This window comes from Aethalodelphis obliquidens, unplaced genomic scaffold, assembly GCF_003676395.1.
Source record: "Aethalodelphis obliquidens isolate GAN/ISIS:26980383/991018 unplaced genomic scaffold, ASM367639v1 scaffold100, whole genome shotgun sequence".
Lineage (NCBI taxonomy): Eukaryota > Metazoa > Chordata > Mammalia > Artiodactyla > Delphinidae > Aethalodelphis > Aethalodelphis obliquidens.
In genome coordinates this window covers 2,369,363-2,438,659 of record NW_020838044.1, presented here as the reverse complement: position 1 = coordinate 2,438,659, position 69,297 = coordinate 2,369,363, and the positions used below count along the sequence as shown (strand labels likewise).

The 69,297-nt window shown below is 53.7% G+C and overlaps 2 protein-coding genes across 6 annotated transcripts; one reads left to right on the top strand and one right to left on the bottom strand.

Annotated features, from left to right (window-relative positions):
• Positions 1-36,517: 36,517 nt before the first annotated feature.
• Positions 36,518-47,389, top strand: ALX3 (ALX homeobox 3). Its single transcript, XM_027096288.1, has 4 exons — positions 36,518-36,794; positions 41,946-42,262; positions 45,104-45,232; positions 45,645-47,389. The coding sequence occupies exons 1-4, from the start codon at positions 36,518-36,520 to the stop codon at positions 45,951-45,953; spliced, it is 1,032 nt and encodes a 343-aa protein (XP_026952089.1). The 3' UTR covers positions 45,954-47,389.
• A 3,414-nt stretch (positions 47,390-50,803) lies between these two features.
• STRIP1 (striatin interacting protein 1) lies at positions 50,804-68,974 on the bottom strand. 5 transcript variants are annotated; one of them, XM_027096286.1, is made up of 21 exons: positions 68,770-68,974; positions 66,236-66,305; positions 65,417-65,491; positions 64,851-64,985; positions 64,632-64,752; positions 63,783-63,851; positions 62,678-62,784; positions 62,442-62,569; positions 60,998-61,180; positions 60,391-60,608; positions 59,134-59,199; positions 58,965-59,028; positions 57,803-57,874; positions 57,252-57,326; positions 56,957-57,054; positions 55,529-55,655; positions 55,217-55,317; positions 54,402-54,468; positions 53,766-53,870; positions 52,950-53,154; positions 50,804-51,770 (listed from the first exon to the last, which is right to left on the bottom strand). In XM_027096286.1, exons 1-21 carry the CDS (start codon positions 68,947-68,949, stop codon positions 51,523-51,525), a joined length of 2,514 nt encoding a protein of 837 aa, XP_026952087.1. In that variant the 5' UTR covers positions 68,950-68,974; the 3' UTR covers positions 50,804-51,522. The 5 variants fall into 5 exon arrangements, with proteins under 5 accessions (XP_026952087.1, XP_026952088.1, XP_026952084.1 ...); XM_027096287.1 differs by having other exon boundaries at positions 52,933-53,154; positions 65,417-65,530; positions 66,236-66,308; positions 68,770-68,966; XM_027096283.1 differs by having other exon boundaries at positions 65,417-65,530; positions 66,236-66,308; positions 68,770-68,965.
• Between the last annotated feature and the right edge of the window lie 323 nt (positions 68,975-69,297).

Genomic DNA, 69,297 nt, shown 5'->3' with positions numbered 1-69,297 from the left:
CCGTGGGATGGACAGGATCGGAGGGAGGGGAGCTTCGGTGGGAGACACCCTGAGCACAGCTAACATAGGAAGGCTTCCTGGGGGCCAAGGTTTGAGTCGTCTTCTGCAGGAGATGAAAGGAAGGTGAACTGGGGAGGGGAGTGGCCTGCAATCTCTCTCCCAGGCTATGGGACATCTCAGGAAAGTGACAGGGGCCAGAGTCCTGAGCTTGGAGGAAGATGAGAACCGGCCACCTGCCTCAGCCTGCCCTCCTAGATGCAGCTGCCCGGGACACTGGCAGCCACTGGGGGAAAAATGTTGGGGCCTGGGCCTGTAGAAGCAGGTAAGACTACAGCTCAGGCTCCATCTCCCCAAGGCTAGTGGCCACTTGCAGGCTGGCGCCTCTGCGACAGGGGTTTCAAGGGCCACAGATGCTGGGTCACACTTTCCAAATCAGGCTTCCTGGTCTGGAGAGCCTCAGTGTGTTAGTGGGCCATGAGGACAGAAGCTTTAGAATTAGCAGTGTCCCCGGAAGCTGAGAGATGGTCACCACTGACTTCTGCCTCTGTGTTGGAGCCCCCATTGCCCAAGGGGGACAGTGGAGGCACGTTGCTGGGCCCTCAAATTGTATTTGGAGCTTGGAAATTTCATAACTTTTTCCCATGCAATTGCTTGTCTTCATTATGCAGTTAGCATGAGAAAATGTAGCTGTGTAATCAGAACAGGCAATCAGACAATGATTGCCGTAATTAGGGGGGAAGATTAATGGGAATGAGTGGGTTTTGCGACTTGAGGGAAAGGAACAAACGTGTACAGAGAGAACGTTGGTCAGTGGTGTGTCCCAACCCCTCTCACAAACAACTATAAATGCAATTGTGTCACTGTGAAACCAGCACAAAGTCTGCAAGAGGGGAAGAGTGGGCAGGGGGAGGGTGCTTTGGGACAGGTCTGTGAACCCTTACGTGCCTGGAGCCCTTGGCAGGACTCCTGGACATTGGTATCCAAAGGGCTTGAACTCTGTAGGATAAGAGCCATGGGTCCAGCTGCCAGGCTGGGGCCGCCTTGAGCAGCCTGCTCCTTGCGTCTCATTTGTGTCCCCTGTCTAACGCCTCTCCTCTCTTGTAAAGGTCACAAGAGGCAGGTCATGCCCCCAGGACCTTAGCACAGTGTCTGACCCATAAAGACATTCAGTGTGTATTTATAAAAACTTGGAAATGTGAGCTCTCACCCTCAACTGTCAAGGAAGACCCCGTGGCATGAAGATACATGCCCAAGTGTGATTCCCCACAGGTGGGCTGAGCTCTCCTGCTGGCACAGGTAGGCGGACAGAGCAGCCTCTGCAGACCTAGCAGGCCAAGGGAGGAAGGGGCCGAGAGATGCTGGCTGACAGCTGGTGGCAGGGGTGCCCTGCAAAAGGCTCATGAGAAAGGTATGCTATGCTTCTGCCCACCTCACTCCCTGGGCAAGTTATCAAGTTATTATGACACTTTAATAATGTCAAACTGACCTTCCAGGGGAGGCGGGGGTGGGGGGGCGGAGGAAAGGCTGAGTGGAGGGGGACTAAGAGACACTGAGAAACGGGGATGGAGACAAAGCGAGCAGAAGAAAGACAGATGGAGCCACAGAAACAGCGGAGAGGGGAGAGGGGTGGAGAACAAGAGGTCTGAGCACAGGAGATGCTTAGAAAGGGGAGAAGTCCGGAGGGATTCGAGGAAGGGGGTAGGAGTGAGGGGCAGGGCGGAGGAGCCACACAGAGGCAGCAGGGAGAAGGTACAAAAGGACACTTGTGCCAGAAAAGGAAAGAGGGGGAGCAGAAGAAACAGGAAGGAATTGTTACTGCAAAAAAAGGACAATAAATACCTCTGCAGGCCTCCCTGCTGAGAACAGCATCCTTCTTCCCCTCTCCTTATAGTCTGGAAATGGTTCACGGGAAAACTTTGGCAGAGAAAGTGGAGTCCGGGAGTGGAAAGCCTGAAATCCTGGTTCCGGCACCCCATGCCTCCTTCCCCCGACGGCAGCCCCCCGTCCAGCACTTCCTGAGCACACAGGGCGCGCTCCGCGAGGCCTGCAGGAGAGAGCGCTGAGCGGCAGGCAGGTGGGACACGGGCAAGCCCCCGACACAGCCCTGCTGCAAAGGCCGCCCTCAGGTCCGCCACCGCGCTGCTCAAACCCCATTCAGCCCGTGCCACCGCCTGTAGCTGTGACCAGGGACCCCCTGCCCCTTTGAGTAGGGGTCTCCCAGAGCTGCTCTGTGCAGGCCAGTGAGGGCTGGCCCAGGACAGGGCAGGCAGCTCTTTAGGTGGCCCCTACCCTGAGCGCCCTCCAGGGTAGGCGTTTGGTAGCTAAATGAGGCCCATCGTTCGTCCCTCATCCACTGGCTGGCACTGGTTGTCTCAGCAGCTGTACCAAAGTGGGTCTGTGGCTGCTCCAGTGGGGACCTCAAACCCCGCCCCCGACATGGTCCTAAGGGGCTGAGGCCGAGGCAGATGGGCCGGAGCCTGGGCGGGCAGGGAGAGGGAACTGGAGCAGGAGGGAGGGAGATGGCAGGGGGCCTCGGAGCCCAGCGGACGTGGACTGCAGTCTCTGACTGAGGGTTGCCCAGCCTCTCTCCAGGACTCAGTCCTTGCACCCAACCACCTAGGTCCTGCACTGCCCTGCTGGCCTGCTGGCCCTTGGCTGGGAACCGCTCAGAAGCCCAGCCCAGAGCAGACACGTGCTACTCAGACTCACACCTTCTGGAAAACCTTGTGGGGCTGCAGCCTGCTGTGTGACCACTAGATGTCACTGGTGACCTCCCTGGGCGGCTCCAGCAGCCCCAACGGAGTGGGTCTAGGGCCTCCGCCCCCTTGGGGCCTGGGCACACAGGACTGGGACTGGGCCCAGAGCCTCATCTGGAGATGAGCCCCGTCCTCCCACAGACTGCCCGTCCTCCCTGCTCCCCGACCCTCACGGGTCATGCTCCAGGCAGCCATGCTCTGAGCACAGACGTCAGTGCCCACCCTGAGCTGGGCACTGGGCCAGGTGCTGAGGCAGGAAGAAAGGATAGAAAGACACGTCCCTGTGTGGGGGACACATACACATAAACCTGTCATTTTAGCACCGGGCATTATCTTGACAACGGGGTGGAAGGAACTCCCAGCTCCAAGAGGAGGCGGGGGTCAGGCCAGGAAAGCTTCACCAGGGAGGGACCTGGGTGGGTCTGAAGGAGAAGCAGGAGCTTGCCTCCGTGAAAAAGGCAAGAAGGGCACCCTGGCTGAAGATCCAGCATGCACAAGCCCATGTGTAAGAGTGTGGGACTCAGTGTAGGTGGAGCATGGTGGGCGGGGGTGAGAGATGGGGCAGGATAACCAGGCAGGGGCCAGTCACCTTCATACAAGTGTTCACTGCAGCTAAAACTTCTCTGAATTATCCACATCTCACCCTAAATCCCTGCAGTGCACGTAGGAGCCCCAAAGGAGCAGCCCCCAGCTCACACACACACACACACACACACACACACACACACGCTGCCAACCTAAGCTAGGATCTGCAAAGAGGCTTTCTTTCCCACGCCATCTTTGTGCTCTACCAGGGCTGCAGGAACACCCACCCGGCACTGCTGCCGAGAGGGAGTTCCCTCCTCCCCAGGGCCTTCCCCGGTGGGCCCTGGTGGAGACGCTACCCACGGCGCGGCGCGGCTGGTGGCCTGTCATCTCAGTTGGGGGTGCTTCAACCGTGATCCACACTGGGTGTCCTCTCAGCCCATCTGCACCCCGGGGCTGCGTGATTTCAGATGATAAAAGATAGTCTGCTTCAGCCTGCAGCCACGGTATCTGACGTTCATTTAAACATACTACATGTGCTCTGAACTTTAAAGGGGTGTATTATAAACCCTCAGAAGTCAGCAAGATGACTCCTCGGAGAAGGAACCATCAGTGGGCCCTGGGAGTGAGGGGGGTGCTCCGCTGCCTGAGCCAGGGCTGGTTATTCATGCTGCATCCGCGCCTGCGTTCCACAAACATTCCTCACACACTAAATCCGTGCCAGGCGTTTGCGCTAGACGGTGAGGAGTAATCTCCGCTCTGCAAATCTAGCAGGGGCAAAAGGTGGGGCTCGGGCTGGACTCCGACTTGGCAGGTGGGGCACCAGAGGGGCAGGTGAGAGGGAGAGAAGCAGTTTTCTTCTGTCCTAGAAAAAGGGACAGGCATGAGGCTCTGGGAAGAAAGCTAAGGCAGAACCAGCCATCACCAGCTTCCCAACATCCATCAGGGCAGCATGGGGGGGGCTAACTGTGAAAAGCCTTGTTCCAGGCCAACTTTAATTTAAAGTCCTCCGGGAGGCTGTGAGCAGCAAACGATCAGATAGTGTCAGAGATCTGGGGAGGGATGTGTGCGGCGAAATAGGAAACTGCCTTCCTCACTTGGGGCCGGGGAGTGGGGATAGCTACAGGGTCCTGGCGGCTGAGGGAGGGCCTGATATGCCAGGCCGCGTGGAGCATTATGGGGCAGATTCTGGTTCCATTAGGACTGACGCTCTGCAGCCCATCATGTGTCCTTCAGTTCCTGAGTTCTATTTCCCCCTTCACTTCCTAAAAAAGAAAAAAAATCTATAGTTTTGTCTTGGATGCAGCAATAAGAAAGATTTATTCACATCTAAGCCAGATTAAATGGAGAAGCAAAGGGGCTCCTGGGTCAGGCAGAAGGGTGGTAGCTGGGTCCATAGATCCAACTGAGGGCCAGAGTGGTTCTGGAGGGCCTAGCGTTGGCGGGTACCGCCCTGGGAACAGCTTTGATTAATCCTCCCCTCCCTCCAGGGATGACTGCTCTTTGAAGATCTGTGTCATCAATCAGAGTGGCAGGAACCCTCCACCATGCAGCAAAGATCAAACATGATGCATTAAAACTGAGGACAGAGGAGGTGCCCACAGAGCCCTGCCCTGAACAAACTCCTGCTCTTGCTGGTCTGCGAGTCCACCACTGGGTCTGGATGGAGAAGTCAGTGGCCATCCTATGCTGCCACACTGATTCTGCAGGACCAAAGGGGCCCCTTGCCGCTCCTGGTGAGATGCCAAGGCTGGTCCTCCAACAGGGCAGCTTGTTCCACCATCTCAGTCCGGCTGTTGACCTAAGGATGCTCAGGCCAGCCCTGGGTTGAGACTGTTGCCCACCAGCCCCCTTCCCTGAATTGATTGAAAGGCAGTCTCCTGCCAGGGAAAACGGCATGGAACCAGCCACAAGACGGTTGCCCCAAAGACGCTGGGACCAAAATGGAGGTCCAGAGAGAAAAGAGGAAAGAAAGCTGGGAACAGACCAGGTGAGGCTGGGCTTGGGGGTACTGAATTACCTGGCAGGCAGGCCTCTGTCAGGAGAAGAGGGACCGAATTACAGCTGACAAAGGAGCTAGTGAACTTGGATTTGACTTGGGCTTGGACAACTACAAGGACATCCAGCTGGCAGGTGGGGCACTGGGCTGGGCAGACTGTTGATCCTGTAGTGGTTGACTTCCTGCTCTTCCAGCTGGCAGTACTAACCAAAGACCGTAGCCAAAAGCAAGAGGGAAAACTTCTAATCCAACCAACAGCTGGTTGAATGTTCCAGGCAGCAGCATGGGCCGTATGAACCAATGGAAAATCTCGGGCCCAGTCAGGAGCTGCCTCACCCTTCCTAGGAGATATCAGAATTTCTTCAACTGAGTCAGTCCTGGTATGGAATCCCAAGAGACCAGCAGCCTGAGATCCCAGCTGATGGCCTTCCCAGGGTCACCAACATGGGCTCAAGAGCTTCTCAGCTGTAAGAATATCACCCTGGACATTTTGGACATTAAGTCCATTTCCTAACAAATGCTCCTGGGACTCCTAGACAAGTCAACCCATTATTCTCATTCACAGGGGACTGATTAAGAGTTAAGTGTCGGGGATAGCAGGACTCAGGGTCAGGCAGGGAGCACACAGCAGCAGGACCAGATCCGAGAGTGGCAGGGGCCCTTTGCCTTGGAGAGAAGTAGAGATTGTCCAGGGAGCCACGAGCCAGCTGTCAGCCCTGCCCCTCCCTTGGCCTCTCCAAAATACTGTCCCCCATTGACACCCTTAATATACCTGTGTCTTCCCACCCAGCAGAACTCTGTACCTCAGATTCAGTAACTGATGGCTTGAGGCTGCGTCTGGCATTTTCAGTTGGTTTGGACACAAGGTGCTCAAAAGAGGCCTGGGAGGCAGCGGGCAGGTGGCTGGGTGATGGTAGGGCCAGGCTGAACAGAGGCTGAGAACTGGTCCTGCAGCCCTACCTCTGGACACCAGCTTCCTGGCAGGATGGCAGCTGCCCGTCAGACGCCAGCGTGTGTCAGGAGTGGTGTGTCTGCAGTGACAGCCCTGGGGCCAGGAAGCAGGGTGTGGGAGGCAAGACAAGAAGAGGAAGGCTCCAGACTGGAGAGTTGTGCGGAAATGGAAACAAGGCCCTGGCCTATAGCTTCTGACTAAGCTTAGGTGCTGGGGATCTGGTCTTCAGCCCTGAGGCCCTCTGGCCCACTGGCTGAGGAAAGGCAGAAGCGACCGAGCTGGGTTCTTTGCCAGGCAGGAAAAGAACTGGCCCAAGAACAGGGTCTGGTGGGAATCCCGTGGGTTGGCAGATCGGCTCTCCTCACCCAGCTGCTTGAGCGGGTCACAGAGTGGTCAGTGCAGGAATCACTTGAGCTGTCCAAAACCACAGTGCACCCTCTCCAGCTCATGGCTGGGGAGAAGGGTAAAAGGGGATCTGGGTTCAGAAGGATTTAAGGTAACATTTAGGGAGAAATTTCTGATATGAAACTGGGATGCTGCTTCGTGTAAACTTTTAGCAATAAAGAGAACAAGCCCTGTTTAATCGACCCAGTTAGCCAGAAGCAGGAAGATGGAGACGCAGATGACCTTGACAAGCAGATGCCCTTGACAAGCCTTCATGGTAAACTCAAGCAGGGGTGCCAGGACAGAAAGACCCCTGCACTCGGGTCCACCAGGCCTCAGCCTAATGCAATAGGAAAAGAACAACTGAGATGTAATCCTTGTGTTCTGCTCAGTAGAAGAGGTGATGAGACGGTCCTGCTGTGGCCTAGCCTGGGGACCCCTGGGTGGTAGAATCATAGGTTGCCAGAGAGAAAGGGGAGCTCAAAGAACAAGATCTGCTACCCCTATCAAGAAACTGGGACCAGAGAGGTAACTTGCTATTTTCAGCCCTATTTTGGAGGGGTTTCCATGCCCGTGGACCCCTGGGAGAATGCCTTCCAGGAGAGGAGCTGAAGCCCAGCTCAAGGAAATGAGGGAGGACAGCCACGGGGAGCTGGGTGTGGGGAATGGTCCCCAAGGCCCCAGCCAAGCTTCTGGGCCCCAGATGAAGAGTGAATCGCTGGTTCCCCCTGGAGGGGAGTAGTCAGCCACCCCCTAAAAGTTTATTTTTATACATGTCTGATCTATTTCACATCCTCTCAGATATTTTGACACATATACAGGAAATGTAACTCTCCCCCATATGGCAGTGTTTGGTTGGCCAGACCTGGGGAAACTCAATAGGGTCACAGAGAAGCAGAGGGGAGCTGCAGCGTCAGGGAAGAATGCCAGAGGCCTGAGGCCACAATGGGCACCTGGGGCCAGCAGGCCAGGGACAGGAGTCAGAGCGAAGTCAATGCAGAAATCCCCCTGCCTGGGTACCAGGCTCCAGGGCCCCAAGCCTAGGAGGCTGAATGTGCTCCGGCCGCTGCTCCCAAGGAGGGACGAAGCGAACCAGGAGAGGGCAGCTAGAGCCAGGGAATGGGGCTGTTAGAAAGACAAAAACAAGTCAGGCCTGAGAGCCAAAGGCTGAGACACCTCAGCCATCAGCAGGGCTCTTCTCCCCGCCCCCGCACCCTGGCCTCTGAGCGAGAGACTTACAGCTCAAATGAAACAGAGGTAAGGGGGAAAGAGCTCTGGGATGGGTACTACCCACCTGGACCTTCCCTGCCTCATTGAACTTCTATGGGCCTCAGTTTCCTCACATACACATCAGGTTGATACTATTCAGGTGGGAGGCCGGGAAGATTAAAGCGGAGAATGAATGTACTGTTTCTCAAAAGGGTCTGATAGAGAAGAGCTTTGGCAAATGCTAGTTCTCTGTCCTGAACTATAAAATGCGGAGGATGCTGGCGTCTCCTGCGCAGGGCAGCGGGAGGTAGAAACGGGACGATGTGAGTGAATCACCCGGCACAATGCCTGGCTCCAGGGGTGGCCAGACTCTTTGGTTCTTTCCTTCGGAACACACCGGGTCTCTACATGATGCTGGCATCCGCGTAGGGGTGTGAGCACAGGATGCTGCGGAAGAACAGAGAGGGGCGGCGTGCCCCTCCACACGGGTCAGGGAGGGTCCTTCTCAGCTCTCCCAGAGAGGAAAGTAAACTCCTCATTCCATGACGGACAGTGGCCAGAATAGCACACTCACTTTATGGGGCCTTTTTTCCCTTTTGTATTTTTATTTTTTGAAGTTGAAATTCATGGACGTCGCATTCCTACAGGGTGCCCTGCGGAGACAGGTTGAGGGATGGGCACCCCTAACTCACAGAGATGGGGGCAGATGCCCAGCGCTCTCCCCATGATCCCTTAATGCTGGCATCAGACGCAGGGCATGGCAAGATGGGCCATGGAACAAACTCTCCAAATGGAGCCATTTGGATTGTCCTACTGCTACGTGTTTGAAAACCACACGGATAGCCTGGCCTCTGCCTATGTTTCCAGGGCTTCCTTCCCCCTGGCTGTGGGCATTGCCGGCCTGGAATATGTCCCTGCCTTGGTCACCACTGCCCCAGCGAGCTGGTTCAGGATCTCAAAGAACCGAGGAAGAGCCTCACAGCGCCGGCTTGGTAAATGGAGTGTGACAGCTGAGAAGTCGCTAAGCCCTCCACTTCCTCCCTTCTCCTGTGGGACCCAGAGGGTTGAAGCTCTGAAAAGCCTGGGGAGTGTCAGTCGGTGGAGGCTGTACTTGGCCTCACCTCACCCCATTCCCCCACCCATCTCCCTGTAAATCCTGGCGACACAACAGGAAGGCCCTTTAACTAGCACATAAAAGTGCTTTGGGCTTTCAAAGCCCTGCTCTGCATTTATGGGGAGCCTGAGACTTTTACGGGCCATTTCTAGTCCTCCTCTCCCTGACCTACTGATGCATCGTGGTTTCTAGCTGTGGTGTGGGCAATTGTCACAGCCCAAGGCAAGTGACCATGGGGCAGGGAAGGAGAATGAGACAGCCCTGAACCTGGGAGGCGAGGATGCCTCAGCAAAGCCAAGCTGATCACCCACCCTCAATGCGCCAGCGTGGCCCTCTGATTGGCCCTCTGTCCTTCACATGGGGCTCAAACTAAGGTTGCACAAAGTTGGTATTGATCAACTGACCGACTTGCAGTCACAGTAACTGTGGGTCAGTCTTGGAAGGGGCCCAGCAAACTCCTCTGAAGGACAGGGAGGGCCTTGTCCTAAGAGGTATTCAGCCCATTCTGGAGTTGGCCAGGCAGATGAGCTCTTCACACTAGCATTCAAACAATTGATTTTTAAGATCTTGTCTAGCCCTGAAAGACTGAAGCTATAGACATCTAAGGATTTGGGGGAAAGATGATTAAGCATCTCTCCAACGTCGAGCTAGAGCTTCACCCCAGCAGCCTCACAGAAGAGCCCAGGAGAGTTTTCCCCACCTGGGCCTCTGATCCTACTCGGTGCAGAGATCTCTCTGGCTCAGTGCATAGGCAGTGGGGATGGGGTGGGGCAGCCTGAGAGCTGACAGAAGCCTGGTGGCGAGGAAGAAGCGGCCAGGGTCTCCACCTGCTCCCGGGGTCTCCCTGCTTCTCCTGCCTAGAGACCTCAGCCAAGGAGGAAGCCCAGCCCTCCGGGCTCCCAAGGCAGACCCCGAGACCCCTCACTGAGGCCTGCCTGTGTCCCCTCTCCATCCTGCTCACTGCCCCTCCTTTCTTGACTGTCTTCTCTATCAAGCTCCTTCTCTGCTATTTCTGTGGCGGCTGTTGTTAGTTTTTCCTCTCCCTCCTCATTCTCCCCTTTTCCTTTTCATTAGTCTCACCCCTATGCTCATTCTCTGGACCCTTCCACTTTGTATTTACCTTTTCTTTCTCCTCTTTCCCTTTCTATCTTTTTTATTTGATCTACCCATCTTATTCCCTCCTCTCTTGGACAAGACTGTCCCTTAAGGTCTCATTTAACAACGAAATCACATAATTTTTAAGATTCAATAAACACAGCACTTTCGTGGTTATTATTACGTTTAAACTTCACCATCATTCTCTGAGGTTGAGTCTGTTCCCATTTTACAGGTGCCAAACTGAGGCTCAGAGAACAGGCATGATTTGCTTAGAACCACACAGCTATTAGATGACTGATCTAGGATTACCTCCACCTGCCTTCAATAATAATGATGATCAAGATTTCTTATGGTAGCGGTATATAGTAGAGTGCCAGAATACAGTATAGTACATGCCAAATACAGATGGTATATTTAGTATAGTATACAGTACAGGGCTGAGTGTTTGTGTCTGTGTTCCCAGCTCACACCCCTATGAGGTAGGTACTGCTGTTACTACCCCACTTTACAAATGATGAAACTGAAGTGCAAAGAGATGAAATAACTTGCCTGCGTAACTAGTAAGCAGCAGAGTAAGATTCAAGCCCGGGCACCTGGCCTCCGGACTCTGTACGCACCATCTGCACCATCGCTGGGCCCTCCCTCCTCTCCATGCTCTACAGCAAGTGGTCCCTTCATCAGGAAATTCAGGGTGATGGAGGCATCATCTCTGGCTCAGACAGTAACAGAGTCCTTAGGGGCCTATGGGCCTAGCCTACCAGGGGAAGGTGTCCACAGTGTGTGTCTGGGTCTGTGTGTCCTGAGGAACTCCAAGGCCAAGTGCTAAGCAGGGATGTCACAGGGATCGGCTGAGACAAGAGGATTATGTCTCATTTCCAGACTAGAGAGAATAAAGGCCTCTATTTGGAGCCCCTGCCCCCCAGCTGGCCACTCTGCTCCCAGAAGGGCCTCTCGTTCCCCTTCTGGGAGGGCCTGGAGAACTTGTCCCTCCTCCTGACCTGCCCGGGGAGCAGCAGCTGAATCCTGCTCAGGGAGGGGTCCATCCACTATTGCTGGACAGCACCCCACTTGGACGCATGGCCTCCCCAGCTGCTGGGGACTTCTTGGCGGGTACCTGGTCTGGCTCTCCCCCCCTGGCATGGCGAGGAATGTGCTTTTGTCATCCTATCCTCCCTCCCCGACCCTAGCCCAGCGCACAATTGGATTAAGAACAAAAATACGAGCTGTGTTTGTTTTAATCAGCTTCAAGACATGGGGGCTTTTAAAGGGAAGGAGAGCAGGCCGGAGCTGGCCCCGGGGCAGGCAGGCTGGGCGGTGATGCCATCCCAGGGTCAGGAGCACGCCGAGCAGTGAGTGCATCTGCAGGTCAGATTCTGGGGCAGATAAGGGCTGAGAGGGAGAGGACCTGGGGGGCCAGGGGGCTGGGGGCTGAGGGAGGATGAAAAGGATAGGAAGGAGGGAGGGAAAGACACAGGTTTTCCCTAAGAGTGCAGAGGGCTGGCAGCCTACAGTTCCCGTGCTGGCACTGGTGTGAGGCAGGAGGGGAGGATGCTGTGAGGCTGGGGGAGCCCCCTGGAGCCCAGAAGAGCCAACGGGGAGCCGTTTTTCCCAGAGAAGAGGCTTCCTCCTGGCCCTTGGAATGAGGGATGATGGGAAAGAGGTGAGGGAGAGTCAACCGTGGTCTCCACCACCCAATGGCAGGAAAAACCCCTGCCAGGGGCCACCACGGAGTCTGAGCAATGGTGTCTGGACTCAAGCTTCATGCCAGAGGTGCCAGCACCAGGGGGGACAGGTGCTGATGGTGAGTCAAACACGCAGAACCCAGTGGAAATTGCGAGGTGTCAGGGTCAGGTTGAGGGAATCAAGGCCTGAAGGAGCAAGAGGCTGGAACAATAATGCCATAACCGGGCAGATTTCAGGTTTGATGAAGACCTGGAGGCTGTGCGGTGTAGAGGAAGGGCTCGGAAGTCGAGCCAGTGGGTGCTCTGGGATCCTGGAGCAAATGCTTTTTTAAAAGCTCCTGTGGCTACACAGCTGTACACTTGCTATCCGAGTGGCTATCCTCACATTTGCCCTGTGAGCCAAGGAAAGCGGCCCAGACAGGTTCAGGGACTGGTCCAAGGTCACACAGCCTAGGAGAGAAGAAGCTGGTACAATCACCGAAGGCTCGGGATATCTAGCCAGTGCTCCAACCCCCATGAATGGAACGGCCTCGGCTAGTTCTCAGGTCAAAGCCTCCAGATGGAAACAATAACATCAGACAGTTAAGGGCAGAACCCCCAGAGGCCCTTCCCAGACCCCTCCTGCTCCCCGGCCTTCCGAGCACCAGGAGAAAGGCCTGGACTGGCTCTGCCCATGCCCCAGTCACACTCCAACACTTTGGGCCACCCTTGCCCGGAGGCGACTATGAGGTGATAGCTGGACCTCTGGGCCAATCCCCACTCCCCCTTAGACCAAAGCATGGGCTCCTTGGGACAGAACTGGGTCTTCTAATTCGGGTCCAAGGAAGGGCTTTTGTCCACGATGATGCTTTTACCAGTCAGAGGTGAAAGAGAAAAATCGATAATGAATTCTGTATATGGTAACATTTAGTCAGCTTTTAAATTTGAAATATCGTCTCTTTTCTGATTTAAAATGTTCTTCTTTCTTGTTACAAAACATGATGAAAGTAGGACTTCTAGAAAACCTATTCTTGGCAAAATTATAATTGTCAAACCTATGTCCATCCCCTTAATTTTTAATTGGTCCATAAAATCCACAAGTTTGGGAACAACTGTTATTATTTTATTTGGAGACATTCTTACCTAGCCTGAGGCACAGTTCAGACCTCTGCGCGCTGCGAGTGCTTAATACATGTGGAGCATGGGACATATTACAGCCTGGGTCAGCAGGGACTTCGGGTGGGGAGATCTGGGCCATAGAATCTCAAATGGCTGGGCAAGCCTGAGCAAATTACTGCACTTTCAGCCTCAGTTTCCTCTTGTGGAGGAAGAGACAGAGGAGGAGACAGGACTTTCAGGCAACCTCTAAGATGAATCCCAAGGGCAACATTCCACGACTCCGGGAAGGGTGACTGAGCTCCCGGGAAAGAGACTGGCCAGTCTCAAGCACTGAGTCTGCAGCTCTGCTCCAGGCAGAGGCCTGAAGGGGGTCGGGGAGAGGCACCTGTTCAGTCAGCCCACATGAGAGAAGTTCTAGTAACAACAACCAAGGGTCTGCTGGCCATGAGACAAGAGCTTAACTGGACAGTAGCCAAGACTTAGGCCCAAACCAAATGAATGCCCACTGGCCCACGCCTTTGGATGCATCTCCCAGCCCCGCCAGGCTGGGACCAGGCTGAGAGCCGTCCTTCCACCGTGAGTCTCCCCACCCCTCTGTAGGTCAAGTGGATCTAGTCCAATGCAGCCAGCCTCCACTTAGCCCCTGCTCTGTGCCAAGGGCAGGGGACGCACACATGATCCAGGAAAACGGTGCATACGGTAGTGCCACATCAGTTAAATTTAGAATAGAAGAATTCATAAGTATCCAAGTGTGTTAAGAGACAATTAGACTAAACAAAATACGAGCAGTCTCCACACTCAAGGACCGGTCCTCGGAAAATAACTCTACTGACCTGAGGGGGATACGGAGGAGAGAGGAAACCCAGTCCTCCCCTAACGAGAATTCTGGACAGAAAAGGTGGATGTCGTGCACAGACCCAGCAACAAGGTAAAAGCAGAGGCAGAAGGCATGGACTTGGCCATCCATGGGGCCTGGGATGCAGCCATCTCTCTGAATGCGGAGCAAGATTAGAAAGGACGTGTGCCGGCCCAGAGCCAGGCACTGTCACCCCAGGCACGGTCTCCAGCGTGTGGGTGACTTTTTAGCCCTGATCCAGTTGTGAAGCAGGAAAGAGGTGTCTTTGCCAGGGTCCTTGGGTGCAGGGCAAGTGGGCACAGATGCCTGCACTGAGTATGGAAGGAACAGGGAGCCGTGGGGGCAGGGTGGTCGTAGCCCTTCCACCCCCTCGGGCGGCTCAGCTCTGCACAGTCTCAGCCCCATTCCCCAGACACCAAGGGACACCCGCTGCTGACACCATGGCATTGGGTTTCCCCTGGGCTGGCTCAGGCTATTGTCACCAGGCCTGCCAGGAAATTGCTGCTGACACTCGGGGAAGGGCCCCGGGAGCGGGGAGGCTAGGGATTGTGAAGTCGGTGAGTTCTGAGCAGGCGTTAGACGGGGCTGGAGCAGGGGAGTCCGCTATAGGTCTGAGGGGGATTCTAGCCATGTGAGTACAGGGTGGCAGTGTAGGAGTCCAGCCAGGGGACCCCAGAAGGTGATGGACAGGTCCTGGTACCAGGCTGGCAGCCTCCGACCTTACCAGCTGGCAGCTTGGAGCCTTCACCCCGGACAAAGACAGGTCTCTCTCCAGGAACCCCTCACGGGCAGGGATAGAGCATCTCTGCAGATGACCAATCCATCTGTCCACCCATCAGCAGGTGTTTTAAATGCCTGCCGTAGGCCTGACACAGTGACAAACACGCAGAATTTTCTCGGACAGGCCTCTCTCCCCCTCAATCTAGGAGACTCAGGAAGGCACCTGAGAGCAGTGCCGGGTGGGGCAAGGCAGGGGGTGGTGTCTAACTTGCTTGAAATTATTATTCAATGTTCTTACTTTTCATTTAATCAACTAAGGATATTAAAGAACAGACAAAAGGAAAGTATTTTAACACTTTTTTAAAAAACTAAAGAGGATAAAAGACAGTTTTTCCCAATATCAGTTAGTGCTAGAGGTTAGACTAAGGGTTACTTTGTGGGGAACTGAATCAAAGCGACACCAGGAGGCCTGGGGGGCACTAGGCCAGTAGTAGCTCCAGATCCGGGAGTACGTGGAAATTTGCTGATTTGTACTCTTGGTTAGAACACTTGGCCCACATAAGTTATACCTCAATGAAAAGAGCAAATAGAGACAGAAGTCGGACATTAGATTCATGGAAGCTCATGGACTTGGGGCCACGCTTCATGAGTTCAAACTCTAGCTCCACTTCTTGGTATCTGTGTGACTTTGAACAAATTACTTAACCTCTCTGTGCCTCAGTTTCCTCATCTCTAAATGAGGATAATAATTATACTTACTTTAAAGCGTCCTTGTGAGGGTTAACCGAGTTAATACATGCGAAGCCCATCAAAGTGTTTGCCATGTAGTCAACGCTCGGTAAGTGCTAGTCATTGTTATGAATATTATTCCAAGAAAGTGCAGCTGCCAACTTCATGCTGAAATATAAAAATAGATGAAACAACCTCAAATTAAGAAAACATAAAGTGACATTTCATAGTATGAATTACATTACATGATACTGCTTTCTTACACAAACTTATTAGAGGCTCTATATTTGATTACTCATTCATCACTCAAGAAATATTTAGTGAATGACACTAGCCTCCAAAACTATTCCAGACAGCGGAATAAAGCAGTGAATTAGACAAAGTCCCTGTCCTCATGAATTCACATTCTCGTGTGGGAGACAGGACAGAAATAATCAAATAAATATATAATACAGCATCAGCAGAGGACAGCAAGCAGGATAAATACCAAAAAATCTACACAAAGCCACAACACACTGAAATGGCAGAAAATCAAGACAAATAGCAAATCTTGAAAGAAGTCAGAAGGAAAAAGAATGCTTCCCACAGAGGAACAAGGTAAGAATTACATCAGACTTCTCCTCAGACACTTCATCATACAGACAAGATGAAAGGGGAGTGAAATATTTAACGTGCTGAAAGAATTCTGTATCCCATGAAATTATCTCTGAAAAGCGAAAGAGAAACGGACTTTCTCAGGCAAGCGATGTCAACGGTGGTAAATGCCGTGAGGAAAAAGAAAGCAGCATAAAGGGAAGGTACCATCTCAGAGAGGTCAGGCCATCTCCCAAAGGAGGTGCCAGTTCCGTGGAGACCTGAACAAAGGGAAGGAGCAAAGCTGGAGCCCTGTGGGGATCAGGAGTGAGCGCTCCTGGCAGAGAGAACAGGAGGTGCCGAGGCCCCGGGGTTGGTGGGGTATTGGAGAAGTAGAATGAAGCCAGCACTGCTGGAGCGTGACAAACCCAGGGCGGAGGGTGCAGTGAAGAAGGAAGGACCCAGGGCCCGGGTCACGGGAGGAGTTTGAGTTCGGTTCCGAGTGCCAGGAGAAGCCACTGGAGGAGTCTGAGCCGAGTGGTGATACAATCAGGCCTCTCACTTCCAAAGATCACTCTTGGCCTTGGTGTGTGGAGAGCGGGCAGGAGCAGGGAGACCAGGTTTGGGGCAGAGGGGGTGGGGAGAGTCATTGGCTTCTGCATACTTTGGGAAGGTGGAGCCAACAGGATGAGGGATGGACTGGATCTAGGGTGTGAGGAAAGGGGTCACGTGGGTCTTTGGCCTGAGCAACCGGGGAGGGGCAGTGCCTGTAGCTGAGGGGGGGCGCCTGCGAGAGAAGCTGGTTTGCGGCGCAGTGGAGAGCTCTGCTTTGTTGAGACGACTTTTAGGCTTGCAAGTGGAGAGGACACACGGGCAGCTGGACATACCAGTCTAGAACTCAAGGGAGCGGGAAGAGTGGAAAATACCACTGGGAATCGGCAGCAGCAGGAAGTCGAGTTCAAATGCCCTGCCTGTTCTCACGCTTGGGGTTTTCTCATAGTCATGGAAAACTGCCTGTAGCTCTGCTAAGAAAAGTGGAAACATTCTTTCTAGGGTTGTCTCATTAAGGCTGGAATATTCTACGCAACATCAGAGAAGGGGAGACGGGCATCCCTTGTCTCCAGCAACTCCATCAGTCCTCTCCCAGTGGGCAGGTGAGCAGACCTCTGATGGCAGGAGCTCCAGGAAAGGTGTGCTCAGGAAATCAGCCGAGAGGGATGCTTTGGGCCAGTGGCCAGAGGAAAATACCTCCTGGGCAGAACCACTCAGGGCTCTGGGCAGAACTGGAGACAATCTTATATGGTGCCCTGAAGAGACAGTGAAATAATCATTCCGGTCCAATTCTCTCTCGGACCTGATCACAATGTGACTTTTGAATTACAGCTGCATCTGGTCACTAAAACTGTGGCCGATGGGACTTTAACTGCCTCTAACACTTGCTGACATTCCTGTTTAAGGGAAGAAAGCAAATCTTAGACTCAAAGCCTTCCAAAGGCAACTCTAGCTACAATGTAATCACATCCTATGCTTTAGTTTTATTTATTTTTCTGGCTACCCTCTGTTTAAGACAAGTGCTACTGGTGTCCCATTTGGAGTTAAGAATGTACAATGTCCTTTTGAAAGATATTCGTGTGTATGTGTGCATGCATATGTGTGTGTGTGTGTGTGTGTGTGTGTAGTCAGTTAATTTAAAGAAAAATGTTAACAGTACAAGTGGCACTCATATGTGGCCAAAATGACGAAGGTGCTACTCATATGACTACAGCCTGAAAAACCATGGCTATAAAAGATGCAGAAATGAAAATAAGAGGGCATCCCTGATGGTGCAGTGGTTAAGAATCCGCCTGCCAATGCAAGGGACACGGGTTCAAGCCCCGGTCCGGGAAGATCCCACATGCCGCGGAGCAACTAGGCCCGTGCGCCACAACTGCTGAACCTGTGCTCTAGAGCCCACGAGCCACAACTACTGAGCCCGTGCACCACAACTACTGGAACCCGTGCGCCTAGAGCCCGTGCTCGCAACAAGAGAAGCCACCGCAATGAGAAGCCTGCACACCGCAACGAAGAGTGGCCCCGCTCACCACAACTAGAGAAAGCCCGCACGCAGCAATGAAGACCCAATGCAGCCAATAAATAAATAAATAAAATAAGTTTATAAAAAAAAAAAAAAGAAATGGAAATAAGAGCCTTGAGCCTCATATTCATACACAAAGCTCATAATCACCCGAGATCAAGGGCGAGAGCATCTTCCTTTCCCTTTATAGCTCTGTCAGGCTGCAGGTGGATAACTTTTTCTCTTCCATGTTGTTTTTGGTATTTGCTGTGGCTAGATTTCACCAAAGGCAAAAATTCTCCGCATAGAGAATTCTCACCATCTCAAGGCCACGAATTTGATGTTACCAATGTTATTTCCCCAAACGCTGCAAACTTACGAAATGCCTTCTGAATCAGCAAAGATTATGTGCCCTTTAAATAACAGCTGCATCTGATCACACTCCTAATTCATGGGGATTGAAGTTCTGGACCAAAACATCCCCAAATGATGCACTTACCAAATGATGCACTTACCAAAAATAAGGAGTGGGTTTGGGCATGACTCAGGGCCTTGAGCAGGCCAGACCTCAGGTAACTCTGTGTATCAGGTGGTCCCTGCACCGCACTGCCTGCCCAAGTCAGATGACAGTGTCCACGTGTGGTCCATAGACCCAGGTAGAGAACAGAGCTCAGGCAGAACAAGAACAGAAGATATTCAGATGCAAGTCGTGCTGACCTCTTAGGGCCCCAAAGAAGCCACCACACCCCTTCCCTGGAGACCTCTTGGCCCAGTGATGTTATCCCAAAAGTAGGAATTGTGGGTCCTGGGTTCTCAGCACCCCCAGCTGCGCGGCTGGGCTGAGGGAGGCACAGCTGTCTTGCCCGAGGCTGTGTCTCTTGTGAAGGAGAAACATCCGGCCAATTCCACCAAGAATGTCAGTCAAAATGCAGCGCAGGACTCGGTCAGCTCAGCCATCCTGCCCAGCAGCTCTTGTGTCCTGGGAGCAGGCGCCTGGACCGTCCTCGGCCAGGATAGGGAGAGGCTCGTGTCCCAAGGGCTGTGGCCTTTGCAGCCCCCTCATCCCCGCAGTCCTCTCCCACCTAAAACCTGCAGCCTGGGGGAGCTGCAGGACTTGGAGGATGTGACATAGGATGTGGGGACCCAGGGGCTCCGTGGAGAGATATGCAGAGGTGAAAGGGCAAACCTGCTTCTAGTCTCCTTATCAGGAATGGCCGAGGGAAAGGGAAGTGGGTAGCCCTGGAGGTCAGGCTGGGGGGTCATGGCTGGGGCAGGGTAAGACCCAGGAGACCTAAGAGGAGACCCTGCTGGGTGGGGGGAAAAGGAGAAAGGGGTGGGAGACTAGAGGAGGGCCAAGGAGGAACCAGCTGCTTGGCCCTTTCCCGAGGGGTTGGGGGGCGCAGAAGCTAGGGTGGCCAACCCTCCGTTTGCCTGCGACCGAAGGGCTTCCTGAGAGACAAGACTTCCCGGTTTAAAACCTGTATGGTTGGTCCCTCGAGGAGCAGTCCTGCCTAGGGACTCACCATGCCACCCTGTTGGAATGCCTTCTTACTTCTCCCCCTCCCTTTATCCACGCAACAAATAATGAAATGTCATTATTTGCTCAGCAGTGAAAGGACAGGCATGACCTGGCCATTGAAGCCCGCAGACTGGGCCTCCCTTACAGCTCAGGCCCCTGAACATGGGGACTGCGTCTAGTTCATGGCTCCACCTCCCGCTGAGCTGGCCCTGGGCCCTGAGCGGGACGGGTGCTGAATACATGTCTTCGGCTTGAGGGGCTAAGGCACCTAGGGCAGGCTGGGAGTGGGGACACCTCGGCGACCGGTGAAGGCCCACAGCCTCTCACCCACACCAGCCCACAAGCACACGCACCTACGCACACGGGCCCACCTAGTCTCTGAGCGACATTCTTCCTGACCCAGCACAGAGGGCACCCACCCCTCTCAGCTGGGAAGGGGGAAGAGGACACACGGCAGGCCTGTAGGCAGACGCCAGCCTAGGTTAGGGGAAGGTGGTCCCCTAGATGAGGGGGACCAGAGCTGGCTTGTTTTCCCCTAGCTGCGAGGTCTTAGCCTCGGGCTCCAGCATCCTGTTCCCTCAGGGGTCCCACCCGCAAGGAGCCCACAATAGTCAACGTACCCCACGTATGTCTGGGGTCATCACGGGAAGGCAGAGGCAAGACGAGGCTCCCTTGGCCTTGGTTCTTGCAGCTGGAGAAACCAGTGGGGACCCTGAGTGGAGACGAGGCCTCCGGGGCACAGCAAGGACTGCTGGGGTAGGGGGCGGTGCTGGAAGAGGCTAGGGTTTCCAGCTACAACTCCGACTGACTCCTCTGCCCACTTAAGGAGTAGGGAACTATATTACTGAAGTCACCACGGGACTGTAAGCTTCTTGCAGGCAGGGGCTATGTGTACTCATCTTAGTCTACCCTGAAGGGCAGTGTTTAGATGGGCTATGGACTCTCCACACTGTCCATGGACAATGCCCTTAGAGAGCAGCACCCCACGTTTCTGTCCTGCCCCCTGGTGGCGTTTTGTCATATTGCAACTCGTGAGATACAACAAAAAGCAAGGGGTAGGATTTCTGACTGGCTGAGTTCAGCCCACTGTACCCCCCATTTGGGGAGCCGGGTCTTGGGATATCATTAGGATAAGACCCTTTGAGTGTTCTAGGAATAGCTGGAAACTAGCCACTCCCAACCAGTTGAGGAGTGGGAGCAAAGAGCAGGATGTGGGAAGACAGCTTCAGAGAAAACAGCAGCCTGGGACCTGATGCACACTCTATCCACAGACCACAGACAGACAGTGAAAGCACAGAAGGGACCTTGGATCTTTTAAATCAAAACTTAGGTGTCCAGAATTGGATTATCACAGTCTTTGGCAAACATACACTCATGCTTTCATTTAGTTAACTATTCACTTAGTTATTTTTCATAATTCATAAGTACCTATGAACTAGGGATTTTCTTTCTTTTCAAGCGGTAGAGCCCCACTCTTCTTCTAAAGGAAATTTCACAGGAACCCCGGGATATAAAAAGTGGAACTGCCCTGGCTGCTGGCTGCTTGGCCTCCCCTTCACTGCCCCAACGGCCCTGAGTAGCCCCTTAGAATTCTGTGGAACAGGATCTATAGCAACATGATCGATCTATGCCAGGATGGCAGAAACCTGTCTCCTTCATTCCTATACCCCAGTGCCCAGCACATGCCCAGTTCGGTGCCCGGTTTCAACAAATGTTGGGTGAAATGAATTGAATGAGAGAAGCTTGCTCTAATAACTGCCCAGGTCTGATTTGGAGAGACGGCACCAAAAAGTGCCTCTGCCTCCAAATGTCTCCCCCATCAGCCTACCACAGTGCCTACTGTTCCGCATTACCACGCAGTCTAACCCTGCATGTCCTCCAGGACCCAGAGCAGATGCTACCTCCTCCATGAAGCCTTCCCAGATGTCTCCAGCCAGAGTCATCTTGCTGCCTTTGAACGCTGGGGCCACTTTATTACACCTCCTTCCTGCATTCTTCACACTCACTCAGCCCTCAGCCCAAGTTATTTGCATACATGTCTCCTTTCCCCAACAGTGCAGATGCTGCACTCCTTAAGGGTAGGACACGTTTGATTGACATTTGCTTCCATCTCAGTGCCTTCAAACAGTAATATTCAATACATTTGTTTGAGGAAGAAGGAAGTCTCCTGATACTCCTAAGGACACTGTGTCTCCAGAAAGGCCCGTTAAAGTTCTCAAGAAAGGCACCTGGAATCAATTTGACCTACTGAGACACGAGCATGGAGTGGTTTCTTCACTTCACAAACCGTCACCAAGCAGAGAGCATGGAAGGAAATCCAAAATAGGCAGGTTTGGGTGGAAAAGAGACACCTAGAGCCGCACTAGTGCCTGAGCTGTGTGCAGAGGATGGGTCCCTGGCCCTGAGAGAGATTCGAAAAATGTGGCCAAGGAAGAGCTGGAGGAAGGGGCCACAAGAGGAGAGAAGGGCTGGAGTGTCCTGGGTCCTGAGGCACTTGAGTTCGCCTCCCCACGCCTGTCTCCAGTGCCTGACAGGCTGGGACAGGGGGACTGGTTCCCTTTTTCTCCCCCAGAACATCTGGGGCTGCATCAGACATAACGATCTGGTAAAGAAAATTGTTATGGAAATATGTAACCGTGAGACGTTATCAAAGGCGTCTTTAAAGTTCCTTTTCAACCCCCAGCCGGGTGGAGGGGATTGGAAATTGGAAAACTGGGAGACGATTACAGGACCATCAAAGTGGTCGAAATTCAATCCAATCTGCAGGTTTAAGGATGGCTAGCAGACCCCTGCCCCAGCCCAGAAGGCTGCAAACCCACTGTTTAAAAACCAAATCAACAGCATCATCAGATCTGGGTCTGGAGCAAACAAACGGCGCCCACAAAGGCTTCCCTGGATTTCCCTTGCATTGAGGAAATCTGAGAAGTGAGGCCCTGGGGAGGCGCCTAGCCCTGGGAAGGCTCCCAGCTTCCAAGGCTTCTATCTTCTCCTCTCCAGCCCACCCCACCCCCATTCTGGGCTCCGCTCTTTGTCTCTCCATCCTTCTTGATGCCTTTCTTCTACATCTTTTTGTGCCTACTCTTTCTCCTTCCATCTGTCCCTCTTCTCCTTCCATCTCTCTTTATATATTTCTTGTCCTAACAGTGTTCTACCTCTCTCTTTTTCCCCTCTGTTTCCCTCTCAAAATCTGCCTTTTTGTGACATTTCCCTCCCTTTGTTGTGAATTTCTATCCCTTTTGTCTTTCAGCACTGCATCTGTCTCTTTACATTTTGTCTTTTCTTTCTTTCTCTCTCTCTCTCTCTCTGTCTCTCTCTCTCTGTCTCTCTCATGCTCTTTCTCTGTCTCTCTCATTCTCTCTCTTTCTCTGTCTCTCTCTGTCTCTCTCTCTCTTCCTTTTTCTTTTTCACAGCAACAACCTCTTTTCTTCAGCCTCTCTTTAATTTTTCTGCCCTTTTTCTGCTTGTGGATTTCCTGTCATTTCAGGCTATGTATGAGAGGAAATCCTCTTTGGCTGGTGTATTTACCATTATGAGTCCTGGGTGTTTCTCCCGGGGGTCCAAACACAAAGCGTGCTCCATGCATATGCTCATCGAATGACTCTTGTCCCAACGTCCATCGCCATGAACTGTCCATGGCGGCAAGATTACTGTGCCAGCACACACAGGCACACAAAATAGACATGTGGTTTTACCTATGAGCAGGCTCTGCAGACATGTAAATTTATGTCCGGAGGGGTGGAATGCTACAGCACATAAAATTGATACAGGCAGAGAACGTCGGTAATTTACAATTCTTTTTTATGTGGAGTGAGAGAAAGAGACTATAATTTTGCTACTAATAAAGTTCTCCATATTTATCCTCAAGATGTGAGGGTTTATCTTCATTCATATTTCTTGTGGTCGTAACTTTGAAGCCTCTATGAGATTGCAGGTTTATAATTAGAAAAGAGCTCAATTTGCACGTCTCATTGGAAACACCGGGGAGTTTCATTCCACCCTGCAAAAGTTGCCGGTGACTAAGCACGAGAAGAAAACTCCATTTGGTCATTCACCTTAGAAGAATCGTTTTGGGGACGCAAAGGGAAACACACGTATGTTTATGGAAGAACGGAACGGAGAAAACGAAAGCAAACGCACAGTCCGCGCCGCAGGAACCCAGGGAAGACGCGGGAGCCGGCGCGGCTCGGCGCGCACAACCGACGGAAAGTGGCAATTAGCTGCCGGGCCGCTCGCCACGGCCTGCGGCCCGCGGCCCGGAAGAGAGCGGGACGAGAGTTGCAACGGCGGGTTCGGAGCAGCCGACACCCGCCCTCCTGTCTGCCACCCTCCCGTCGTGCCGTCCGCCCGTCGCGGGTCGCGGGCCCCGCGCGCCGCGCTCCCGGCTCGCGCGTTTCCTCTGCCCGCCGCCTCCAGCTCGGCTCTCGGAGAACCTCGACGCGCGGCGGACAACCTGCGTGCCGCTCTTAATTCACCAGGCCCCAAGTTCACGGGCGCCGCCCCGGTTCCGCTCGCGTGCGCCCCGGCCGGGCTCAGGCCCCGGGATGCGGTGCTGGAATCCTCGGCCCCGGGTGGAGAGAAGAACGTGCCGGGCGGCCGCGGGCTCAACCCCCGGGGCCCCCTGAGCCCCAAGGCCCCCGGCGATCCCGGAAGAAACCAAGCGCCTGTTCTCTTTGATCTGGTTTTATAGAGATTTGATGCTGACATTAAACTTCGAATGCTTTTATCTATTTCAATCTCTCTCCTATTCCTTCTTTGGGCGGGGACTCCTGTGCCAGCGCGACAATGTCTAAGGGCTGGCCAGGGCGCGCGGTTGGGACTAGGGCACCGGGGTCAGCGGGCCCGATGGCATGTCGGCGCGAGGGCGACGCTGGGCGCAGCCACCTACCCACCTTCACACGCAACTCCCGATCGCCCCACGTATCCCTCCTTACTCCCACTCGCGCGCCAGGCCGCTTTCTCCGCAGCGGGAGAAAGCAGAGCAGGGTTGGGAGGCGCGGGAGGCAGAGCAGGGTTGAGGCGCGGCGGAGAGACCGGGGCTCGGAGAGGCGCAGAGCATGGGGCCGGAGAGGAACTGGGAGCCGCCGCCGCCGCCACTCCGTTCTCCCTCCGCAGCCCCTGTACCCATGCCGAGACACTCAATTACTTTCAGGTGTGGACCACTTAATAAAATAAATCTTCCGGGGCAGGAGGCAAGTTTTCAGGGGCCTAATTCAAATCAGCAGACTTTGCATTTGTAAAGAGGGGTTTCCCTAAAATCCCTACGGTTGGGGGACGCGAGGGAGTCGAGAATAGAGGTCTTCCTGGGATGATACTGCCAGTGGCTGTGTTGGGGGACCCGGAGAGCCCCTCTCTTTGTTTCTTTCCGTCGCTCCTTGGCTGTGTCTTTTCTATCTGTGTTCCCGGTACATCAGAACGGAATCAACCATTTTTGGACTGAATTACCGTTTAACTAACTAGAGCCCTCCAGCCCACACAGGAGACCCAGTGGAAACAAAAGGTTCTGCCTCGCCCCACCCCCCCACCTCTTGCTCTCTTTTCTCCTCCTTTGTCTCCATCATCCATTGCCCAATATCCTCTTGATCTGAGATTTCCAAACCTGGTTTTGCAGCACTCTAGGGAAACTCCAATTATCTCCAGGGCTTTGTGAAATGCTCAAAATGAAATAAACTTTAATTAACTTTAATTATTTAACTGCAGGTTATGGACCCCTGATTGGCAGGAAAAGCAGAGGAGAAGGTTGGTGAATCAGATAAAACATCCCTGGGTGTCACAGCTCCCTGAAGGTGAGAAATGCCAGCTTCAGAGATTTCAGGGCTCAGGAAAGAATCCCAGGCTCAGGAAAAGAAAGTCAAGTTCCCATTAATGTTTGGGGCCGGGGAGGGCTCTCTAACAAGAGAGGCCAGGGACTCTGTCCTTCCCTGGGGCTTCCTCCCCTCACCCTCTTGCAAACCATCTCCATCTAGGCCTTTGGAGGAGGAAGGGAGTGGGTTTCTCCCTTCCTACCCCACACCACTCCCATTTAAAATCCTTCAGTAAGGTCCAGTTTACACTGGACAAAGCAAACTGGTTCCTTCCTCTTTTGCTAGGAAATTTAGACCACAACAGAATTTTTGTATGAATTTCCCAGGAATCTGGGCTGCTGTAAACAGGCTATCTGTCATGGTTCTGCTCTTTTAGAGGAGTTACTCACCCCAAAGTCTTGAAGGGCCCCTCATCCTCCTCACACCACCGGATCTAGGAAATTGCCCTTCTCCTGAGCACAGGTACGGGAGCCCCAAGAGGTGACCCGATGGCCATGGTGGAGGGCAACTCGCTCCCACGGCGTCTGACAAGGGCCCACATGTTTCCCGTACAGAGAACAAATCTGCCCCATTAAAGCGTTACTCTGTTGGGGAAAACACTGATGCAATATTGGAAACATGCTGGGCCCACTGTGAGAGCCGGAAGCAGAGGCAGGTCTTCTCAGGAAGGCAGAGAAGGCCAGTGGGCGAAACTAATCCCACCACGTCCACCCTTGCTTGGCCCTGCAAATTGAGGGAGGGATTATTGACCAAAACATCCACACATAGAGGGAGCCTATGGGGCTGGTGGTGCAGTTACAGAGAAAGCAACTGGGGATAGACAGGGGAAGAAGGTGCTGGTGACTTGGGGGCAGCTGCAGGAATGGGACCTGGCTGCCTGGACTTGGGGGCAAACTGGAAGGAGAGTCCATTTCCCCGAGCCTAAACTTTACAACCAATAACTCCAAGGTTTGGGCCCCAGCGACACTGCTGATCTAAATGGTTTATTAACAAATGGAAAATATATAAACACATAACAATTGCCTCTAAGAAAAAACTTATTAAAATCCCCCCGTGTTATTTGCAAGATAAACAGCTGAGACCATATGGGTGAGGGGGAGAGTGGCTGTGTCCTAATTAGCTCTCTGTTCCTGGCAAAAGTTCCCTCTTCAGGCCTCAGTTCCCTCATTTCTAAGTGAAGATGACAACCTAGATCAGCGATTCTCAAGCTTTAGTCTGCATCTGTATCACCCGGAAAAAAAATGTTAAAACAGAAATTGCTGGCTCCACCCCAAGAGTTTCTGACTTAGTAGGTCTCACGGAGCACCAATAATCTGCCTTTCTCACAAGTTCCTAGATGCCACTGCTGCTGGCCTGATAACCTTTGGGCCAGATGCTGTTTAGACTCGCATCCAGATCTAACACTCTGTTCTATCCTCACGCCCCTGTATCTCCCCCTCATCCCTTGAGGTCTTTGGAGCCACATAAGAGAGGGCTGATGTTTTCACACTCAAGCTTGTATCCCCTGTCATCAGTGCAGGATAAATCTTTCGCTGGCCAACAGGGACTGGTCACCCTGCCCACTGAGGAATCCCTGCCCTCTCAGTACACATATTCCAGTTTGAATTAACCCCAGCTGGCTGACTGCAGGGCCTGAATCTCCAATAGTGGCTCTAATGCTTCTTTCCCTTTGTACCAAGCAGGGCTGGGCCTAATCCTAGCTAAATCTCAAGCAGGCCTTCAGAGGGGTTGGCAAGAGCCCAGGGTACATCTTCAGGCCCCTCGATGTAGCCTAGTATCTGCCAAACACTTGGCCCAACACACACATGCGCACACTCCGTCACACAGAGAACCCCGGTCGTCAGGAGAACTAGTTTTACTTTGATGTACCTCTCGCCGCACATTTGTTTCAGCTCCTCTCCTGGAGCCACGGCCTTATTTATCTTCTTGGCATGGGTTCTTAGAATACTTCCATTCAGGCAGCAGCAAAATCACTCAGCTCCACTGTTTTACGAAGTTTATCAAACAGCAAAATATCCGGTCTCTTTGTCCGATGGATCTGGTGTGAATGTGCCTACAGAGCTGCCTTTCCCCAGATGCCCTGGGGTCTGTGTGTGCTTATAGATACCCTCCCCTCTGAGGACCCCAAGAAATCCAGGGCTTGCCTACTTATGCTGCAAGGGGCCCCCAGAGCAAACGCAGGGCTTCGCGGCATCTTCCCGAATAGGGAGACCCAGCCACCGTACTCCACACGTGCGCGCACACTCCACCAGCAGAGCCTCAGGCGCCCACAGCAGACTAACAACCCGGGACCTCGCCCCCGTGGCCCCTCCCCAGACCTGGCAGAGTGCCCCCAGCCCCAAAGGACGGAGCTGCTTCTAAAATCATCACTGTCATCTCAGTCCTGAAGTTTGGGAGCTCGGTGGAGGGAACCACCTCTCCCGCAGCTGAGGGATCGGGCCCTCTCCACCCACTTAAAGGGACCAAGGTTTCGACTCAGAACAAGGTTTCCTCCGCTGCTCTCCCCCCACCTCAAGCATCCTGCTTGCTTCCCAGGAATCATCCTCAGGGCTGGGCTCCCTGCCTCCAACAGCCCCTGCAGCCTCGCAGCCAGGGCTCTTTGAAGAGCAAGAGAGTCAGTAGCCAGGCCCACTCTCACTCAGTACCTGGGATGCCCCGTGCTGTCACCAGGATGGCACTGATCACAGGGTTCCAGAGCCCAGAAAGTCCACTCGGTGCCCTCCTCCCTCTGTCCCCTAAGGAGATCCCCAATGTCCAGCGGGTAGCCTGGGGCTTTGGAGATGCACTGGCTTTACAGTTGACAACGTGTACTGACTGAGTGAAGGACCCCTTTCAGGATGGAAATCTGGCTCAGAGGTTCAAAATGTCCCCTGAAGCCATGTCTCTGTGCCCTGTCTCTGCAGCCCCCATTCTCTGGGCTGCAGGTCATCCATACACCCCGCCACCCATGTGACAATAAGTCTGGTCACTCCTTCCCACTAACTACCTCTTCCTTTCAGCCGTCCCTCTTCATTTCCTCTGCCACACCCCAGTCAGGCCTTAGTCACCTCACGCCTGGACCACTTTCCTATATGCTGGCTATGTCCCTTTCTCGTCTGTCCCCTGGCTACTCTGGGCAAGTTACTTACGCTCTGTGTGCCCTAGTTTTCTCATCTGGAGAAATGATGGTACCTGCCTCATAAGGAATTACATAAGACAATGTACTTAAAAGACCTGGCTCACAGTAAGTGTTCAATAAATGTCAGGTACCATCATTACTATTATTATTCTGCTCAAGCTACCAAAATCATATTCCCAAAGCACAGCTCTCATTCTCCTGCTGAATAACAACAACGATGACAACGGTAATAATACTAACACTTATTATGGGCCAGGCCCTGCTCCAAGTGCCTCTCAATACCCTCCCCACTGCCCAAAAGAAAGTAGGCGCCATATTGTGCATGTGCCACCTTCTGGTGCTGCCCAGCCCATGTGTTGTCATGTCTGCTACTCCTTCACAAAACCCCCTGCAGAGGCAGTCGAGCTCCCTGTGCCCAGACGCGTCCTGCCCACTTGACCCACGCTCAGCAGCTACCCTCCTCTCCACCGGCCCACATTTTCCTGGCCCTTCACATTTTCCTGGGCTGCTCAGAGATCTCCCAGGATTCCCTGAGAGGGGGAATGATCCTTTGCCTTGGTCCTCAGGGTGTGCAGCTGGGAGTCCAGGGCTCAGTGCTAATGTGCTCATGACCACCGAGTGGTGTCCTTCTGCACCTGGAAGTGACCTGGGAGTGCAGCAGCCCCTCCCTGCTCACATCTGTTCCTCAGCAAGGGCAGCCTGTCTCACCCTTAGCAGTTATCTTAGAGGACTACTGTTCACGTGTCCAAATCTCATCTCCCCAGGAGAAAAAATCTTAGAAGAAGGACCCACTCCGGCTTTGGAGTCGGGGTGCATCCCCCTGGCCCGCAATTCTGCCCAGCACAGTCTCTGCCTCACCGAATGCTCAGATCCACTGAATGGCTAGGGCAGGTGCAGCCCTTGTCTGTCTTTGAAGACTCAGGCAGTGTGCCTGCTGGAGATGGTGCAAGCTGACCAGGCCACCTGCCTGGGGGCCTCCTGGTTCTGTCATTTAGGAAGTATGTGACATCTTGGGCCACTTACTTCATTTCTCTGAGTTCTATATTGTCATCTGTAAAGTACAAGTAATAATAGCTACCTCCAGAGCAGATGATATGAAATTTTAAAATGTAGAGTGCCGAGTTCAGACCGGCCTCACAATGGGCTCTCAACACTATTTCCCCTCCCCATCGCTCAGCTCAAGCTCTAAGGCCAAGGTTCCCTCTGCTAAGCTGACAGCGAGGCAAACAGGGAATCTGAACACCCTTCTCAGATGAAAGGTGAGTCTGCTTCCTTCCTCCACCCATGTGAACCAAGAGCCCCCCGTGGAGCCCTGATATCAGCTCACTGTACTGAGGGAGCCCCCTAGGAGTTTGCCTGCTGTGACAGCTGAACACCCAGAGTGCACAAAACGTGTATGGTCCCATTTGGGGACCTCCCCAGTCTCCCTCAGGACAGGCAACGTGGCTCTCACTGCCCAGTGGGCTTTGCCACTTGCCTGCCAGGCACCCCATCATGCCCCGTGAAGTCCCCTTCTTAACCCATCAATGCAGCCACTCCCCCTGACCCAACATCTGACATTAGAGCCTTGCCTTCGGGGTCAGGCAACTTGGGTTGGGATCCGAGCAGCACTCAGCAATGGTGGGATACACGGTAGCGCCCAAGGAGCCGCAGTGTGGGATCCTCTCCTACACAAAATCAGGACTGATTTGTGTGGTCAGTAGAATATGGCAGCAGTAATGGTGTGTGAGTTCCGAGGCTGGGCCATAAACGGCATCTCAGCTTCTACCTTGGTCTCTTGGTTCATTCTCTGTGGGGCAAGCCAGATGCCAGGTGATGAGGCAGACACGTGGAAAGGCCCACATGGGGCTGAACTGAGACCTCCCGTCAACAGTCAACACCAACCAGCCAACCATGTGAGCGGGCCACCTTGGAAGCAAATCCTCCGTAGCCTGGCCAATGTCTGACCTGGGGTCATGAGGCACCTCAAGACAGACCACTCGGCCAAGATGCTCCTGAATCCCTGACCCACAGTCACTGACTATTGCTGTTTTAAGCCACTAAGTTTTGGAGTGACTTGTTATGCAGCATTAGATAACGAATACACAGACCAATCTCAGCTTCTTCATTCTGTCAAATGGGAATATTAATACCGACTCTGTAACACAGTTAGAGAGGACAGGAGACGGCGTGTGCCTGGCACACTGTAGCTGCTCTGTGAGTGGTGGATACTATTATTGTTACCAATCCTGCTCCCTCTCCTTCCCAGGAGACTCCAGAAGAGGCTGGGCAGAGGCCCTTCCACCCTCTTCACTTGCTTTTCTCCCAGTCCCTTGTAAGGTGCAGGCCCGGCCTTCATATTCTCTCTTCCTCCAACGCAGGAGCAGACCCTGGGCTGGAGTGGATGTATGTGTGACATGGTGGTGAGCTCCATCCAGAACTGTGGGGTGGGTTCTGCTCTCATTTCTAAGGGTGTTCAGTGGTGTGTGTTTGCATTTCCTTTGAAGGGCCCCAAATGTGATAATTACATACTTGTTAGCCCTGTAAAATAACAAATCTGGAATCTACACTCTGGAACCAATGGATTTCCTGCTGAAATGAGTTCAAGGGGTGCCTTGACCAGCATTCCCGGTAAGAGCCCTGCCCCATGAGGCCTTGCAGACCACCTGTCCGCCCACATCCCTCAGCTCCTCTGCCCCTCCACTCAGCTCTCCACCTCATGGCTCCAGGGAGCAGGTGTGCTTTTCTGTTGCTGTTGTTTTCCTGTTTTCTTAATATGCGCCCTCTGGGTGTGGCTCCTGCATTCCCGCCTTAGCTTAGGGAGGCCTTTAGGGACTGGGGCTTCCTCCTCTACGCCTCCCACTAGCGAGTCCAGCATTTGCAGCTGGGCTTGGCAGATGGTGGGGACTGACACCTGAGGTGCCAGCCTGCCCTCCCCCCAGACCTTCCCTTGATTCCTGTGGACTTCCTCCCACCCCCCCTCCCCAAACTCTCTGCCCGCCCAGGCCCCAGAAATATTCAACAAATCCAAGTTCCCCAAACTTGGCTTCCTCTTTCTCACCTCTGGGCTGTTCTCTCTGGAATGCCCCCTCTCCCTGCCATCTCCATACACCTTCCCCTGGTTGACCCTCACTCAACTTTCAGGGTTCAACCTGGAAGTGTTCCATGGCCAGCTGCCCCCAGCCCAAGGCTGGGAAAGTGCCCGTCTCATGGCCCCCATAGCCCCCTGTGCCCTCCTGCCTCAGCACAACATACCCTGCTATATACGTGTCTGTCGCTCTGTGTCTCTCCTTGCTGGTGTGGAAAAGCCCTGAGAAAAAGTGGTCTGTCTCTGAGTCTATCCCGACCGCACAGCCCCACTGTCTGGCACATGGCAGGCGTTCAACAAATGCTTGATGACTAAACGAATACATAAAACCGATTGATCAAAGTGTGAAAATTGCCAAGAAGTCTAAACCTGCCCCCCTCTGTTTCACACCAAGAAAGAGTTTATCAAAAACACCCTCACAAAATGACTTCCCCTGGTCCGTGCCGGCACTTGCCTCAGAACCCATTCACCTCCACTCAAAGGCAGCAAGGCAAACCAGATCCTTGGGACACCGCCACATCCCAGACATAGCTCCACCTCTCCGGCCCCTGCCCCCATTCCAACCCGACCCGAGGGAGGTGGGTGGAGAAAATGAGCAGACAAATACAGGTTTCGGGGGGACTCAGGCTCAAGAAACATCTCTATGCATACTGTTTCATTCATTCCAGAAAAGCTGAACTACAGAATCATCCCTCTCAATTCTCCAGGGGAGAAACTGAGGTACAGACAGGTTAACTGGCTCTCTCAATGAAAGAGATCAAATCAACAGAAGAGAAAAAATAGCTCCCTAACTGCCCAGAAATTTTACTCCGAAGCACAGACTTCAGCCTGGATTGTCCGAATGAAAGCCAAGGATTCTGGGTACCCACAGCACAAAGCTACTGCTTTCTTCCCCCCCCCCCCCCCCCCGCCCTTCCTTTCTTTCTTTTAAATATCATGGATGAGGAGGAAGTACCGGATCTGAAGGTTTATTTACCATTCCTTAGCCTGACCTTCCAGGAAGAATGTCACTAATGAGAAACAATCTACTTGGGCTCCCCGACCCAGAATTTTCATAGGGATCAATTTAGGATTTCAAAGTCTAAACAGGACAAGGGTAATACTGACTGTCTTGCCTTCAAAGAAAAAAACAAAAAAAAAGCAACTGAGTTTTTCCTGTCTGGAAGGAAGTTTTGTATATGTCAAACAAATGTCAGATCTGAGGTTCCATCTTTCCCGTTGTTCTGACCGCGTTTGGACATCCACTGGGAGAGAAAGGAGCACATTCGCCTTCGTGTGGTGTAGGCTGAGAGAAGTCGAAAAGGAAAGGAAAGCTGAAGTTGGGACTGATGTTTCCCTAATTCAAGAACTGACCTTACAGTCGAGCCTAGAAGCCAGGAACTCTGCTCTGGAGACCAGATTCCATTCTCATTCACATCCAAATGACGATTTTTTTTTTCACTGTGGAGGAGACATTTCCATTCCAGCAAAGTTTACACTCCACGAAAGCAGGGGTCATGCCTGTCTTGCTCTCTGCTGTATCCCACTGCCAGCAGATGCCTGTCACATAATAGGTCCTCCTATTAAATGAATGAATGAATGAAACAATCAGTCACTGTAAAACAGTTGCCTAGAAACAGCCAATAAGTATCATTTCCTTTTTTTTTTTTTTAATTTATTTTTTGGCTGCGTTGGGTCTTTGTTGCTGTACGCGGGCTTCTCACTGCGGTGACTTCTCTTGTTGTGGAGCACGGGCTTTAAGCATGCGGGCTTCAGTAGTTGTGGCACACAGGCTCAGTAGTTGTGGCTCGTGGGCCCTAGAGCACAGGCTCAGTAGTTGTGCAGGGGCTTAGTCGCTCCGCGGCATGTGGGATCTTCCCGGGCCAGGGCTCAAACCCGTGTCCCCTGCATTGGCAGGTGGATTCTTAACCACTGTACCACCAGGATAGTCCTTCATTCCCATTTTAAAAGTAGGTTTTCCTCAGCAGGTGGAGACATTTTTTTTTACATGATAGGACCCAGAATTGTCTGGATCATCCTATCAGCTCATCTCACTGAATCTTTGGACACTACATCAGTGACAAAATGCTATTGTAATTCAGCTGGTTATTAAATAGCACGAATGGTGAACTCACAGATTCTCTTAAAACTCTGCCCCACGTCTGGCTGTGTTGGTGGGTCGTAAAACCTCTCAGGTGTTAGATGCCCTGTTTCATTTGGTCTCAGCTTAGCAGAAACCACTCTCCACCTACTGTCCTGGCCACCACAGCTGGGTATGGCGAGTCTCAATAAACTGTCACTTGGTGATCAGAAAGGCAGCAGTACGGCTCCATCTTGGACCAACTGTCCCCAACCACTCTGGCCTCAAATTCCCTCTCAGGAAGAAGTTCTGACCTTCCTCTGGGAGAAGGAGGGTGTGCATCGAATGATTCCAGCTTTGTTACGTTAGCTGAAGAACGACTGAGAGACAGCTGGTGTCAGGTGGGAAACCATGGATCTGAGCGTAAATTTAGGTTCTGCTACTAAGTGGCTGTATCCACGCTAGACAGATGGCTCCCTTCTGTGGCCTCAGTCTCTCTCTGTAAAATGGGGATAATAACTGTGCCTCCTTCCTGGGGTTGTTGTGAGGGTTAAGTAAATCAGTATAGAGAGAATACATTAGACAGTGCTGGCACACTGTACATACTATGGGTTAGCTGTTGTTTTTATCTGTAAAATGAGGGCCCTATACTTCATGATCCCTCAGCCCTCCTAAGAAGGGAAAACTTAATAACTCTGAGGTTGCATTTTTGTTTTTCCTATGCACCTGCCCAGACCATATACGGATAAAGGTAAGAGTTTGCACTAGTGGTTTAAAAGGAGAGAAGGAAAGGCTCCTCTCAGTGCTCTGTTTTGCAGGGTCCTGGAAGAAAACCCTCCCAGAGGGGCAACCCCATCTACCTAACCCAACTTAAATGTAATCTGTAATTTCCTGCTACCTCAGTGCAATTGGCAACACCATCTCAGCATGGAAATTGGTTCTGTTCAAAGAGCGGGAGAATGGCAGGAGGAACTTCTGGGCTCGGGAAGGGGTGCAGGTCCCTAGGGCTCTCTGTTCAGCCCCAGATTCTGGCCCCTTCCACCTGGGGTCAGGAGCCTTCCACCAATTCAGTGATGTAACCCAGAAATCTGGGCTGCAGTTTCTGTATCTCTTAATGATAATGATAATCTCTTAAATGAACACAGTTCATCACAGCCATCAAAATAACTGCTTCTCAAATATCCCTCATCCATGTGTGTGGCCCATTTTTATGATGAGTAAACTGAGCCTCAGAACGGTTATCACCGGAGGCAAAACACTTGGCATTTAAGCTAAGCTGCCTTGTTTAGACTGTTGATGATGTTTTTCCTGTGTCATACTTCCATCTTCCACAGTAAACTGCCTGATTACTTTGTTAAACAGAAGAGGTGTCCTGAATTGATATTAACGTGCTCCTAAAAAAGTCAACAATATCTACAGCCTTACCCCAATATCTGTTATTTTTTAAATTGAGGTATAGTTGACTTACTGACCCAATAACTATTGAAAAACCCTTATTAATGGGCAAAAGTGATCGATACAAGTTGGTTGCCCAGAGCTGGGATCCACTGGATCCTGGAGAATGGATCTCCCTGGGGAGGCCAGAGAGGAAGCTTAATTCCAAGCTAAGCCTCCCTCTTGGCTGGAAATAGCAGCCCCAGGTGCTCCCATCTCACTACCCCAGTCTGCAGTCTGTGATTAGGGGCCCTAATGGCCATAATGCCTCCAATGTGGTATTTAAACCAATAAGGCTTCAGAGAAGTTACGGTATGTTTAATAATGGCTTAATGACTACTCGTGAGATGCAAGGCTTCTGGTTCCTGTTTGGCCTTGATTTACAGCCCAACTCTGGCTGAGGACAGCCAAGAAACCCCCTCTAAGCCCCCAGCGGAAGAGGGAGGTGTTCACACCAGGGCCCTTGGATTCCTTTAAAAATTGAGAATTCAAATGAAATACAAATGATGTTTGACTCCCCATCCCTCTTGCTAGCCTCTGGAGGCACTGAAAATAAAAATCGGTGTAACCAGACCTAGGGACTCCTCAATCCACTGAAGTAAGCAGGGTCCTAGGGCCCTTGGGTGTTTCTTGCCAGATCTTGGAGGTTGTTTCACTTTTTGGAAATTCTAAGCTACTGCTTTAGTCCTCTGCTTCCTCTGGGCTAGGGAGACCCAGCTCTCAGGAGATGGAGCTCCCACCTTGGCCTCCTTCCAAGGTGGCAGGCCTGGGGCAGCAGAGCCCCAAGGTCTGAGCTGCAGACAGCCTCTCTCCAGTGGTTCCCCAGGCACTTCCAGATCATTTGCCCACTAAAAGGCATTCACTCCCTGCCTGCTGTTCAAACACAAAACCCTCTAGGTATTCCTCCACCTGCTCCTAAGGTAACCTCTGCTGGACTCTGTTCAGTCCTGAGCTGCCTCTGGGAGACCCCCTGTCTGCTCTGGCCCTGCCTCTGCTTCTGAAACCCACCAGGAATATACAGAAAGACTATGAGGATTGACTCTGTCCAACCTCCACAGTCAGATGAGGACACTAAGTGGCTAGTTCAAGGCTCCACAGCTAAGTAATGATCGTGCCCAGCTCCCAACCCCCATTGCCAGATAAGAGCTGTTTCCACACAACACTCCCAGTGACTCCTCTCCCCGAAACAAGAGCTCTCTAACGGAGGTGTTTTTGCTGGAGGCAAGTTTTTCCAACTCCCAGTAAAGAGAGTTAGATAAAGTCCCAGCCCAGCTCCTACCTGCTGCCTGGCCATTATCCCAGGCTAATGTCAGGAGACCAGGCCTAAAAGTATTTGTTGTGGGTGGAGGTGGTCTCTATCCCTGAACTGCCTCACCCCTCCAGGGTCAAGAGCCTCCAGGCCAGATATCAGGGCCAAGGGTGCTGCTCTAAACAAGGGACTCACCAAGATGGGCAGACAAAAAGGACCCTGCCCTCGAGAGGGGGTGGTTTCCTCCCCCTCTCCAACTGCTTCTGATACCGCGACTGGAGTGAATCAGGGGGCTCCCGGGCTCCGAGGGGTTAACCCGCGCGGGGCCGCACGTGACGTGGATGGTTCCAGCATTAAGTCAGAGTGCGGCCCCCTCCCCTGTCCCCCGCCCCCCGCGGCGCGCGCCGCTCCCGGGGGCTCCGCGCCCCCGCGCCCAGGTCCCTCCCCCTTGGCGGGCGCTCACAGGCCGCGCGGGCAGCGCGAGCCCCGGAGCCCCCGGCGGCCTGTGTGCCCCGAGCCGGCATGGACCCGGAGAGCTGCGCGCCTTTCGGCGTGGGGCCCGGGCCTCGCCCCTACGCGGCCGCCGGGGATGAGCCTCCGGGCCCCCAGGGGACCCCGGCCGCCGCGCCTCACCTGCACCCTGCGCCACCCCGCGGCCCGCGGCTGACCCGCTTTCCGGCCTGCGGGCCCCTGGAGCCCTACCTACCGGAGCCGGCCAAGCCGCCCGCCAAGTACCTGCAGGACCTCGGCCCCAGCCCGGCGCTCAACGGCGGCCACTTCTACGAGGGCCCCGCGGAAGGTAAAGCGCGGCGCGGGGCGTAGCGCGCAGCCCCTACCAGCTCTCCGTCTTCCATCCCCGGGCCCGCAGGGGCCTCCCCGCTTCCCTCTCCCGCTCGCCTACTCTTTAACTTTTTACCTCTCTCGCCCTTCGCCGCGGCTCCCTCTGAAGCCGGACCGGTGCTGGTCCCGGCCGGGCGAAAGCCAGCGCGGTGAGGGAGGCAGAGCCACGCGTGCCTCTGGTGGCGGGAATGGGAGGCGGGAGGTCGAGAGAGGGTGGAGTGGCGACGGCCCGGGGCCCACTCGGGCCCGAAGGCGGTCGGAACCGGGAAAGAGAGATCGTACTTGGCCGGAACTGACACCGACCCAGAAGCCCGGACCGGGCCCAGGACCCGGGCGCCACACTTAACTCTTGGCCCGCATACGGGGAGAGAAGCGCGGCTTTTGTGTCTGGCGCCCGCTGAGGGCCCTGAGGCTGGCCCCGACCTACAGTGGCCAAGCCGGGACTCAGCCGAGGGCTGCGGCCTCGCCTCCCCGGGAAAGGCTCTGCTGCCTGCGCCTTAGGCGCTCGGCGCAGTGGCCGCGGCTAGTGCCGCAGTGCCGGGGCCGTTCTCAATACGGAATAACTGTGTTCTTATTTCCCAGACTAACCTGGCCTCCCCGTCGTTATGCACGGCGATGGCCGCCCTTCTCGCAGTCTTGGCTTCCTCGCACTGGATCGTCACCGCGGGGCCGTCGGGAGCGGGCCTAACCCCTGGGTGCCTCCGGCTCCTGGGCCAGTGCCCTATTCACTAAGGCCAGTTGGACCGCGCAGTCTCCCAAGAACGCGCCTGAACTCCGGGGCCTGGCGAGCGGGTTCGCAACCCCGCCGCCGCCCGCTGCACCGGCTGACCTGTGGAAATGTCGGTGCCCGCGCCCGCCTCATCTTTGCTGCCGCATCCCGCAGCTTAGGCCCAGAGCTGGATCCTCCGAGATCGGCTGCAACCCGCCTCCGCCCCGCTGGCGCCTCGCGGGCCTCCTCGGAGAGGCCAGGCAGCTCGGGCCTTCGCCCAGTCGGGGCGGTGGGAATGTGTAGGGGAGGGCTGGGAGGTGTGTGGGGGTCAGCGGAGGAAATGAGCGAGTCCGCGGAGCTTCGTGTCTGTGCCCTTTGAAAGAGGCTCTCCTGATAAAAACCACAGTTGGGACTTAATGAGAAGCAGTTGGCCTGGCTCCTCTGATCCCAGCCAGACGGCGGCGGCCGCGCAGCGCCGTGAGCACCGCCGGGGACAGGTACCCGGCCTGGCTTGGTGCGCCACGTCCGGCAGGACCCACCCTGCAGGTCCGAGTCCCTGCTGGGCGCGACGGATCCCGCACTGACCGCCAGGATCGCGACCGGCCCCGGCCCCAGCGCCGAGCAAACTACGGAGAGCGCTGGAGCAGAACGAGCGGGCGGGGAGGAATCTAGCGACGGCGAGGGTGTTCACAACGAAATGCGTGGAAAGAAAACCAAAAAGTGTAAGCAACCACCAAAAAGAGGGAAAAGGAAATTGGACAAAACAACAGAGGAGAGAGGAAAGAAGGAGAGCTAAAAGGCGGTCGGCGAACTGGGCAGAACGGAAAGGAATAAATGAACGAATGAAAAAAAGAAAGCAAGGGGAGGATCGAACGAAGCGGGTAAATGGAGAAGGAGGGAACGGAGGAAGAGAGAAGCAGCAGACAATACGAAAGAAAAAAAGGACATCCTAAAAGAGTAGAAAATAGCAAAATGGGAACAAGTGGGAGAAGGAAATTAACGATTCCAGCTGATCAGAGGACAGACCAAACGAAAAGGAGGTGCGGCGAGTGCGAGCCGAGTCTGGGTAGAGACCCCGGCCGCCACTGGATTCCTCAGTGCCCTGGCCTGAACTCGGCAGGCGGGCGGGTGGCCTGCGTCCCTGTGGCAGAGCTGGGCTGCTAGGGAGGGACAGCCTCGGGGACTGGGGCCCGCGGTCTGCTTGGTGGGAAATGTTGGTCAAAGGGAGAGCCCGCTTAGTTTCTTGGCTTTTAAAATAACGAGCTCCGAGCGTTTCCAGTTCAGACCAGTGAGCGCGCAGCTGCGCCCATCTGCTGCGCGATCCTTGCGAGGCCGGGCAACTGCGCGCTCGAGAGCCTGGCACGGCGCTCCTCTCCAGCCCTTGGCCGCCCTGTGCGGAGAGCGCCCAGCCCTGGTCTGCACCGCGGTCGCGTCCTGGCGGCGCCAGCCATCTTCGCGCCCTCAGCGCGTGGCTGCTCAGAGGGACGGAGAAGTGCCTGGCTGTTCCTTCCTGCTCTGCCGGGGTCTGTCCCCTAGCTTGGCTTCTTGATCTCGGAACGCGCCCGCCGCCGCTGAGGCCCTGAGCCGCATAACCAGGCTGACCGCGGTCTCCGGGCCGGCCGCGGACTTCGAGAAGAGTCCTCAGCCGTTGGCCCCCGCTGAGGCCTCTAGGGCAAGGCTGGGAACCTCGAGGGAGAGCACCAAGGCCCCACTGGGGGTTTACAAACGGCGTGTAGGTCCACACCAGCTTCGGATATTCAGCCGGAGCAGCGGAAGCGCAGGCTTCAGAGCGCTCTGCGAGTCGCTTGGGAAAGGGCGCGCGCGGAGCAAGGCTGCCGCGAAAGCTGAAAGCCGGATGGCTGGTCCTGCGGCGTCGATGGACGCCATCCATGGGGCCAGTGGGGCTCCCGGTAGGCAGCCCGAGCCGTGCGGCTCCCGAGCTGCCAAGGCTTCGAGGCAGCCGCTAGTAGGGGCTCTGGCAGCCCCCCGCGTGGGGGAGTGCCCGGGGTGTGAGAGCCCAGTCAGGGACAGAGCTCTGCTGGTTCTTGTCTTTCAGGCCCAACAGACTGCTGCTGTGGTTCTGCGGTTGTGCAGGCCACGGACACCCCAGTGCTGAGCTCCAAGGCTTCTTGTCTCCAACGGGAGCACTACCCTCTTAATCACCCAGTGTCCCCACCAGGTGCAAGTGACTCCTGTACAGAGCCTGTGCACATCTTAAACATGCACCGGGCTTACAGTGCACCTTTCCCCTGATAAGCTTAGATTCAAGCTGCTGGCTTCTGTTCCTGCTCAGCCTTTCTTTGATCACTGCCCTTCGCTTAGCCCACCTCCATCTCTTTTCTCTTCTGGGCCTTGCTCCTCCGGAGGCCGCTTGGTGTTCTATGAGGCGTGCCCCTGTCTCCAAAGTGGGGGACTGCTGCCCTTACACTGGAGTCCTCCAGGCGGATGGAGGTTCCAGGACAATGGCAGTGAAAAGGGAAGAAGTTCTGTGGGCGTCTGAGAGGGCTGCAGAATGGGCAGTCCTGGGAGGCCACGTCCCAGGAGGCCAGCAGGCTTGGCTCTGTTTTTGGATAGCTATTCTGAGACGGGACCTGCTGCATTTTCATCCTTTATCCTGGTAGCTAGGTGGCTTAAGGTCAAGAGGGCAAGTCCCAGAGCTCCAGGTCTGATCACTTCCAATCTGGGCAGATCCTATTGAGATAGTCACTGAGGGCCCAAGAGGCAGATGAGCCAGCCCCAGAGCTTTGGGGAGCCCTCTGCAGTGACATCAGTGCTCCTCTGACCCCGTCCCTGAGCCACCCTCGCCCTTTTCTGCCTGGAGTCCAGCTGTCCCTCCCTCTGAATCCAAGATACCGAGAGCCCTCCCTCTCAGGCCTGCTGTGTGTACAGTGCCCCCTCCCAGTCTCCCTGGTCTTCCCGACCATTTAAAATTATTTGGTTTAACTTCCATTGAGTCCTCCTTCCTCAGGTCCTACCAGGTGGAACTACCCCAGAACCAAAATGTGTTGCCCAGGAATAGAAGTCAGGGACTGAAGCATTTTCCCCACCTATGCTCCACCTGAATTACGAAAGAAGCCTGGTGTCTGGGCTGTCACTAGGCACTGGCCTGAGAGCGGGTCCTCCCTGACTCTCCCCGGCCTCCAGGACACACTCACGAAGCGTAGCTTATTTCACGGCCTGAGTGGTCCTGGGAGGTCACCCACCACCTTCCATCTGGGGGGGACCTTGCCCAACTTGTCCTCCACAGGCAGACAGGGACTCGTCAGACCCAGAACCCCAGAGCCCGTCTCTCCAGTTCTATCCCCACCCCCGCCCCCACCCCCCAAGCTGTAAGTCCTGGGAAAGAAACTGCCTCTTGGTGCCGGGTCACTGGGCCTCCTGGGGGCCAGGCCCCCCCTGGGGATGGGCCTGGGGCCAGGGAAGAGGCTGTGTGAATCAGAGGGGCATCTTTGTGGCGCTGTTTCTGCCATCCCAGAGGACTGTTAAGAAGAGATTTCATGGCGACGCTGCTGGGGGTCCTTGCCAGAGGGAGAGGGCGGGGTGATCAGGGTGACCTATTTTTCACCATGCCCCAGTTGTGGCAGAGCTCCATCAAGTTTCCTGAGTGAGGGCTAGCACGTCAGAGTGGGGCTGCTTGTTAATCGTGGGCAGTGGGGGAGCCGTCAGAAACTCCTGGGGAGGGGAGGGACAGACGATGACAAGAACGATGGGCTATGGAACTGTGCCGTTTCCGCTGTCCCCTACCTCTCCTTTTCCGAGCATAGCCTGTCTCTATCTCCTGCTCTCTAATGCTGGAGCTTAAGTCCTTGCCCAAACATCAGTATTTTCAGAGGAATTTGACAATCCTTCTTGAAGCTTCTTTGCCCCATCTTGCCTTTCATACCCCAGGGCAGGGGGACTTGACATTGTCCTGAGACTCGGGGTTCAGAGAATAAGGCCCAGCCAGACCGGCCAAAGGTGGTCTGAGCATCCCTGTCCCTATCCAGTCCTGGAGCAGAGGCACGGGCATGGGAGCCAAGGCCTGCAGAGTCAGGGTCAAGGAGGCCACCCCCACTTCCCGCCCCTGTGCTAGGCCCTGCCGTGGCATCCATCCTGGTACCTCCACACCCTGTGGGACGCGCCACCACAGAATACTTCCCCGAAATGAACCCCCCTCCGTCCCCAGCAGATCCACCCAGACCACAGAGCACATGGCTCCCCAGGGCCCCCTCCCCAGCTGGAGGCTCAGCAGGCAGGCCTCCGAATGCCAGGCTCCCTTGAAGGGTGGCTGCCAGGAGGACGGGAGGAAAAAGGAAGGGGGAGGCGGGGACTGAAGCGTCAACGTTCTTCCCCCTCCCTCTATTCCACCCACAAAACCCCCCGGTTCGGTTTCCATCCTCCTTTTTGTGTTTTCCATTGCAGCTGAGGAGAAGGCCTCCAAAGCTGCCAGCTTCCCCCAGCTGCCCTTGGACTGCCGAGGGGGCCCCCGAGACGGGCCCTCTAACTTGCCAGGCTCCCCAGGCCCCTGCTTGGCCAGCCTGCGTGTCCCTCTGTCCCCGGGACTCCCTGACTCCATGGAGTTGGCCAAGAACAAGAGCAAGAAGCGCCGTAACCGCACGACCTTCAGCACGTTCCAGCTGGAGGAGCTGGAGAAAGTCTTCCAGAAAACCCACTACCCTGATGTGTATGCCCGGGAGCAGCTGGCTCTGCGCACGGACCTCACCGAGGCCCGGGTACAGGTGAGGGCACCCCGGCCACAGGGCTCTCTGGCTGCCTCAACCATCCAGACCATAAGCCGGGCCCGGAGGGGCTGGGAGAGGTGGACGCTGGTTCCACACAGAGTCGGCCTGCCCCCGTCGGCCCTCCTGGGCTCCCCTCCACGCCCTGCTCTGCTGCAGCCACAGGCTTGCGGCCCAAGTTGAGGCTCCTGCATGGGATGGGGGTGACAGGCTCCTGGAGTCAAAAGACCTGTATGGGAGTCCTAACTCTGCCACTTCTAGCTGACCAGGTGACTTGGGGCATGTCACTGAATCTCTGTCTTGGTTTCCCAATTTAAGAAAAGGGAATGATAGTACTACCTACATAAGGAGTATCTTTGAGGATCACAGATGTGTGCATTTTGGAAGACGTGAAATGCTAAAACACGAATCCGGGCTTCTCCCAAGGTAGCTGCCCAGAGTGGGGAGGGTCCCTGCCGGGGGGGTCTCAGGATCGGTGATGCTTAAAAGCCATCCTGAACCAGTGACCTCAGTCCTGCCCACTCCCAGACTGTGGTTGGGAGAGCCTGTCCGGGAGCCCCTGCCCACAACAAACTCTTCCCCAACAGAAATCAGGCCCCGGGGCGGGATGGGCCAGCTTCACTAGGGTGGAGCCCAGCCTGTGTGGATGGGGTGGGAGGATGGAGGAATGCTGGGAAAGGACAAAGGGAAGGGAATCCATGTCCAAGGCGTGCTGGAAGCGAGCAAGAACATGAAGGTGGCAGACAGGGGGTGGGGATGGAAAAGGAGGCTTCAGTAAGAGTCTGGCCCAAGAGGAAGATGGTCACTGCTGCCTTGCTCTGAACCTGCTTGATACGCAGCAGGCTCCCTGATGCCAAATAAGAGGCACCGGGAGAAGGCTTGGGTCTGGGCCTCTTGGGAAAGGTGAGGAGGTGACCTCTAAGCAGAGGACAGTCCCTCTCCCGGCAGAGGAGACTCACAATCTGGGTGGGGCCCCTCCAGAGGCTCCGAGGGCACTGGGGCAGGGGCCAGCTCTGGCAGAATATGGGAACCAGCAGTCAGTCTATAAAGAGGCCAGCTGCGGCCTAGCAGAGAAGGCCCTACAGCTGGATTCAACATAGGATCAGAGGGAGTTGGGCTGTTTCCCCTCCTCTGCTGGGTCTTCCTGCTTCCGTGTTCCTACCAGGTGGAACCCAAACCAGACTTCCAGAACTGTTCCTCAGGGCTCCTCAGGGCCTGGGGCCATCAGGGTAAGAGGCCCAGCATTCAAGGTAACCCCAGACCACATAAGCCGTAGAAGTCCAAATGTCACCTATCCAGACACCCCAGCAGGCCTTAGTGAGGGCGAGGGGACTCTGAATAGCTGCCCCGGTGCAGCTGCTTTGGGGAAGCGAAGCACACTTCCCCCACTGCTCTTCTAGGCCTTTGCAACCCTAAAAGCGTGGAGGCGTGGCCACAAGGCCCCCCAGACCTAGTCTAGAAGCTTCAGTGATGATTGAAGCCCAAGAGTAGGGATGCTTGGCAGACGCATGACACCACCCATAGACCTCACCCCGTTGGGAGGAATAAGGGGACCACACACGGGACAGTGCAGGGGGCAGGTTCAGAGTGAGGAGGGGAGAGCGGGGTGGTGACAGGGAAGAATTCCCAGAAAAGTGATCAGCAACTCCAGGCTCTTTCATCTCCTGCAGGGAAGGGAGAGCAGGGAAAGGAGAGCTGGTTGTGGGTCCTTCCTCAGCCTTGCCCCAGGCCTGCTCTGGGATCCTGCCTGCATGAGAGGCGGTGTGGAGAGTGAGGGACTCAGGTAGGGTTACTTTTACACACTCGCAGCTTCTTTTGTTGTGGCTCCCAGCTAAATCCCTGGAAAGCAGGAGGATTTGGGGGGTTTGGTTTGGTTTTGATATTGCCAATGTCTAGCCTAGAGCCTGACACATAAAAGTTTATTAAATGATAGAAACACACAATACATGCACCAACACACATAGGGCACATACCAGATGACAAATCCACCCCAGATATGTGCACAGCACACAGGTATGCCACCCCACCCGCCAAGAGCTCACAAATGAATGGGAAAGGCGGATTCCAAACCAGATAATGGTAGTGGGATGTGGTAAGTATAACGAGAGCAATGCTGGCGTATTTAGGAAGTCCAGTGGAGGATGCCCAGCTCAGATGTATGTGCGTGGTGGGGATGGGTAGCGCAGGCAGGGAAAACGTGGGCAAAGGCAGGAGGAGTAAGAGAGCAGTGTTTTAAAGGCGAGCTGGGGTGAGAGGCAGCTAAGAATTGAGAAGAACTGAGTGTTGTTGCCTGACAGGAGATGAGGCTGTGGGGAGGGGCAGGGTCAGTGCCAAGGGGCCTTGTGAAGGAGCTGGGCTCTCGGCCGAGGTCTCCAGGGAGCCTCTGAGAGTTTAAGCAGAAGCAGGACCCAAACAGAAATATCTTTAAGATTTCTCAGATGCGGTAAGGTGGGAACACTGGGAAAGAGATGAGGCAGGGGGGCTAGACACCCAGCATATGTGTACTGGTCCAGGGCCTCTGAGGCCACGGACCCCAACGATACCCTTACTAGACACAGCCAGGCTGGAGAACCAGAGAGTGACTCAGCCCGGGAGCGGGGGAGGGCCTATGGGGCCAATAAACCCGCTCTGGGCTTGGGCCTCTCTTAGGCCCCATCCCAGCTCCCTCGCTGGCCCTGAGGATGATGTGAATTTATAAGCTCCTGCAACTCGAGATCCTCCAGCCTGGAGCCAGCTCCCCACCGCCCCACAAGAGGATGCAACCATCAGCTGTCTCCCCGGTGGGCTCCACGCCTCAGGGCTGCTTTATCACCCCCTCAACCTCTCCCAACCTGCCCCCAGGTCTGGTTTCAGAACCGCAGAGCCAAGTGGCGGAAGCGTGAGCGTTATGGGAAGATCCAGGAGGGGCGGAACCCCTTCACGTCTGCCTATGACATCTCCATGCTGCCCCGAACCGACAGCCATCCCCAGGTGAGACCCCTCACCCCCAGACTCGGGGCCTGGCAATTCCGTGGGGAAGCCAGCAAGAGTGTGAACTGTGGTCCCAGGGAGACCTGGAGCAGCATTAGAGCTCCAAGTGATTGTGGGTAAATCACGTCTTCCTCTGCAAAATGGGCTCTTACCAGTCTCATGAATGGTGTATGCAGAGCAGCTGGTACAAAGGAATCACCAGAGGAAATCTCATTTTGAGATGTAATGGCAGGGGCCTTCTGAGATGCCACTGCAAGTGTTGGGGGCAGGAGGGAGCAGATTCTAGACCTGGACCAAGTGGAGTTTTCTTGTAAAGTTTCTGGAGCCGTAAGGGCAAAGAGAGAGTCCCTAGGTAAGGAGGGCCCCCCAGGCTCCTGATTCATGGGTTTTCTTTTTCTTTCTCTCTTTTCAGCTGCAGAACTCCCTGTGGCCCAGTCCAGGGTCTGGGAGCCCCAGGGGGCCCTGCCTCATGTCTCCAGAGGGCATCCCCTCCCCATGCATGTCTCCATACTCCCACTCTCATGGGAATGTGGCTGGCTTCATGGGGGTACCAGCCTCTCCTGGAGCCCACCCTGGCATCTACTCCATCCATGGCTTTTCCCCTGCCCTAGGGGGCCCCAGCTTTGAGCCCTCCCCGGATGGTGACTATAAGTCTCCAAGCCTCATCTCACTCAGGGTGAAGTCCAAGGAGCCACCCAGCCTGCTGAACTGGACCACATGATCTGTCACGTGGACATGCAGACTGAGCTGCCCAACCCCGTTTCTGTTTCCAGCTGCTCCCACCCCACCCCGGCCTGGATGCCAGAGAGGACACACCTCTGCCTCCAAGGCCCAGATGGTTCCTGGAGGCCCCGGCAGAGCAGCTGGGACCCTCAGGCTTCCGCAGGCAACAAGCTACAGAATCTTTTCTGTTAGAATAAGGTGAGGCTGCCCAGGAGAAAAGGGGCTTCAAAGCAGGTAGGACTCTTCCTACCACACACTGGGTCCCCTCCCCCAAACCCTGGGCCAGAGGGAAAAAGATACTGCCCTGCTTCCTTCAGACTTTGTCTGAGTTTAACTGTCATCCCTCCAGCTGAAACAACTTAACTGGCGCTTCATTCAGGGAATGCAGGAAAATGGGAGGACGAAACAGGTTGAACTGGGCGGCGCTCTCTGCCTCTTAGGGGAAACAGTCTTGTATGACAACCTAGGGCCAGCCTCACTTCCCCCTCCCACCACAAGGGGGCGTGCACCCAGCATCTGGCGCTGACAAGGGCCTGTAAACTGGAGGTCAGTGTAAAAGGTACGCCTTCTCCCCTGCTCAGCCGTCTCTACTCTTGACCTGCAACATGTGCCCCCTCCTGCAACATGCTATGGAGTCCTCTTACCCCTCCAAGGGGCAGAAACTCCACCAGAAATCACCAAATATTTGGATTCTCTTCCATGAGATCAGGCCAGAGCAATGCCATAGAAACCTTAGGCTCCCTTGGTTTACTCATTGGCTGTTGGTAAGAATAAAACAGATTTCCACAGACTCAACCCCTGAGATTCCAAACCCCACTTTTGTAAAGGTACTTTTGTAAAAAATGTGCTGCCCAGCATAATAATAAAGGTGGCAGTATTTTTTATACCAGGTGATTGTGTATCCTCAGGGTTTGGCACTTGGTTGCTCTAAGGCTGGTCTGTGCCCGGGGTCCAAGCAGGGATCCTAGAGGCTAGGGGAAGATGGGCCTGCGGCCAGCCCTCAATGTGTGCCACGCCTGGCTCTGTCACCTGCTCGGGGTCTCTGTGGCTTCGGCTGGTACAAGGAGGAAGGGGGAAAAGCCCGGCTCTAGGGTTGCTGGGCTCATCTGGAAGGGAAAATGTGGCATGGGAAGGGGAGTGAGAGCGCTGAAATAAGATTGTGGCTGAACGGACACTGGAGGGGAAATGGAACGGAAGTCCGGGGAGCCCACCGAGGGTTCTGAGCTCCCCTAGGCTGGGACCCCAGAGTAGTGGGGGTGTGCCCATTCCCTGCTCCCAGACGCCCAAGAGCATGTCTGAGCTGTAGGGCAGAGACGAAAGCCAGGACTCTTTCTTGTGGTTTGAGAGTATTACCCATTCTATCCTTCATCCCCGCTTTCTGCCTTATCTTCCTGGAAGGCAGGAAAAAAGCAGGCCTGGCCCTCCCACCCTCCCAGTAAACACAACCACATTGCTCAGAGCAGCTCAGCCTCAGCTAGCAGCCCAGCTCCCCCGACCCCGGGCCTCCTCTCCTCCAGGCCCAGAGAAACCCAAGCACACAAAGATTCCAGTGGCCAAGGCCGTGCTTCTTCCCAAGGAGAGTGCAAATCCATCAGATCGGATTTGCCAGCCAAGACAGTTACTGTGACAAGGCTCAAGCATCACCCAGAGGAAACCAGTGTCCTCCTTCTCTTCCCTTCCCTTCATCTGAGGGCCTGGCTTCTGAGGTCCAGGTGCGAGCCCCATGTGCATCAGGAGGGGAAGAGTCTGGGCAGTAAGGAGAGGCAGCCCCAGCTACTGCTGATGAACAGAACCACCTTCGCCCAGCTGGGCAATAATGAACTGGGGTACAAATCCACCCTTCTAATTCCAGGGCTAAGAGAACTGCACTAGAAGTTTCTTCACCCAAGGAGTGGCCAGCAAAATTTTGGACTTTTTGTCTCACAAAAGTTAAGAGAGATGCAGAGAGAAAGATTAGTTTGTTCTACAAATACTGAGTGCCCACTCGTGCTAGGTATTGTGCTGGGTGCCAGAGACAGAGTGATGGTCAAGAAAAACCATGATTCCCTCTCTCACGGCTTAGAAAGAGGGAAGAGGAAAGAATCTGTGAAAGCAAAGGAAGCAGAAGTGGGGAAGAGACAGGCAAGAGAAGAAACTAAAGTTGAGTCAGAGATCAATGCAGCAACGGCAGGAGAGGCAGGCAGAGGCCAGAGCGGGCCCTGTGCGGGAGGGAGGCCCTGGTGGGGGAGGGCACAGGGAGGCCAGAGACCAGCTACTGGCTCCCATCCAGGGGCATCTGCCCACAGCTCATATTTTTCTGTCTAGTGACAGCTAAATGAAGAGAAAGCTAACTTTACAACCGCCCACTTCACACATAATGAATATGAATGGGCATCCCGGAGCCTGTTCCCTAGGATTATCTGTGAGTTGACGGGTTCTCCCACTGACTGGGCCATCCCAGCCAGCCTGTCCCCTGGCTGGGACTCAGGCAGCCCTTCCACCTGCTTCCCATTAGCCGTCCTTCCATCTTCCCCTCCTCCTCCACACCCTAGGCGTCTCACCCCTAAGACAGCCCCCAGGTCTCCAGACGCCCCTGCCCCCATGGCCTCACTCCAGAGGCAACCTCAGCCCTCAGCCTAGGCCCGATGTTTTCCCAAGGCCAGGCTGGGGCTCTGGTCGGCCCCTCTGAAAAAGAAAAGGGAAGTGGCCCCACTTGGAATCTCAACCTAAGAGAGGTGCTAGGCTCGGTCTCCCTTTGCTAAGGTTCCTCTCTGCTCCTGTGAGGCCCACCCAGAGAAGCCCTAAATCTTGGTCCTGGCAGGGGCCCGGACACCAGGCCCGGAGAGGAGGGCCCTAGCCAGATCGCCCTTCAGTCCCAGCTTCTAGCCTCAGTCCAGCATCAGGAAATGCTTCTCATTAGAGGAATTCAGTTTTCATGCCCGGCCTCCCCCAGTCCTTTACACATCAACCTGAATTACAACCCCTAAGTGCAGACCCTCTGCAGTCACAGACAGGAACAGAGCCCAGTATCCCCAGGAACTGGGCATTTCCTGTATCCGGCAGAGGGAGAACATACCTCACCCCTGCTCCAGCCTTGGCCACGGGCTCATCCCAGCATGAGCACAAAGCGTCCGCTCTTGGAGCCCTTGTTCCTGATGCTGGAGCCCCCTTGCCTTGCCCTCAACAACTGCAGCCTCCCCTCGCCTTGTCCCTTCTCCAGTAGGTGGGCACCAGCTGGGAGCAATGGGTCCTGTGGAGCCCTGAAGATGTCTGTCTCAGTACCTAGCACACTACTGCTCTTACTTGCTTTTATGGCCAGCTCTCCATCAACTGTGAGCTTGTCAAGGAAAGTAAGAGTGTGGTGTCCTATTCACCTGGACACTCAGGGCACCCAGAACGGGGACCGCCAGAACAGGCCTCCAAGGTATGATGGCAGGGCTGATGCTCCAGAGGTACTTCTGTACAAAGACCAGGCTTCAAACAGCCAGTCTGCCCAGAGCACACTCTGTGGCCATGGTAAGGCAGCTCCCCTCCTGGGCCAGCCCCTGGGCCCACAGATGCGGGATCCACCTGCCCAACCTTTACAGCCCTTGCTGCTTTGATATTCTGTGTTCTTTCTGCACAGAGTTATATAGAGATATTTACAGACATTTGCAAACCAAGAGAGGAAATGGCACCTCTAGTTAAGGTGAAGCCTCAGAGAAGCTTCAGAGGAGAGATCTGGGGAAATCAAAAAATGGGAAGGAGGTCAAAGCCTCAGCCAGACGGCTTCAGTAAACCAGGCTGTGTGGTCAAGCAAGAACGTGAAATTCCAACTTACTCAAATTGCCACCTCAAGATGCATACTTCCTATTGACCCTAGTAAGAAACAGCAGAGAATCCACTGTGCACACATAAATTGTGTCAAAGTCCCTTGTCCTGTGCAAGTTACTTTGTGGCAAAGGCCAATCACAGGGACTTCCCATCTCCTAGGCCGTGTGACTTACATACGGACGCACTGCTGGCTCCTACCGGCTGCTCATAATCACACTGGCGCATAAAGGCCTGTCCTAGAAGCCCAGCTCAGGGCCTGGACTGAGGCTCAGTGGACACGTACTGAACGGAAGAGCCAACAAAGGGGAGATTTCCCCCAGAATACGTTTCTTTTATTATTCAAGACCCCTTGGAGACTTAAAATCCCCTACAGGTGGCCTACAGGTAAGATAAGGGAACTTGAAGCAATTCCTAAAAGGGAACACTCCTTTCCTCAGCATCAGAATGGTAAGATCCTCAGAAGCAGAGCGTCAAGATGGAGCAAGGTGGAGGCAGACACGTCCGGGGATCTGAAGGCCAGATGCAGGCTCCAGAAGCCTCAGACTGACACCGACCACAAAGGTGTTTGCTTCTCCCTCAGCCACGCGGGCCCCTGGGCCTCCCGACACTCCCTTTCCTGGGACTCCTGACGGTCTGCTTCCCCAGGCTCTGGGCACTTAAGCTTCCTCTCAGTTCCCATCTACCCCAGTGAGAGTCCAGCACAGTCGAGCCCCTCTCTGACCTGCCCCTCCCTCCCTAATACTGATACCAGCTCAGGGGTGTGATCCAGAGAAGCCTGGGGTGCCTACTGTAATACCTCTAACCCAGGGGTGCAGACAACTTACAGCTCCAGCAACCCAGAGCCCTGGGGCTGGGCGCCCTGGAGCAAAACCAGACTGATGTGGGGAAAGAACACTTGGGATAAGTGCCAACTCCCCCCCCTTCCCCCTCAGATGAGAAAGGTGGGCAGCTTGGCAGGGACAAGGGGGTGACCTATCAATGCTGGCAAGAAAACTCTCTTTCTAGACCTGGAGGAGATATTCAGGGGCCATATTTCCTGCAGACAAGGCAATGGGCATTGTTTTTGCTTCCTTTTAATGTAAACAGAATACACAAACACATTAAAAACCCCAATATGACACAAGAGAACACACACAGATTCATATATATTTACAGACCCTTGCACACCAAGAAAAAAAAAAATGGCACCTCTGGTTAAGGGAAGCTTCTCTTCCTGTCCCAACCCCGTCCAAAACCAAACTGCTGAGGCAGCTGCAGGAGCCTCTGCAATTGCTTCTAGATGAAACTTAGCAAGAGGCTGGAATGACATCAGAAAGCCCCCAAAGCAAAACCAAGATGCTGACTTTCTGGCCTGGCTCTAATCGTAAGCCCTCCTCTTTGGCAAGCTGACATGCCAAGGATTTGTGTCTCAGGAAGAGTCAGCGTGACCCCTGAAATTCAGATGCAGCGGGTTCCCAGCCCATCCCAGGTTTTCCCAGCCTTGGGTGGAATGACAAATGAGCTGCAACCAACTATGTCCAAGAGAGGAGGGCGCGGAGGAGTGAAGGAAGAGAGGATCCCAAGCAGAGAGATGACCACTCACGAGCAGGACGCTGGGAATCAATGAGAGGTCAGATGCAGACTCCCCAGCCAACCCAGCACTGGCTGGGAAGGGCACAGTGGGGCTGTGCTGCCACCTGGAGGGGGATGGGAGCACTGCAGCAAGGAACCAGGACAGCCCCTGGGGTACCTGGAGATCACCCCTTCTTTCATTTTCAGTCTCTTGCCCAGGAGCCTCACTGCAGCAGCTCCTCCCAGGAAATGGGCTTGGAGAAGACCTCCCTTTCTAACCAGAGGTCGTAGTTCATCTGGAAGTCCTCAGGGAGGTCCACCCGCTGGCCCAGGACACTTTGCAGGCAGTTGTCCACAGGCAGGAAGTCGGGGTTGCTGTGGACCCGGTCGTACCGCCTGGCGTTGAAGCGCTCGATGTTGGCACGAAGGGCACACTCCTCTGCCTGGAAGTCCCAAGGCCGGGCATCAAGATCTAGGACAAAGCAGGAAGCCATGGTTAGGAGGCAAGCCCTTGTGGCAGCTCCCCTGGGGCTCACCGCAGCTTAGGGCCACGCCAGCCTGGGCTTGGAATGTTGACTGTCAACCAGGAGCGGGAAACCTCCGAGCCCCATCCTCGGGAAAACTGACAGGACTTCTTTCCTAGACACACAGGTAAGTCAGGTCAAAGGCAAAAAGCCAGAGCTACGGAGAAAGAGGCTACACTGCAGTTTATGTGGATCCAGTGAGGGAAAGCCAGGGGTACAACGTGCTTCTCTCAAAGTCACGCTCTCCCTGGCTCTCTGGGATCAGAGGCAGGAACGTGCAGATCCCCTCCTCTGCTTGTTCTCTCAATTCCCTGACCAGGTGCTGTGGGCCACCTTGGCTCTGCACAAATTCAGGGCGTTGGGAGTGCAGATACAGCCATATGGTCCTGGTGCTGTGGCCGGGAATCGTAAGGGTGCGGGTAGCTCAGGGGACACCGGGAAGACCCACTCTGCCAGGGAGGCCAAGGTGCGGAGGGGAGGAACACATGCAGATGCAGAACGATTAGGGGGTACGGGGAGGTGCGCTGCCGGGAGAGGGTACAAACTGGGGGAAAGCATGGCCAATGTGCACTGACTGTGCCCAGAGCCCTATAGGTGTGATGGAAGCTGGGCTGAGGGGAAGCTGGAACAGATTAGATGAGGACACGGAGGGACAAAGTGTGGGCCTTAAATACGTTAAGAGTTTGGCACTAATTCTTAGGGAAATCAGAAGCCAATGAAGGATTTTACTCAGGGAGGTACCACCACTGGATCTGTATTTTAAAAAGATCACTAGAGCCAAGTCTGAGGCACTGATGGAGAGAAAGGAACTGGCAGGGAATCCATCAGGAGCTGTGAGAATTTCAGTGACCAGAACCACGGCAGCTGCAGCGGGGAGAGAGGACGAGAGGACAGAGAAAGTCTTGTGACCATTTCTGGAAAAGGAAAGGGGAGGCTCAGAGAGGAATGGGTATGATCACAGATGCCAAGCCTGGCAGCTTCTCCAAGTCCTTCCCAGGGCTCCCATCCTGACGCTACAGAAGCAGGAGCTGGGCTCTTCCAGGTTACTCAGGGAAGCTTAGAGGGAAAGCTGTCACCTCCCCGCGCCCCTCCACCCCCGCCCCGCCTCGCCTCGTGGGGAGCCTCACCGTTGCCGTAAGCCCAGTCGTCGTTCAGCCGATGCCGCACCTTCTGGTAGATGGCAGACATCGTCTTCATGTTGCTCTTTCGCCACTGCCGCCCCAGATACTTGGTCTGCACCTTGAGCAGCTTCAGCACATAGAGCTGCATCATGGCCTGTTTCACCTTCAGGGCCCGCTTCAAGATGGGGGCTGACTTGAACACCACCAGCATCTGGGAAGGGTTAAAAGGGAGGCCCACGTTGAGGGCAGAAATAAATACCTGCACCACCACCATGCTGCTATCCCTTCTGGGGTTAGGGGCAGGGTGACCAACTGCTGCAGTTTCCCCCAGACTGAAGGGTTTCCTGGGACTTGGGACACTTCCACTGCTGAAACCAGGAAAGTCCCAGGCAAAGCTGGATGGTTGGTCATCCTAATTATGGGTCATTCTGGAATCTGAAGAAAGCTATGAATTCCTTCACCAGAAATATCCCTATGTGCACATATACCCAATTTCAGAGGATTCATGGACCTCCCCGCCCCAAAGGGATCCACAGACTCAGGGTTAAGGAGACTCTCAGAACCTTGGTGGAGAACCAGCGGAGATTAAGAGGATACAGAAAATTCCTTCTATATATGTAGATTTGTTTCAGCACATGACCGAGCCTCTTCCAGCTTCCAGTTCAACTCATCAAGGCACCAGAGATCAGCCCTTAAAATGCAAGGATGTGGCTATAGGAAAGTTAGGTGGGGACCCCTGCCCCCTAACGTGAAGGGACCGGACAGCAGGTGGCATGCTGCTTTGAGCTCCAAGATTCATGCCTGCTGACTGCGCTGACTCACCATCGTCCTCGAATGCTTCCATTTTGTCAGCTTGTTCAAGATCCGAAGCAGATTAATACAGGAAAAGAGGTTCCTCCAGCAAAACTGGTTATTGTCACCTGCTTCCTACAGGGAAAACCCAGGAACAATCATCTCTTGCACAGCTGCAGGTGCTCCGCAGTTTCCAAGGCCCTCCCCTCTGTGACGTCAGCACAGCTCAGTCTCTCCACACGTGTACCAGGAACCCTCTCCTCCCCTCAGCCCAGGGGGACGTCCATCCCAGAAGCTGGCAGAGGGTAAGGGGTGCTCCCTAGAATTTTCCTGCAGGAAACATGGAGCATGATATTGGGGGCTGTGGCTCCCTCGGAGCTGTGGCCCCAGAGAGCTCCAGTGTGGGGAGAGGGAAACAACTCAACCAGGTGAGCTCTGGGTCGGCAGCACCTGAAGACCACACTTCTGAAACAAGCCCTAAATCCAAATCTTCCCACTCTGCAGGGTCCGCCCCTCAGCCCTTCTATGCAATTACAGTGCTTCAAAAGCCCGGCACTTAACAGCGACCGCACCTGTGAAGAACCTGTACCCCTGTGAGGGGGAGGCAGGCTCTCCACCACAACCCTCACACCAAAGGGACCGCCGGGGAAGAGGCTAGTTACTCACCAGACTCTCGGCAGTCAGCTCCGGCAGCTCGTGCACCACGCACTGAGGGTAGTCTAGGACAGAGATGCTGCACAGGGCAAGAGAGCCCAGGCACCCGCCCTGAGCGAGGGCTGGAGTCTGGAGGAGCAGCTGCTGGCTCCTGGCCTCCCTCCCTCACTTGTGGGAGCAGAAGCAGTAATCGGCCTTGTCCGCACCACCCCACTTTCCCCAGCTCTAAGACGGGGAAATACCTGCTACGAGTGAACTTGTAAGATCCCTCTGTAGCCAGAGACAAGCTCGTAATCTTGTAAGGGGTGGAGAGAGCACATTATCCCTCACAGCAATAAATCTGGAGCGGGGGGCGGACTTCTCAAGGCAATTAATTTATGCCAAGCCGCCACTGGAGACTGTGTCTGGCTAACAGCTCAGCTTGTGGTGTTATCACGCTGATGAGCCGTCAATGTCAAGTACAGCTGGCGCCAGGTGATGGCGTAGGGACAAGACATTATAGTGCACGGGGCCAAACTCCTTTGAGAGCAAGCGCCCAGCCAGTCCCCTCAAAAAAAAAGGGCACAGAAGGGCAGTATTGGAGCCCAGGATGAGAACCCTGCCATCCAGGCACAGACAGACTGAGTCACCTGTCACTAGACTAGCTAGACTCAGGTTTGACAAACTGGCGCTCTCTATAGGCAGGCACCATGTCTCATTCATCTTTGGGTCCTGATGCCTGGCAGAGCACTGGCTTGTGGGTGCTGAACGGACTCAGTGGGAGAGGCCAGCTGGGAGCCCTGCCATCTGGCCATACCCACCCCTTCCTGATCCCTGGTCCTTATCACCTGTTCTTGGCAGTGATGTAAGACATAATGTTTTGATTGAAGAATTTCAGGATCAAAGGGATGCAGTTGGCAAACACCAGGTGCTGTGCCATATACTCAAACTGCAAGCAACAGGAAGAAATATAAGCATGCCCGTGGGACCTCACCCTCCTTCCTCCGGTGATAAAAGGCCTTGGCTGGAGGACTGTGTCTTAGAACATTCATGCAGAGCTCAAGGAGGTTTGAAGGCCAAGGCCTCTGTTCTTTGGGGCTAGAGGAGCAGCACTGCCTGAGGCCCTGGCCCAGTGGACAGAAGGAAGGGGCTGCAGGTACCTGGTAGACGTGGTTCAACTTAAAGTGCTTGAGCAGCAGCAGCAGGACCGCAGAAATGGCCTTAACAATGACCTCTTTGTGGCGGTTCACATCCACTCCCAGCTTCATGCTCTGCAACACTGTGGTGCTAGAAGCACAATCACCCGGGTGGGCCCCCAGCAGGTGCAGCACCCTCCTCTCTGGTGGTCCCAGGAGAGATGGGATTCCTGAGCCTTCTCTGGGCGAAGCTCCCACCTCACCCCCACCCTACGGACATCTCAGAGGTTACGCCCAGCTCCACCCACCCACCTAACAAGCAATCTAGCTCAGCATAATTGATTTCTTCCTTGTGATGCCCCAAACACATTCTTAGCCTATTTCTTTGCTTTTCCTCCAAAACTGAACTTCTCATCTCAAGATCTCCCCTAAGCTTCTGCCACCATATGAACCTGTGCTCCTCAGAGTGTGTTCTGTGGAATACCAGTATATTGAGATGTTTCATATTATGGGGGAAAGGGGTTTTGGAGTCAGATCAATTTAGGAAGAATTTACTTAAATCAGTTTCTTGCAAATTTAGGAGCTCTCACTATAAATCTTTATAAGAGGAGATCAATATTTGACCGTGGAGGCTTTTTCCCAAGGACCATCACGATGGCCTGGTGCTCCATGACATTCCCTTTGGTGTTAGCCAACGCTGCCTCCTCCCTCACTTGGCTGTCACCACCAGACGCAAGGGGTCCACCCACCAGGGAACTGGCCTCAGAGCTGGGTGGTACTGGTAGGCAGGCAGGAGATCAAGTGCCCAGGTCCTTCTCAAAGCACAAAGTGATCTTAGTTCGTACTCTCACATCAAAAAGATGAGGTCAGTGCCCCAGGGAGGAAGAACCCCTAAGGACTTTACTATCACCCTGAGACATTCAAAAATATTCTGCATGCCAGTTCACTGGCAAATAGGAAAGAATCTACACGCAGCTCAGGTCCAGCTGTTGGCTGATTTTTGTCCAGAAGCTAAAACTGTACGTCCTGGATGTCCCAATCACATAGCTTTCAAAGGAGCCTTTGGGGAAATGTCAAACACAGTCCGATTCATTTTACAGAGGAGGAAGTGACTTTCACCAATTTACTCAGATATTCACTCAGTGGCAGAGTCTACACTAGAATCCAGGCCAGCCAAATTAGCCACCTCCCCAAGCAGTAAAACTGAATATTTCACCCAGTACGTTTTCTTTCTTCTGAGCCAGGAATACCCTAAACTTAATCTGCAGAGAAGCTGAGCCAAAACAACAGCAGCGGCAGCAACAACAAAAACAAAGAATGACAACAGCAAACAACCTAGCAAACAGTGGGACCAAAAAGCAAACACTTCCCCTTTCGCCTCTACCCTTCTGCCCCTGACCTGCTCCATTCACAGGAGCCATACACACTCAATACTCAAGACTTGATACTCACGGCATCTCCTCAGGCAGGACATCTGCTAGGATGTTGATTGAGTCCGTTTTGGCCTTTGAGGTGGGAGCTGCGGCCAGCAGGATCTTCAGCAGCGCAATCTGGGGAGGAGCAGACTGTTCAGACGGTGTGGATGAGAGGGGCCAGGGGCAGCACTAGGCCCTGAGAGGTGGTCCTTCTGGAGGTGCTCAGGCAGCAGGAGGAGGGGTTAAAGGACATTGGCGGGCATGCTCTCAAGGCCAGTGTTGTCGGGAGGGGACCCCATGGCAGGTAGAACACTCAGGAGAAGTGCACTCACCATGTACTGCGGCAGGCTGGGGAGCAAGCCTTGATAGAGGGTTTCTGCAGGGACTTGCTCGACTTCCTCTTCTCCCTTTCAACAAAATGGGTAATAGGTACAAATACAAAGCCCGGTCCTGACGATGCTCTCCTGAGCCAGCTTGCTGGCTGGCTGGAGGAGAATCTGTAAGTATGGATGTAAATGATGATAATGATAGCAAACCTTGAATGATACAACATACCAAACACTTTACTTGTAAAAACACATTTAATCCTTACTACAACTCTATGGAGAAGGTACTATTGTCATTCCCATTTAACAGGCTAGGAAACGAAAGCAGAAGGAGAGCCAGTACCTTGCCTAGGTCGCTACCCACTAAATGGATTCAGAGGAAGGTGGCCGGCCCAGAGTCTGTGCTCTTAAGCCCTGGACCTGACACTCGCCAGCCCTGCAGCGGGAGCCAGACTGGGAGCTTTTTGAGGGCAGGCCTGGGGCATTTTGCGGTCTAGGCCCAGCACAGTGCTGGGAACAGCTGGGATCCTACGGACTGAGGAAGGCCTCCAACTCACCCCTGAGAGAGGAGAGCGAAGGTACTCCTCCTCCATCTGCGCCTGGACCTCTGCAATCGACGTGTACTTGTGCTGGAGAGAGAGGGAACGAGGCGCCAGGGAAAACACCCCTCATTCTCTGGCCAAATGCCCACACCTGGCAAAGACCCCACACAATTTTCCTCAAACACCATCTTCTCAAAGAGCGCTAAGTCACCATACAGATCCCGAACTAAAATCCCAAACCTGAAGTATTTTTCTAAGTGGGCACCTACCTCTTAAAACCAGTGTAAAAAAGCACACAATAGATCAGGAAAAAAGCAAATTAAAGAAGAAAAGGGGTTTTGCAGATAGTGACAATGACAGGAGGAAAACAAAAGCAGAATCAAGCACCCAAGTACTCAGAATCAAGGACTCAAATGCTCAGAAAGCCCCTGCATGAAGCCCACTTGGTACCACAAATTTCAAAAACATATAAACATTTACATTCCAGACATGCTATTAGGGGCCACACCTCTTCCCCACTCGTGCTGCTTCCTCCCAGGTGGAGGGACACGAGTGCACAGAGCACTCCTGGCCCCTCCCCGCCCCTCCCCCCCCACTCACTCCTCCCCTCCCGGGCTGGCCAATACGGGAGGAGGAACAGGACAGTCTCAGCCCCTCTTTCTCTTCTCTCTTCAGAAAAAAGAAAAGCCTGTAAACTCTTCTGCTCCTTGACCAGGCTCAGCAGGGTTCTAGCACTGCCTGGTCTGGGTAGGCGAGTCTGCCTAACTCTGGAAGTGAGGTATCCGGACACCTATTGTTGTGTTCTCATGCCTCATTCTCCAATCACTCCATGGGCAATAAAGCTGGCATTTCAATCTCCCTCTGCCTACTCCCCTAACTCAACTGCCTTAGAACTTGGGCAAGGAAAAGGCAGGCTACTTACTAAGCCCCTTAAAACCCAACTGTCAGGTAATATAATCTTTCACGAACCCCCAGTAAGTGCCCCAAACAAAACCTCAGTTAAAATAAGTAAAACGCATGAAAAACTGTTTTAAAGGATGCCGCCACTGTCCACCTATTCCTCCACCCCCAGTTCCCTCAGGCAGACAGAAGTCTAAAAAGGCTTCTCCCAAAGGGCTGGTCTCACTTTACTCACTTGGGACCAACCTAGGCCAAAAGCTCACCCAAAGCCACCTACCTGCTTCAGAGTCTTGATGCTTTCGTGGATTGGCCTGGGCAGCCCCACCACTGTGTTTGTGTCACTGGAGAATAACAGAGGCCCTGTGTTAGGCCTGGGTCCCCACACACCAAAGGCTGGGAGGGTGACCCCACTACCTTTCTTTAAAAGGAACTCGGATCACACTCACCTGCCCAGAGTGTAACCGATGAACTTGCTGCGGCTGGACTCGAGGAACACCTCGATGTCTTTCTCTCTGCCAAAGGAAAAGACTGCAGCTTTCTAAATGTTATCTCAAGTCATCATGGTTAACAAAACACAGAATGTCCAGAAACTGTGAAGCCAAAAGAAAAAGTCTCCCACAATTGTTTTTCTTTTTGGAAAAAAGAAAATAAAAAAACAAAGAACTGAAATCTTCAGACTATTTTAAGGTCCTTCATAATGCTGTTGGATCAATAATCTAAAAATGTGTAACTAGTTTATTCATAAGATTAAGGTGATACATCAAACTTAAAAGCATACTTTATTCAGATATTAATAACAAGTTTGTCACAACAGAATTTCTCAGATATTCACAATTTTTACAATTAGAGCTGTAAGCTACTGATTTTTTCATATGAGTCATACTGTCCTGTCTCAATCAGGCTAGCTTGCATTTCCTGATGACTTGTTTTGTATTCCCATCACAGATCACCGAAAACTGGGGCTTTAGCCTGGATCAAGAAAATGACCCCTATATCTTCTCACGTTTATCTATTTCTTAAGTTGGTGCCCTTTCAAACAGATACCATTTATATACATCCAGGAACCTTGACATCCACTGACTCACGCACATATATCTCAAACATCTTAATTATGGTTCTAAAGAACCTAGCAAACCTAGGTTCATCTATAATATTCTGTCAAAAATCATATACAGGGCTTCCCTGGCGGCGCAGTGGTTGAGAGTCCGCCTGCCGATGCAGGGGACACGGGTTCGTGCCCCGGTCCGGGAGGATCCCACATGCCGCAGAGCAGCTAGGCCTGTGAGCCATGGCCGCTGAGCCTGCGCGTCCGGAGCCTGTGCTCCGCAACAGGAGAGGCCACAGCAGTGAGAGGCCCGCGTACCGCAAAAAAAATCATATACAACCCCAGGGTGGGTGGAGATGGGTTCACTTAAATGTCCTTGTTTTAATTTTTTCCCGCTCCCTTTCACTAGTATCATGTCCAACCAAGAGCTAACCCACGTTACTGACTCAAGAGCCATATAAGGGCCTCTCTGTGCAAGGCCAGCACCCTGACGCCCCCAGCGCCAGCACTGGGCACTTTAAGAGAGGCTCATCGCAGAGCCAAGGCCAGCATGGCCCTGCACAGGACCTCACGTGACAACTCAGGCCCGGTGCCAGGCGTGGGGATGTGACAACACTGGTTTCAGGAGCACAGAGTGTTGCGGAAGTCTGAGACTCACCTGACCTTGGGAGCCCACGGGAGTCCCTTTGGGCAGGTAAGCCTGTCAGTCTGGGGGTGCTGCAGTGGGGGAGGCATCACCTCATCCCGCTCAAGGGGGAATGTCTCCCCCTCCAGACTGCTGTCGTCATCGTTCTCCTCTTCCTCCTCTCGAGAGTCATCAGCCTTGTAGGGATCCCGCTCGTTGAAGGCATCCAAGTTGTCCTGCTTTATCAGAGCCTGAGAGCAGAGGGACGGGAGAGCAGACAAGTGCCAACTGACGAACTGGATAAAAAGGGGCATGGAGGCTAAAGAAGTGATCACACAGAAAGGTGGTAGGAAGAGAGCCAGGAGCAGTGGAAAAACCTGAGAGGAAGTCAAGGTTGGCCCCAAGTGACAAATCAGTCCTTGCCCAAGTCCCTCACAAGTGCCACATTCTGAGTGCCCACTATAAACTGGGCCCTGGGCTGGGGACACAGTGTCCCTGCCCTAAAGGCATTCATTCTGACTTGCTGATCAGGGGAGACTTCAACAACCGTCCAACAACCTGGGGCTCATCCAGTGACTATGCCACTGCACCCGTGCACCTTGAGAACTCTCAGGAGTCGTAGGGACCTTGTCGCCCTCACCTTGTGCTCCCGACGGCCCCGTTTCTGCTGCTGCTCGATCAGGTCAGAGGCAGACGCTGGGGGAGAGGCGGCCCTCATGTTGCGGATGACTTTGATGCTGTCCTCAGGTAGCGGGGGGAGGCCCAGGATGGCACGCTTCTCGGCCTTCATGCTCTGCAGCTCCTCAAAGCCGCCCAGCGTGCACTGTGTCACAGACAGGCGCAGAGCCGGGAAGACAAGTCCGTAAGCGGGTCCCTGTCTGTGTCAAGCTCAAAAGCATCTGGGACACCGTGACCCATATCTTTAGAGACCCACACAACCTCCCAACAAGGGACTGAATGCACCCCGAGGAGAAACGAGCGACATCAACATGGGAGAGGAGCACAGGGGCAAGGAGTGGAGATGCGCAGGCTGACTGAGCCTAGTGCAGAAGGCACGCCTAGCTCTGTGTGTACAACAGACTCCTCGAGTGACACAAAGGCCACCTGAAGAGCTTAACCCTTCAAGTTCCTAGAAAAGTAGGTGAGACTCAAATGCTTCAAAAGCTGTACATGCCAGTCTTTCAAAGTCAAATTGGGAATACACTGTTGGATGTTCAAGTTAAAAAACAAACTAACAAACAAAAAACCCACCTTCATCTAAACATCCCCCTAGAAGCAAACCTCAGCAGTGTTCAGCAACTTTAGGCTGCTCAGTTTCACTGTTTCTGAGCAATTCGGCTTTCCTCTCTGGCTTCAGTGAGGCTTCGTGGGGGATCAACAAGCTTATCTGGCCAACGTCAAATGTGTAGAGCACTCTAAAGAGGCCTAACCTCACTGAGCCCTGGCTCCGCAGAGCTGGCCCACTCTGAAAGAGGGGAAGGTGAGTCCCAGCAAGAGCAGGAGTCCAGACCCCAGCTCCGCTGTCTCCCCAGGTCGCTCCTCCTGGAGGGAAGGGCTCCTGGTTTGGCCTGGGCCTGGCTGCTGACAGCGGCTCCCAAGCCAAGGGTGCTAGCCAGCCCACTCTCCTGGACCCACCCCTTCACTAGCTAGAGAAAGAGTCAGCTTTCACACCATACCCTGAGGAAAATGTAGGCACAGGACTCACTCTTTCTTCTTTCAAGTGACATCTGACTGAGGGGGCCCCAATTACACCAGCTCTAATTTTGCCTCAAATCACTTTGCAAACTCCAGGTTCAAGAGCAGCTTGCCTGGAGAGACGTGTCCTATGACTGCAGAAAACAGCTTCCAGGAACCAGGGAGCCAACGGTCTATTCTGATTCAAAGGCCAAGTCCTCTTTGGCTGCAGTGAGGCCAAAGTGACACTTTTTTTGCCATCACCTTTCAGGAATCTTCTTTCAGAACTTTTTTTTTAATCAAAGCAGTTATATATTCATATAATTCAATACTCAAAAGGATATACAGTGAAAACTCTCCCTCCTGCCCTGTCCCCTAGCACGGGAATTCCCCTTCAAGGACGCACTCACCAACACTGTCTTCCAGAGCAGCAAGAGAACCTTCTTCATGGGGAAGTGAGGGGCATGGCCACTGCAAAATTTGGTCACCATCCCAAATAGCATGATGGCAAATGGCTCGCTGTTGTACAGAGGGGAACCTGGGGTACACAAAGGTATCAGGGCCACAGGCAGGAACAGGACCCTCCCAAAGCCCTCCAGCCTCAATTCCCAGGCAGGGCCTTGAGCCAGAATCCCCAGAGTCCTACCCAGCTCAGCCCTGAAGGTCTGTCGCATTGTCCTCCATTCGGCCTTATCACCCTCACATTCCTGGTGAACGGTCTCCACAATCAGGTACATGATGTTTAGCAAGACCCTGGCGACAAAAGCCAGCTATAATGAAGCAGGATGGGGGGGTCAAGGGAGCACCCCCTGGCTTCCTCACATCCCACACGACACGAGAAAGGCCTGCGCACCAAGGCTGGCTGGGGGGGAGGGCTGTAATGTAGAAAAAACTAAAAGAGTCCCACATTGCACCTTGCGGTGGGTGCTTCCTTCTCTGTCTCTGGTGCTAAGGTTGGGACCAGATCGTCTTCCGTTTCTAGCAAAGTGCTTGCTCAAAGCAGGTGCTTAATAAGTGGCTGCTGAATGGATGGATATGAACAAGAACGGCCAAAAGCATTTACTACCCTGAGCTTCCCGGAATGAGAAAAACACAGAGGCAGGTGTGAGCTATGGAAGCCCGTGTTGGATCAGACAAAGCAGTGGATGATCAAGGTGAGAGCAAGGAAGTGTTCACCATGATGGAGGGGAAATCAGGAGCAAGCAGGGCGATGGCCAGGGACCGTAACTACAGTGGGGAACACCACCAGTATCTATCTGAAAACTTCCAAATTCACAAAAAGAGTCAGATGCTAATCCGTACAAAAATGGGAAGGTGTTCTTGTTCTTTGGCAGTTGCTATTACTTCCGGCACAGCCAGGAAACGTCATGAAGTTGTCAGGACTAACCCCACACAGACAGGCATCAAGCTGTGCATGGAAAGGCAGAAGCGGAAGGAGCCACCTCATGTGCTTTGTCCAAATACAAAATGCCACCCCACCGAGTTTCCCAGCAGCAGTGTGGGCAGGAGGCCACATTTCACTGTGGCTCTGTTAAGCATCTTCACCCTGGATTTCCACTGGGAGTCTCAACCCAGGGCCCCACCTAGGGAGAGCCCTCAGTAGGGCCTACCGATCACACTGAGTCCATCACGCCTGCAAATTAGAGGGTGAGCACACACAGCGAGGAAACCCAAAGGTGCCCGCCCATGCCCTGCCCTGCCCTCGTTCTCCAGCTAGAGCTCAGGGAGTCCGGGCTTGCTGCTCGCCTCACCTCAGGTCCGTGCTATCAGCCAGGGAGATGGCCGGCTTCCTCACCGCACTGCTGCAGGCAGCACTGTTGCTGCAGGAGAGATGCGAGAGTCAGTGCCTTCCCCCAGGAAGGAAGAGAAATGGCTCCCCCAACAAGTGTCGCCCAACAGGGGGATAAAACCCTATGCTATGCGCTTAGATTGCAAAAGAACCCACAGGACCCAGTGGATAAGGACTCAAGCCCAAGACCAGACTGCCAAGGTTTGAATCTTGGCTCTAACACTTACTAGTTATGTGCCCCTGGGCACTCAACTTCTCGGTGCCATAGTTTCCTCATCTGCAAAATGGGGACGGTAATAGCAGCTAACTCATTAACATGAATTAGTACATGTAGTGTCCTAAGAACAATGCCTGGGACATATAAGCACGCAATGAGTGCTTTTATTATTGATGGTGTTTTCCTCAGATGAGCAGCAGCTGACCTGTCCACCAAGCAAAGGACTAGTGGAGACACAGGCTACAGCAGGCTTTGTTTGAGCCCATGTGTCAGACTTGTGCCTGGCTTCCTGCTGCGGGGAAACCTGTGGTGCAAACACAATGGAGTCTGAAGGTTCAAAATGAGAAGGCTTTTTATTTTTCTGAGGGGCACTGTGGGCCTGGGCAGGAGCTGCAGTGTCTGGCGAGCTCTCTGGTGTTAGCGGGCTGCGAGGCCCCTCACTGGTCTTCAACGTTTGGGTGAGCATCTCCCGTTATTCAAACTGGCTGGTTAGAACAGAACCCCATGTGGCGCATATAACCCTCTCAAAACCAGTTCTGCAAGCTCTGTCCCTCCGCCGCCCTTTCCCTACTTAAGCCCCTCAGAAGAACTCACTCTATTTCCATGTTCAGAAGCTCCACCAAAGCGTTGAACGTGCCCACCTCCAGGAGCAGAAAGATGTTGTAGCGCATCCAGGACTGCACCTCTGCCTCCGAGCTACACTCCCCAAAGGTGCCTGCAAACACAGGGCACAGCTCACTGAGCCCCTGTCCATATCTGACTGGGCAGCATCACTGAAGTGGGTGCCAGGGGTCCCTGGGTGTCCACTCAGACCTTGGGCAACGTAGAGGATCGCTCGAGCCACCTTCAGCCTCTTCTCCCTGGCAGTGACCTCCAAGCCGTCCAGGAGCCTCATAGCGTGGGTGCGGTGCTGGTTGGTGTCCAGCTCAGTCCACTTCTTATCTGTCACTGCCGGGCAAGAGACCACTTACACTGGAGTCCAGAAAAATCCTCACAGTGGGAGGGACACCATGTTAACCCATCAAATTCAGGACTGCCACAGAACCAGAACACTCAGAAAGATAAATTACTCTCTATATAAGGGATGAGGCCACACTGCTGCCCTATGAATCTGAATTTCCAGCCTGAAACACTGCTTTTTTGCGTGCAATTTTAATCACATAAAGGTTTTTCCCCCCAATACTCACATTCTGAAAAGGCCCCACCAGAGTACCTGCAAGCCCACCCTAAATGTCCCATCTGGCCTTGAATAATCATGGTTCAGCAGGTTTCTCAGGCCACTCCAGGATGACTTAAGTCATTCAGATGACTAAGAGAAGCCCTACAGAGCTCTCATGATGCAAGTTGAAAGAGCCAAGAAGTGGGGGGAATCATCTCACCATGCATCCGGAAGTCCTCCTCAAAGCATTTTCGATTCATCAGGAATTCTGGCCCTTCTGTATAGCTGTAAAGCTCTGTCAAGAACAAAGTGTCATCGTCTCCATGTCCACGTCCTACAGCAGGTGTCACATGTAGCAGAGAAGGTATGCTTCTAGGCCCAGCTCTGCCCCGAGTCACAGTGACTCCTGGACTGTGCTGTCTAATTACTAACGGGGTCTTAGTGCTCTGATGTGCACAAAGGAGAGAATGCTGACTTCCCTTGCAGCCAATAACCAGATGCCAGTCAGGCATAAAGCCAGGCATTTCCAGTCCAACGTGCATCAACCCCACCATGCCATGCCAGAGGATGACCGCCACCGTGAAAGTGTGTCTCTCAAGTGGCTTGAGAATAGGGCCTGTGCTATGGAGGCATGAGAATCAACTCAGGCTGACTTCATATTACACGTGAGCGGCAGTGGCAGCGACAGATGGGCACAGATGCAGGCACACTTGCTGGCACTCCTCAGGACCCCTGTTCTAGGAGAGACCACTGTCAGGGGGATTGCATATGGCCAAGGAACATCAATGTCCACACTGGGACTGGGCCACAGCCAAGTAAGCTGATCATGCAGAGACGCTTCATGAAAGTAAAGGACAAGCCGAAGTTATGAGATACAAAGGGCTTGAACCCAATAATTAACGTGTTTTACATATACACATCACTACTAGGACTATCTAGGGGGAAAAAATGAACTCCAAGATGACACTCACTCCTAATTTTATTAAAGACCAATAAGGAAAAACAGCACCCCCAAATAATACGAAGGCCTGTGCTTTACCTGAGAGCTCTGCAGCCCACTTGTCCGTGTCAGCATACTCAAACTCCAGGTCTGGAGACTCGGAATAGCCCTGCTGAGAAAAGGAGAGTTATGCAAAAGATCACTGTGTTTTCCAAAGGAACAAACACATATGCTTCCAGAGACACTGTTGTGTCACAGGACGTCCTTGCCTCTACTTTTCTGATGTTGTATCACAGTATTTTGTCTCCTGGGAAGTTCAGGTCTCCCTAATAAGCCCTCTCAGAGCACCTTGCACTGCTCCTTCACAGCACTTATCATAATTCATAATCATATATGCGCATGTGTATCTGTTTAGTGTCTGCCTCTCCATGAGACTGCCAAGTTTCCCGAGAGTGGGAGTTTTGTCCATTTTGCTCACCAATGATTCCACAATGCCCAGCACACTACTTGGCATGAATGACTGACTGAATGAATAGCTTATACTCAAATAAGTACTTGTTGGATGAATGAACACTGAAGCTTCCATGTTCTCTGTGCAGTGAAATGACCATTCCACATGGTGCTAAGATTTTGGAAGCCTCATTTCTTTCTGGCTAGTGGGCTACCAATAGCTCAGAAAAAAATGAGTATAGACACCCTCAGCCTTCCTGCCCTTCTCTCAAATTTCAGTGAGAACTGACAAGAGAAGGCAGCGGCTGAACAGAAATGGGTTCCCTCCCACACACAGGAGAGACTATGACAAAGAGAATCTTTTTACTGCTGGGGATAGGTGAGTACTGAGAACACACCATCTTGGAAGCCCTGTTCTGGGAAAAGAGAAGAGGTGAAGAGAAAGGTAGTCCTCGAACTTAATTACAATCTACTTGGGAAGACAAAGACCACCCACAAAGTGATATATGCACAAACAGTGAATAACGTGAAGAACTCTACGCCTTATTCGACGCAACAGAGTGCACACTCTCATAAGTTCCTGAGCTTCAGTTTCTTCATTTATGGAATGAGGATGACACAAATCTATCTTGAAGGTTTTTAAGGACTAATCAAAACTGTGTAGCACACGGTGGACTCTCATCAAATATCTGCCTCCCTGGCCTGCAGGCATTCCTCATGCTCCCAGCCTACTGATTTCAGCTATGACTCAGAAAAGAGCCACATCAGTATCTGTAAGAAAACAGATTTACGCAGGTCTCTCAGCTTAAATGTGTTCTCTGCCTGACCTTCCACGTGTTGCGTCTATACAGAAATTAAAGGGCAGAAAGAGCAAGTGCATTTAATGGCCACTTAGGAAACTTTTTAACTATTTTAAAACTAGGACTCCTCTCATGATGAAAGTGGATTCACGCCTACCACTTTCATAATCCTCCATACTTGAAAAATTATTAAGAAGTCGCCACTGATGTGCAATAAGCCCACCATGCAAGGGCTACTAAAACGTCAGTTTCATTGCTTTTTCAAGTCATTCACTTCAAGCTCAAAGTGTATCTGATTGTAACGTGCTAAATTTTGATGTTTTATCAGAGGTTTGCTCTTGCCAACAAAAACCAAAAGCTTGAGAGGAACTGATTTCACATGTCTAAAGATAGCGTCATCACTCTTTGGTATGACCTGGTACATTATGTCGGGACAATGAGGAATTTCCTCTCATCAATAAGCACCTGACTGCTAATCAGCCTCGGTGTCCTCTCAGGTGAAGAAAACCTCACAGTAAGTGCTCTGGGAACAAGGTGATTAAGAAGCCCTAAAGCGCTGCGACGTGCGTGTCTTCATTCATGAATTCTACAACGGAGGCAGTGGGAGTAATTCTTTAACTCGGGGTGAGGTGACTAGTCAGCTCCAGACTACTGTGTCTACGGAATGGGAGGAACAGCCCACTAGCAAGAGAAGAGGGATGCTGAGCCCTAACGCATGTTTAAATATATATATTTCTAATCTTTAACAGTTCAGCATCGGGCGCACTGGGCACACCAACCACCGGGCGCTGTCAAACCGTGGCCTGAACCTGCAGTGGCTAAGGTCAGAGTGAACAGGACTGCTCCCCCTCCTACTCTCGCAACCTCGAGGCGCACAGTGCATACTACTAGTGCTAATTAGCTCCGTCAGTCTTCCAGGTGCCTTCCCAGCCCTCGCCAGTCCCTTCCCTGCCCACACACGCCGTCCGCCGCGGAACCCACGCGACCAGAAGCCGGAGATGACTAGGGGGTCTGGGGGTGCAGCCGCCCCGCCCTCTGGAGCGCACGCAGACCACTGACTCTTCACCCCGAACTGAGGCAGGGGTTGGATTCCCCAGGGGCTGGGACCCGGAGGTCGCGCTCACAGCCCCGGCCACAGAGGAGCAAACGAGCCGACAGCGGCTCGGGGAGGTTCTCCCGGTCTGCCAAGCTCCGGGCGGGGACCCCGCCTTCACGCCTCCGGCCTCGGGGAATGCCAGCCTTGCTTCCTGCACCTTTCGCTGTAAATGACAACTTCCCTGCCGAACCCTCCGGGAAACCCAGCCTGGACCCGAAAGTGGCCCCGGGCCCGGACCCCCTGCCGCCGCCTGCCTGGTGTTAGCCTCGCCCCCCGAAGCTCCTGACCTCCGAGTCTTTGCGCTGGTTGCGGTTGAACTCTCGGGCTTTGCCCCCGGGCACGAGGCTCCCGGCGGTCCGCGGTGCCCCAGTTGGAGGCTGCGCCGTTGCGGGCGGCGGAGGTGGCGGCGGCTGGGGCTGCTTGTTGTTCATAATCAGCAGGCCAGGACTGCCGACCGCCGGCTCCATCTTGGCTGCTCCACACCCCCGGCTCAATTCACAGACTGTAGCCGTGATGCAACTCTCGCGTGATTTCCTCCTGGAACGCTCCCTGGTCGCCATATTAAGTGTGGCGGCAAGTGGCAGAGCCATCTTGGCTGTCCAACATCTCGCGAGATTTCTTCTGTTTGAAATCTAGTCCTTCTACGTCTTTTTAGTTTCTACCCTGTTTCTTTTCCAGTTTAGAGGTCGTTTTATCTGTGAAGATTCCCTTAGCCCCTTCAGTCAGTTTAGTGCCCCTCTCCTTCCTTTAACATCGCTTTGCACTTGTCACTTTTACAGCCCTGTCCAAAGGTTGGGGGTATTGCAGTGAACAAA

Coding starts and splice junctions, on each gene's coding strand:
- ALX3 (XM_027096288.1), top strand. CDS start 36,518: ATGGACCCGGAGAGCTGCGCGCCTTTCGGCGTGGGGCCCGGGCCTCGC. Junction 36,795..41,945: donor CTACGAGGGCCCCGCGGAAG/GTAAAGCGCGGC, acceptor TTTCCATTGCAG/CTGAGGAGAAGGCCTCCAAA. Junction 42,263..45,103: donor TCACCGAGGCCCGGGTACAG/GTGAGGGCACCC, acceptor ACCTGCCCCCAG/GTCTGGTTTCAGAACCGCAG.
- STRIP1 (XM_027096283.1), bottom strand. CDS start 68,949: ATGGAGCCGGCGGTCGGCAGTCCTGGCCTGCTGATTATGAACAACAAG. Junction 66,309..68,769: donor ACCAGCGCAAAGACTCGGAG/GTCAGGAGCTTC, acceptor TCCTTTTCTCAG/CAGGGCTATTCCGAGTCTCC. Junction 55,656..56,956: donor GTCCTGCCTGAGGAGATGCC/GTGAGTATCAAG, acceptor TTGTGCTTCTAG/CACCACAGTGTTGCAGAGCA.